General features: G+C 38.8%; 1 pseudogene; it reads left to right on the forward strand.

The window, feature by feature from the left end:
* Positions 1 to 26,708: 26,708 nt before the first annotated feature.
* On the forward strand, positions 26,709 to 41,986 carry LOC128646923 (tubulin alpha-8 chain-like; annotated as a pseudogene).
* Positions 41,987 to 72,089: the final 30,103 nt, after the last annotated feature.

Raw genomic sequence — 72,089 nt, forward strand, 5'->3', positions numbered from 1 at the left:
GTAGTGTTAGGTTTAATTATATCTTAGGTTAGGATTTATTTTACAGGTAAATTTGTAATTATTTTAACTAGGTAACTATTAAATAGTTCTTAACTATTTAATAGCTATTGTACCTGGTTAAAATAATTACAAAGTTGCCTGTAAAATAAATATTAATCCTAAAATAGCTATAATATAATTATAATTTATATTGTAGCTATATTAGGATGTATTTTACAGGTAAGTATTTAGCTTTAAATAGGAATTATTTATTTAATAAGAGTTAATTTATTTCGTTAGATAAAAATTATATTTAACTTAGGGGGGTGTTAGTGTTAGGGTTAGACTTAGCTTTAGGGGTTAATACATTTATTAGAATAGCGGTGAGCTCCGGTCGGCAGATTAGGGGTTAATAATTGAAGGTAGGTGTCGGCGATGTTAGGGAGGGCAGATTAGGGGTTAATACTATTTATGATAGGGTTAGTGAGGCGGATTAGGGGTTAATAACTTTATTATAGTAGCGCTCAGGTCCGCTCGGCAGATTAGGGGTTAATAAGTGTAGGTAGGTGTCGGCGACGTTGTGGGGGGCAGATTAGGGGTTAATAAATATAACATAGGGGTCGGCGATGTTAGGGGTAGCAGATTAGGGGTACATAGGGATAACGTAGGTGGCGGCGATTTGCGGTCGGAAGATTAGGGGTTAATTATTTTAAGTAGCTTGCGGCGACGTTGTGGGGGGCAAGTTAGGGGTTAATAGATATAATACAGGGGTCGGCGGTGTTAGGGGCAGCAGATTAGGGGTACATAAGTATAACGTAGGTGGCGGTCGGCAGATTAGGGGTTAAAAATTTTAATCGAGTGGCGGCGATGTGGGGGGACCTCGGTTTAGGGGTACATAGGTAGTTTATGGGTGTTAGTGTACTTTAGGGTACAGTAGTTAAGAGCTTTATAAACCGGCGTTAGCCAGAAAGCTCTTAACTCCTGCTATTTTCAGGCGGCTGGAATCTTGTCGTTAGAGCTCTAACGCTCACTGCAGAAACGACTCTAAATACCAGCGTTAGAAAGATCCCATTGAAAAGATAGGCTACGCAAATGGCGTAGGGGGATCTGCGGTATGGAAAAGTCGCGGCTGAAAAGTGAGCGTTAGACCCTTTAATCACTGACTCCAAATACCAGCGGGCGCCCAAAACCAGCGTTAGGAGCCTCTAACGCTGGTTTTGACGGCTACCGCCGAACTCTAAATCTAGGCCTTACTGATTTGACATAATTAGCACACGTTACCTTCCATGGGTGTGTGAAATACACGGTTTCGGATTGGTCCATTCAGCCTTTAAAAGGAAGCAAGGTAGATTACAATACTATGTAGCCTGATGAAACAGCATATCTAGCTGAGAAACGCGTTGCAAAGCAACCTTTTATTTTGTTTTTAATAAAAGTTATTGTTCATTTTTACCTTGCTCCGGAACTTTTATTCTTTTTTATTTTTTTTTTATTATTTTTTATTTAATTTCCTTAATACAAACATAGACATGTACACCAAAAAAAGGTAATAACCATTGATAACACTGAATAAATTATACATTTCTCATGCATTTTATATAAACATAGTTCCTCCTCTCAAGTAATCTAGGATTAGTCTGTCTACAACACAAAAACTTGGTATACTTGCAGTGACTCGGAACTGGCAATCTACCATACATGAACTCAGATTTAGTCACTTTTATACCTGACTCTCTTATCCAGTTCCTATAGTTACCAATGGGTTGCTCTTTCCCCTTTATAATTGCCTATGTATAAAATTCTTAATTTCTTTAAATTGCATTTAACATCTCAACAAAAAGGAAGAAAACAATTTGCCAACTACAATAACATACGACCAATCTATAAATGCACTTTCAAACATCGACACCCCTCCACCCAATGATACACATAGTGGGGGGAGGGGGGGAGAGAGAAAAAAAAAAAAAAAAAGAAACCCATATTACTAGGGCCCTCTCTATTAACTAATGCCTGGGTAGGACTCCGGATATAATTATGTTTAAGAAAGGGACTGTATTCTGGAATGGCTCCAAAAATTGAGTCCGCAGCTCCGGAGGCCACGAACTTAAAAAACTTTTCCATTTACTAAAGTATCTTCTATATTGTTTGTCCGATCCAACCTTCAAATTCTGCCTTTCCAAAATCATCTGGGTTTTAATAACCTTTACAAATTCTCTAATACTTGGGATTTCTCTTTGTTTCCATTTTTTAAAAAGCAGGCTGTGTGCCACCAATATAACGAGATTTATAAGGTGTCTATCACTGACATTCTCTGTGTATTTTAGGAAAAATATTTGGAGCGACTGTAATTCTATCCTGGTTTTAAGATGACAGTTAAGCCAGTATTGGATCTTGGCCCAGTATTGTCTAACTTTGGGGCAATTCCATATGCAATGTAATAGATTTGCCTCTGGTGCCGCACATTTAAAACAATTTCCTGACCTAGACATAGACCACTTAGCCATTCTTACTGGGGTCAGGTAGAAATTATTAGCTAATTTACACTGTGACTCTCTCCAATTTATGCAGGTAGTTGCTTCAGCGGAGAGTTTTATACTTTCCGTTATATCCTCAGTTTGTAACATATCAAAGTATTTAATGTATTTATCCCTAACCTGATTAATGTGTTCTTGTCCTTTAATCATTAAGATTTTCTGATACCACCAGGAGATTGACCGTTTCCCCGCTTGATATAGCTTTAAACCCAGTGTTAACTGAACCTGCCCCCAGTCTACTTTTACTTCTCTGTTATACTTTTCAATATAGTGACGTACTTGCAGGTAAGCATAAAAGTTCTTGACTGGGAGATGGTATTGCTCTACCAAGCTCTGAAAAGTATGCACCCTCCCATCTCTCTCATCTTTTAACTGTACGAATTGACTCAGACCTTTCTCTCTCCATCCTTGAAACAATGTATTGTTGATCCCTGAGGGGAAATCTATGCACCCAATAATAGGTAGATAGGGGGACACCTGGAATTCCCGACCAACTAGCCTACAATATTGCTGCCAGCCTCAAATAATGTTAGCAAACGTTGACATAACACTCACATTGTATGGTAACTTCTTATACGGGCAATGTAATATAGTCCGTGGGCTAAATGGAGTAATTAGCTCAGAATCTAAATTATAATAGGTTACATACTCCGACTTAGTCAGCCAGCCTATTCCAAATTTTGCCAGCGCTACGAGATTATAATACTTAATGTTTGGGATTGAAAACCCTGCATATTGTTTTAAATTGCTCATTTTCTCCATTGATTTGTGGTTTCTTTTCCCCCCAGATAAAAGTAGTACAGGCTTTTTTATACCTATCAATATCTTTTTTTGTTATGAATATTGGTAGATTTTGTATAAGGAATAGAATCTTAGGGAATAAGATTGTTTTTATTAACATGCACCTAGCCGATATTGACAAATAGTACAAATCCCATTTATTTAGATCTGTTTGGATATTATAAAAAAATTTGCTATAATTTAAGCGGTACCATTCACTAGGGTTTCTACTTATCTTAATCCCTAAATAATTGATAGTTTTGACTTCCCTAAAAATATGGTTCATACTTTGGCTTGTTTTATTTACCCATAATAATTCAGACTTTTTAGAGTTAATTTTATACCCTGAAAATGAACTGAATTCCGTTATAATCTCAAAAAATCTTGGGATAGTTTCTGTGGTGTTCTGCAGAAATAGGAGTATGTTGTCTGCATAGAGTGATATCAATAGACTCTCTCTTCCTATTTTTTTTTTTTTTTTTTTTTTTTTTTTGTAAATATATTTTTTTATTGAGGTTTCCACAACATACATAAATTATATGAGCGACAGCTCAACATTGCATTATACAATTTGGTTATGAAACAGGATGGAGAGATAAACCGCTAAGAGCAAACAATACAGATCAACAATATATGTAACATAGGCAGCATATTGGCTCGCATCTACAAGAGGAATCTATGTTCAATCTATGCTGCAGGATGAGCTTAAGTTAATAGGTAATACTCTACAAACAAAGTTACATAGAAAGACTATGGACAATGTGTTACCCAATGTTGAGTTGTATTAGTAGTAACCTCATTTTTAATATATAATAGATTATGGTAGCTAAGGCTCAGATAAAATAAAAATTGTCTAGTATAATGGAGAAGGCTTACATATTAGTAGATTAGTAGGAACCTATCTTGTGATTTCTATGGAACAATAGTTAATATACAGTTACCTCGTATTAAGTTTGTTGCGTATAGATAGTGAGCTTAGCTAGTTAGCTAGAAAGTGGGTGTGGGATGCAGCGGGCAAGAGCCGCTTAAAATAAGGTAAGGAGGAGGGTGGGGATGGGGGGGCGGAGCTAGATAAAATGTTACAATCATGGACATATTTAGGTCTCAGGTTTTTTTTTTTTTTTTTTTTTTTTAAAGTAAGGGTAAAAAACTATGTTTACAGTGACTAAAGTGATTACACACACAGCCAACAGCAAGCATGTAGGGTACTCTGTATGAAGAAGGGGCTGTTCTGGAGGGTATTAAATGAATGGGTGAATGGGTACTGAAGCACCAGACGCGCTGCAGTAAGATGAATACAATATGTTCACCAGTTATACTTGGTCAGGGGAATGTCACCAGGCACTAGCTCAGCTAGGGCGTAATGACTGTTTCTTAAGTTTAACCTGGTTGATTAAACATGTCATATATACAAGTTATCATGAGAAGAACACACTCCTATGCACAAACTAAATAGCAACCCATCTCGCCTCAGATAAAGTAGGTATATGAGAAAAAATATAACAGTGTAAAATACTCATGGGAAGAATAAACAGTAAGATCTGACAACTGTAAAACAAACATTTCACAACTCAATATTTAAAACATAATGGAACTGAGAGGTCTACCCTTTTCAAACTTTCAGAAGACTTAAGTAGGTTGGGGGTGTGATATAAACTAAAGGTTGTATTCAGGCTAAAGTAAAAATTATACTAGATGTTTATAGTAATTATCCCTTATCTAGAACTATATACTCATGTTTGCAGAGTGAATGGGCTGCAGTTATAAATCACCTAAATGATGCTCATTAAGTGACAATAAAAATGTATAGAGACTAATAAAACATGAGTGTATCAGCCATAACTATAAAAGCTCCACTGGCATGAAGTTGTAATATTGGGGCAAAATAAGGGCAGGGGCAACATGATGTGACATAAAACTGATGTGTAGCTGTACTATGTTACTGCATATATATTCACCAAAAGTGGCAGAACTGACACATGTATAAACATCATTTGTAAGGGAGCAAAATTCTCCTATCTAAATCAGTTGAATTGCTCTAAGTTTAAGCTGTGTATGAGGCCATGAAGGGTAGGGGCGTATATATCTTTAGAAGGAACTACACTCAAACAGGCTATGAGGTAAAAACTATAAATAAAGCATGAGCGAGGAGAAACAAATAAAGAATTAAGAAAATAACAACACAATAACCCTATCTGGGTATGTGATGGATATATACTCTCCGCAGGGAGGACGTGTAAATTAACTCAAACAGGATGTTAGGTATATTTGGGAGTCTGAGACTTACATAGCGAATATAGTGTACGCAACCATAATGAGCCCAATAATTATATCAGCATTAATATACAATTGACTCCTACTATATTCCTCCATGTCCCGCCTAACATAAAACCACATTGTTGATAGCTACAGCTGAGAAATGTAAAGAAGTAAGACAGCAATGTCACTTGTATAAGCTATATCCCATGAACCTGCATAAGCGAACAGTAAAACATAAATATAAGGGCAGATAAACAAAGTCTCAAGTACGCATATTAGATAATGTAAGAAAACGGTACAAGTGTTTCAGACTGTTAGGTCGTCATTTAAACATGAGCAGTCCCTACATTATAGGAGTATATCCCATTACAGTCAGAGGAAAAATAGATTACACATCACCCAATCCCACATCTGATGTCGGCAAATCCACGAGAAAGAGATTGACATGTTAGGAACTGAGGAGAATTGGCCTCCATGAAATTGCCTGCAGACCCCCATAAACGGAATTTCAGCGCCACAGTTAATTGCACCTCCGGATACTCATAGAGCAAATCTGATGTCCCGATCTTCTCCAGCTTATATAAAAAATCCAGGTTTCGAGTCGGGTGATCGGTCGCACTCACCTAATCCAGCAGTGGGGCCTCTTCAAGTGCGTCTGCAGACCTGAGCAATAATGGCGTCGGCAGGATGTTTGGGTTCACGTAACTCCGGTTACATATAATGGTGCTCTGCAGGTCTGCCCGGAAATCTTCAAGTAGCGTCTTGTGTCCTCGAGCAGTCTCCTTGTCAGCTGCTGTAGGCTGTAAGACGTGATGATGCTCACTGATAGTGCTTTGCTGAACAAGCCCCAGAGCTGCTGGTATCCGCGAGTGGGACAGGAACTCTGCCTGTGTTAGCACCGCCATTGCTGCTTCAGAAGCCTCAGCAAGTGCAGAGCCGCATCTGATGGTGTCTCTCAGGCTGATAAAATGGCCGGTCATGCGAGAGCTAAGTTCCAACAAGCAGGCTCTTATGTCAGAGATTGCCGCGTAGTGTTCATCCATTGTTGATAGTAGAGCTTGTGAACCTTGATAAGGCAGATTTACTTATAGTTGGGAGAGGAGATCCCTGTCTAAAATGGCGTTGCTTCCCGCATGGCATCAGACCGCTTGGCAGCGCATAATATCCATGAAACCTCTCAAATGATTAGATTTCTGAGTGATCCATATCTTGAGGGTCTTATCTAGGGTTCTCCAGACAAAAAAAGGAAAAAGTTGCAGGATTCATTCTTCATAATATAGCATAAAAATCAGGAGCTGTATAGAAATACGTCTGTTCCCCACAGTAGTTGGCTCCGCCCCCTCTCTCTTCCTATTTTAACTGGTTGTATTGTTTGTCTAATATATACTGCTAGGGGCTCCAGGGCCAGGTCAAATAACAAGGGGGATAGCGGGCATCCCTGGCGTGTTCCCTTTTCTAAAGTTATATATTGTGTTAGTTCCCCGTTTACCAGAAGCTGCGATCTAGGTTCATTATAGATCACTTTCACCAGATCAATCAGGCGGCCTGAAAACCCAAAGTTTTCAAGTGCTGTTATAAGATGGTTCCATTCAATAGAGTCAAAAGCTTTTTCCGCGTCTACTGTAACTAATGCTAGATCCCGATTAATACTACTTGTACATTTATTTCTGCCTTCCTGGTTGGCCCGGTGAAAGTGGTCCAATATTGTTAGGACTCTTCTCATATTTCGCACCGAGTTTCTATTTGGGATAAAGCCTGCCTGATCTGTGTGTATCAGCTTGCCCACTACTTTTTTAAGTCTATCCGCTATTACTGACATGAGTATTTTGTAATCCTGATTTAACAGAGAGATTGGGCGGTAGGCTGATAATTCCTCCGCACTCTTCCCTTTCTTATGAATTAATGTGATCACTGAGTCGGAGAAATAAGGTGAATTCAGAGCTTTTCTTTGATAATAATCATTAAATAAGTTCTCTAGTGTGCCACTTACTGTATCAACTAATATTTTATAGAATTCTATTGAGAGGCCATCTGGGCCTGGTGCTTTACCTGTTTTCATCCATTGGATTACCTTTACTATCTCCGACCCAGTGATCACTTCATTAATTTGGTTCAATTCCTCAGAGGATATACAGGGCATTTGAATTCTATCCCAGAACTGAGCCTTGGCTACTTCATTTACCTCTCCACTAGAATAAATATCTTAATAATATTTAAAAAATGCTTCTTTAATCTCTGATGGTTTAGTAAGGATCCTCTTCCCTTCTCTAACTGCGGAGATCAGATTTTTCTTTTTGCGAAACTTTGTTATCTTGGCCAAATACTTAGCAGAGACCCCCAGATGGCCTTGATACTTAGCTCTGACTTTAAGATCCTCCCCTGCCCATTTTTCTCTGAGAAAATCCTCTCTTTCTGTTTTGGATAGTGTGTGTTTGCTCCAAGTACCTTGATTCGGACACTTTAAGTATTTGTCATATGCATTTCTAAGTTGGTTTGCTAATTGCGTCTCTCTCGCTCTTCTTTTACGGGACATTTTAATCATATATGCCTTTATTTCACCGAGCAGCACCGCTTTCCCTTCTTCCAAAAAAAATTCTGTCTTATTCCTATACTCTGCATTTTGTGAGCAATACTCTTGCCATCTTGATTTTAACCAATTTGAAAAATTTATATTTTTACTCATGTAGGCTGGGAAGCGAAATGTGTTCCCCACTCTTCTAATATTTGTGTCTGCCCAGATCTTAAGACTAATAATTGCATGATCCGAAAGGATGATATCTGCGATTTTAGTTTCCATCTCGTACCTGGATACTTGTTCATCTATTAAAAATAGATCAATACGAGAAAAAATTTTATGCGTCTTAGACTCGCATGTAAACACCCGGTCATCCGGGTGTTGTGATCGCCAGACTATATCTGGTTTCTCATCTTTCAACATTATCATAACATTCTTACTTTTAATGGGGGAGGTTATCCCTCCCACATTCCATGAGACTAAGTTCAGCGGCGTAGTCATTATTATTCTATCTGATACTCAAGTGGACACGATATAAAAAAAAACAAAAAACAAAGAGATCCTCCCGCCCCCCCCCCCCCAGGCATGCCCCCCCCCCACCAAACCATCGTACAGTATTGATCTTGGTTTATCATTTGTCGCCATTTTTATCCTTGTTTAGTGTAAGTTGTTGGTGGTATACCAGCACTTAAAACTAATCACACCTCAACGTTATTTTCGTGACAGAAATCTTTAGCTTCCTCTACAGAGTTTAGCACTACATTTCCCTCTATACTTAACACAATTACTTTGGCTGGATATGTCATTGTTGCTCTTAGCCCTGTTTTAATTAATCCTGAACAGAATGGGGCCATTGCCCTTCTCCTAAGAGATGTTTCTGAGGAGAAGTCCTCAAATATCAGGATTTTTTTCCCCTCAATTATCAGTGTTTGTGTTTTCCTGTAGTATTGCATGATGCTAACCTTATCCTGGAAACTAAGATATCTAACTAGCAGCATCCTATGGCGTGTATTTCCATCTGATAGATGCCTGACACTACCTACTCTGTGAGCTCTCTCTACTTGGAATGCGCCCTTATCCATTTGAATCCCCAACAACTTAGGGAGTGTACTGGCTCCAAATCTCAGTAAATCCTCAAATTCTTTGGTTTCTGGGAGCCCCACCACACGGATATTATTTCGGCGGGATCTATCCTCCAAATCTTCCACTTTTAGTTGTATTGCCTTGATTTTATCTGTATTTTTAGCCATATTTATATCCTGTATATTAACCTTATCCTCCACTTCTGACACCCTGGACTCCACTTCTGAGATTCTTGCTGAGAATTGCCTTACTTCCTGGGATAAATCTGTTTACTCGCTCAAATTGCGGTAGTAATAAGTCGGCTAACTGATTTATTGTCATCTGTGTCTCTTGGTTTTTGCCGGGACTCTCTAAGCTAATCTCTGTGCCAAACTCCTGCTCTGATTTCTGTTTTTTGTCTTTTTAAGGGGCATGGCTGGGGATTTATTCTTTGTGTTTGTCATATATCTATCCATAGGTTTTGAGGATTGAGATTTAAGTTTTCTAGTGAGGTTTTGATGCCCTGGGCTTTTTATTGCTGGGTCTATGCTGCTCACACTTCTATCTACTTTAATAGATAGTGTTTGATTCTGAGCCTTTTATGTATTTCTGTATAAAGCAAATTATTACTGCCCTTCAAAGCCCTGCTTCGCTTCCGAGATCAAACTGTATCCGGTGCCTACTGGGGCCTACACCTCTATATCAGTTAATGGCTCACATATTTCTTTAACATAATAGAACAAAATCAATGCAGATAATCTATTGACTACTGGTCCCTTATATGTGCCTGTGCAAAAACACAGAAATCCTTGAAGTTTGTGTAGCTGTATTAGCGCTACTATTTTAATTCTATACCTTTTATATGTTTCAATGTATAGCAAATAATTACTGCCCTTCAAGACCCAACTCCGCTTCCAATATCGGACTGTATCTGGTACCTTCTATACCGTTCACCTCAGTATCGATTTATAGCTCACATTTTCCTTTTAATAACCGCTCAACATCTATATTTATAATCTTTTGGCTGCTAAGCCCTTATAAGTGCCTAAACAGTTACCGTGCTAAAACTCAAAAACCCTCAAAATTTAAGTGAATATATTCATATTTCAGTATTTAAATAGATAATGTTATTAAATCTAAACCATTTAACTATTTCTGAGTGAAACCAGTTTTTACCGCCCCTCAGGGGCTTGCTTGACTCCCGAGATCAGACTAGATCCGGGGCTTTCTGTGCAAAGAAAAGAAAGAAGAAAAAAAAAATAAAATAGGAGGGAGAAGGAAGCCCCCCTCTAGTTGTGTACCCTTTACTTTATATACCAGTGGCTATCCTTCTTTGAAACATATATTCTTTTATAGACCTTCTATGAGTGTATACAGATATCTGAGTGCAGACAGTAAAAAGTCTATGAAATTTCTGACTCTAACAAGCTATATAAATTGATTTGTTACACGATCTCCCTATTTACTAACTGTTGAGAATTTACATAAGAGGTTAATTATTTACAAATACTGCACACCTTTATCTAATTATGACCAATTCTGGATTAAGCCTATGGTCTATTATTCTGATATGCCCATATATCTGGAGGGAACCGAGAATAGTAAGAGGTACAACAAAAGCCAGAATTATCTATGCAAATTTCTGTATACTTATAGATCTTGCCCTTATGACAATTCCTAATACTGTAAAATCTGATTTTACCTTCATGTCCACAAAATGTGATATCTCATGCTGACTCTCCACCCCTAATTTTTACCCATATGTATTAACAATCTTACTGTAGCTATAAAGGGCTCACACATGAAGGAAAGAGAATATGGAGGGTATATATAAGGAGCCTCACGTTATACAAATTTTTCCCTTTTTTTTCTTTTATGAACTTTTTATGAGCACATACAAATATCTGTGTGCAGACTCAATGGGAAGACTGTGAGCTTTCTGGCTCTGACAGGCTGTATAGTTTACATTATTACACACTTTCCCTGTTTTCTGGCTGTTAGGCATTTAGACCTGGAGTTAATCTTTACAAATACTGCACACCTATGACCAACTTTATATTGAACATATGGTCTATTATTCTGACCTGCCCTTATATCTGAAACAAACAAAAGATAATAGGAGGTTCAACAATGGTCAGGATTATTTTTTAAATGAACTATGCAAATTTCTGAACACACATAAAGCTTGCTGCAGATATGATAATTCCTAACCCTGAAAGTCTACTTTTATCTTTTGCCAACAGGATTTAGTATCTCGTACTGACTCTCCACCCCTTATTCTCACACATATGCATAAACAAATACATTATAACAGTAGAGGGTTCACAAATAAAGGAAAGGAAAAAAGGAGGATTAACATAAACAGCCTCAAGTTATACAAAGTCTCCCCTTTTTCCTTTAACTTTTCTCTTTTTTTTCCCCCTTTTGTAGTATCTCTCCTTCAGATTTCCCTGGAGATTTTATAGACAGATTTTACACTATATCCTTTCTGGAAAAAGAATTATCAGTTCTGTTCCCTTTTTCTTTTTCCTATCTTCTTCTGGAGTAAGGGGTAACTACTTTATCATGCAATATTTCTAAAAAGGGTGATAATGTAAGGAAAAGGAGAAAAGAGTCATTCAGGGCTATGAGGGCATAACAAGCTTCCAGACTTTGCAGCTGTTCTATTTGCACTTTTCCATATAAGTTTATGCTGTCCCTGGAAAAGACTAGTGTAAAAAATAGAGGAAGAACAGACTGATTTAAACGTCTTAATTTTATTCAGCCATTGTTGCTGACAGACCTCAGTTCAAACCCACTTGTAGCTTCTGACTAAATGAAGCAATAAAACAGGAGAGAAATTCCTCTCCGTGTTGACACTAGCACACACAGTCTCGCTATGCTGCTTAATAGGGGGCTGATTCAGCCTATACTAGCGGTTTCTTATTCTTCTTTTAGGATGTCCTGCAGGTTCAGCTTAACCACCTGGGCACAAGTTCTGGCTCTCTTTCTTCCTCCGACTTGCTCCCTGTCCTGCTCGGAACACGACACCTGACGTCCAGAGCCGGATTTCAGAGCTCTTTGCGGGATTCCACAGTTGGATTCGAGCCTCTTGTAGCCTCTCCTTGTGGCGCCTTCTGCTAAGCTCCGTTCAATGTTCGGCGGACCTCTATCAATCAGCTTAGGCAGATGTTCACAGCCTGGGCTTGCTTCTATTCCCAGGCGCCTGTCAGTGTGCCGCGGCCAGTACCATCCGGCCTTGTCGGGTACTGCGGCTCTCCGTCTGCACTTGTGTGCTAGCAGCTCCTCTCTCCCCAAGCAGAGTCTATGACTCCCGACAATAGGAGGTTTTAGCTGTGGCGGGATTGTGTTGTTCAGCTCCGTGCTGTAGAGCTGTTCAAACAAGCGTGTTGGCCTGTTACTCCTCCCACCGGAAATGAGCCGACCCCGGGAACTTTTATTCTATCTAATACTGGTTGTGGACTTTATCGCCATTAGAACATAGCTGGCATCCTGAGCTTTTGAGCTTTACAGGAAATCGAGATACAGATGGAGTTCTGCTTCTGTCCTCAGCTGACCTGCCATTGGGGAGTCAGCCGAACGGCTCTGAAGTTTCGGCTTGCTTACTATTGCACTGGATGTGCAACTCCCTTTGTGAGTATCGATTCGCTAAACGCTGATACTGGTTCTATTGTTTAGGACTTGCTGCACCAAGGGCGCCTCTCTTTTTTGTCTTCCAGGACTCGCTTTGATTTCTTAATCTTATTTTGGAGAGAGCTGCGAAATCACCCGTTTGATGGTCCCGTGTTATGAGGACTTTTGTTTTTGGGATTACACTATATTGGACACATATATGTACTGGGACAATGGATTATTAATCTATATAGATGTTTTTTATATATATGTGATATTTTATATGTAGGTGTTGTTTTATATTAGACATCCAGTTATACAGATATCTTATCTCTCTTATAATATTTTTATATTATTGTACTATACCATTTTATTAATACTGCCTCATTCTTTATATAATACGAGATAGGTGGTTAGGATTGGCGTACCTCCCCTTCTGGACACACAATAACTCCACATTTTTGTGTGGTCCAATGTGTTGTTTTATTTTACAGGTTTGTACTTTGTATTTATTTTAACTAGGTAGTTAGTAAATAGTTAATAACTATTTACTAACTAGTCTACCTAGTTAAAATAAATACAAACTTACCTGTGAAATCAAAATAAAACCTAACGGCTAGATTTAGAGTTTTTTCGGTAAAAACTTGCGGGGCTAACGCTCCTTTTTATTTCCAGCGCACCCTTAAGCCAACGCTGGTATTACGAGTTTTCTGAATGGCTGCGTTAGCCTCAGAAATGTGAGCGTTGAGCCAAATTTAGCTCCAATTCAACCCTCAATACCAGCGTTGCTTATGGTAGCGGTAAACTGGAAAAATTTCCCCATAGGATACAATGGGTCTGAGCTGGCTGAAAAAAAAACTAACACCTGCAAAAAAGCAGCGTTCAGCGCCTAACGCAGCCCCATTGTTTCCTATGGGGAAACACTTTCTAAGTCTACACCTAACACCCTAACATGAACCCCTAGTCTAAACAGCCCTAATATAACACTTATTAACCCCTAATCTGCCGCCCCCGCTATCGCTGACACCTGCATTATACTATTAACCCCTAATCTGCCGCTCCCCTAATCTGCCGCTCCGGACACCGCCGCCACCTACATTATACCTATGAACCCCTAATCTGCTGCCCCTAACATCGCCGACACCTATATTATATTTATTAACCCCTAATCTTCCACCCCTAACGTTGCCGCCACCTACCTACACTTATTAACCCCTTATCTGCCGACCGGACATCGCCGCCACTATAATAAATGTATTAACCCCTAAACCGCCACAATCCCACCTCGCAAACACTATAATACATTTTATTAACCCCTAATCTGCCCCCCCAATGTCGCCGCTACTATAATAAACTTATTAACCCCTAAACCTAAGTCTAACCCTAACCCTAACACCCCCTAAGTTAAATATAATTTAAATCAATTATTCCTATTTAAAAATAAATACCTATAAAATAAACCATAAGATAGCTACAATATAACTATTAGTTACATTGTAGCTATTTTAGGATTTTTTTTTTTATTTTACAGGCAACTTTGTATTTATTTTAACTAGGTACAATAGCTATTAAATACCTAGTTAAAATAATTACAAAATTACCTGTAAAATAAATCCTAACCTAAATTACAAATACATCTAACACTACACTATCAATAAATTAATTAAATAAATTAACTACAATTATCTAAAATAAAATACAATTAAATAAACTAAACTATATTACAAAAACAAACAAACACTAAATTACAAAAAACAAAAAAATATTACAAGAATTTTAATCTAATTACACCTAATCTAAGCCCCCTAATAAAATAAAAAAGCCCCCCAAAATAATAAAATTCCCTACCCTATACTAAATTACAAAAGTAATCAGCTCTTTTACCAGCCCCTAAAAGGGCTTTTTGCAGGGCATTGCCCCAAAGTAATCGGCTCTTTTACCTGTAAAATAAAATACAAGACCCCCCCTTAACATTACAACCCACCACCCACACACCCCTACTCTAAAACCCAACTGATCCCCCCTTAAAAAATCCTAACACTACCCCCTTGAAGATCACCCTACCTTGAGCCATGTTCACCCAGCTGGGCACGGATGGGCCACAAGAGGACATCCGGAGCGGCAGAAGTCTTCATCCGATCGGGGCAGAAAAGGTCCTCCATCCAGCAGAAGTTTTCATCCAAGCGGCATCTTCTATCTTCATCCATCCGGCGCGGAGTGGGTCCATCTTCAAGACATCCGATGCGGAGCATCCTCTTCTTCCCGACGACTAACGTCTTCTATCAGCCAATCGGAATTAAGGTAGGAAAAATCAGATTGACCTTGCATTCTATTGGCTGATCCAATCAGCCAATCGGATTGAACTTTAATCCGATTGGCTGATTACATCAGCCAATCGGATTTTTCCTACCTTAATTCCGATTGGCTGATAGAATCCTATCAGCCAATCGGAATTCGAGGGACGCCATCTTGGATGACGTCATTTAAAGGAACCTTCATTCGTCGTTAGTCGCCGGGAAGAAGAGGATGCTACGCGTCAGATGTCTTGAAGATGGACCCGCTCCGTGCCGGATGGATGAAGATAGAAGATGCCGCTTGGATGAAAACTTCTGCTGGATGGAGGACCTCTTCTGCCCCGATCGGATGAAGACATCTGCCGCTCCGGATGTCCTCTTGTGGCCCATCGGTGCCCGGCTGGGTGAACACGGCTCAAGGTAGGGTGATCTTCAATGGGGTAGTGTTAGTTTTTTTTAAGGGGGGATCGGGTGGGTTTTAGAGTAGGGGTGTGTGGGTGGTGTGTTGTAATGTTGGGGGGGTCTTGTATTTTATTTTACAGGTAAAAGAGCTGATTACTTTGGGGCAATGCCCTGCAAAAATCCCTTTTAAGGGCTGGTAAAAGAGCTGATTACTTTTGTAATTTAGTATAGGGTAGGGAATTTTATTATTTTGGGGGGCTTTTTTATTTTATTAGGGGGCTTAGATTAGGTGTAATTAGATTAAAATTCTTGTAATATTTTTTTATTTTTTGTAATTTAGTGTTTTGTTTTTTTATACTATAGTTTAGTTTATTTAATTGTATTTTAGTTTAGATCATTGTAGTTAATTTATTTAATTAATTTATTGATAGTGTAGTGTTAGGTGTATTTGTAACTTAGGTTAGGATTTATTTTACAGGTAATTTTGTAATTATTTTAACCAGGTAGCTATTAAATAGTTAATAACTATTTAATAGCTATTGTACCTAGTTAAAAAATATACAAAGTAATCAGCTCTTTTTACTTTTTTACACATTTAAAGTAATCAGTTTATTTTATAGGTAAGCATTTATTTTTAAATAGGAATAATTTATTTAATTATAGTAAATTTATTTAGATTTCTTTAAATTATATTTAATTTAGAGGGGTGTTAGGGTTAGGGTTAGACTTAGGTTTAGGGGTTAATAACTTTATTATAGTAGCGGCGACGTTGGGTGCGGCAGATTAGGGGTTAATAATTGTAGGTAGGTTGCGGCGACGTTGGGGGGCAGATTAGGGGTTAATAAAATGTATTATAGTGTTTGCGAGGCGGGATTGCGGCGGTTTAGGGGTTAATACATTTATTATAGTGGCGGCGATGCCCGGTCGGCAGATTAGGGGTTAATAAGTGTAGGTAGGTGGCGGCGACGTTGGGGGCGGCAGATTAGGGGTTAATAAATATAATGTAGGTGTCGGCGATGTTAGGGACAGCAGATTAGGGGTTCATAGCTATAATGTAGGTGGCGGCGGTGTCCGGTCGGCAGATTAGGGGTTAAATAATTTTATTATAGTGTTTGCGATGTGGGGGGGGCCTCGGTTTAGGGGTTAATAGGTAGTTTATGGGTGTTAGTGTACTTTGTAGCACTGTAGTTAAGAGCTTTGTGTTCCGGCGTTAGCCCATAAAACTCTTAACTACTGACTTTTTTATGCAGTTGGAGTCTTGGAGGTAGAGGCTGTACCGCTCACTTCTTCCAAGACTCGTAATACCGGCGTTAGGCAAATCACATTAAAAAGATAGGATACGCAATTGACGTAAGGGGATTTGCGGTAGCCTCGAGTCGCGGAAGAAAAGTGATCGGTACACCTGTACCTGCCTGACTCGTAATACCAGCGGGCGTTAAAAAGCAGCGTTAGGACCCCTTAACGCTGCTTTTTAAGGCTAACGAAGAACTCTAAATCTAGGCGTAAGATAGCTACAATATAACTATTATTTATTTTGTAGCTAGCTTAGACCTAGATTTGGAGTTTGGCGTTAGCCGTGAAAACCAGCGTTAGAGGCTCCTAACGCTGGTTTTAGGCTACCGCCGGTATTTGGAGTCACTCAAAAAAGGGTCTAACGCTCACTTTTCAGCCGCGACTTTTCCATACCGCAGATCCCCTTACGTCAATTGCGTATCCTATCTTTTCAATGGGATTTTTCTAACTCCGGTATTTAGAGTAGTTTCTGAAGTGAGCGTTAGACATCTAACGACAAAACTCCAGCCGCAGGAAAAAAGTCAGTAGTTAAGAGCTTTCTGGGCTAACGCCGGTTTCTAAAGCTCTTAACTACTGTACTCTAAAGTACACTAACACCCATAAACTACCTATGTACCCCTAAACCGAGGTCCCCCCACATTGCCGACACTCAAATAATTTTTTTTAACCCCTAATCTGCCGACCGCCACCTACGTTATGCTTATGTACCCCTAATCTGCTCCCCCTAACACCGCCGACCCCTGTATTATATTTATTAACCCCTAATATGCCCCCCTCAACGTCGCCTCCATCTGCCTACACTTATTAACCCCTAATCTGCCGAGCGCAAAGTGCCGCCACCTACGTTATCCTTATGTACCCCTAATCTGCTGCCCCTAACACCGCCGACCCCTATATTATATTTATTAACCCCTAATCTGCCCCCCTCAACGTCGCCTCCATCTGCATACACTTATTAACCCCTAATCTGCCGAGCGGACCACACCGCTACTATAATAAAGTTATTAACCCCTAATCCGCCTCACAAACCCTATAATAAATAGTATTAACCCCTAATCTGCCCTCCCTAACATCGCCGACACCTAACTTCAATTATTAACCCCTAATCTGCCGACTGGAGCTCACCGCTACTCTAATAAATGTATTAACCCCTAAAGCTAAGTCTAACCCTAACACTAACACCCCCCTAAGTTAAATATAATTTACATCTAACAAAATTAATTAACTCTTATTAAATAAATTATTCCTATTTAAAGATAAATACTTACCTGTAAAATAAATCCTAATATAGCTACAATATAAATTATAATTATATTATAGCTATTTTAGGATTTATATTTATTTTACAGGTAACTTTGTATTTATTTTAACCAGGTACAATAGCTATTAAATAGTTAAGAACTATTTAATAGCTAAAATAGTTAAAATAATTACAAAATTACCTGTAAAATAAATACTAACCTAAGTTACAATTAAACCTAACACTACACTATCAATAAATTAATTAAATAAACTACCTACAATTACCTACAATTAACCTAACACTACACTATCAATAAATTAATTAAATACAATTCCTACAAATAAATACAATTAAATAAACTAGCTAAAGTACAAAAAATAAAAAAGAACTAAGTTACAAAAAATAAAAAAATATTTACAAACATAAGAAAAATATTACAACAATTTTAAACTAATTACACCTACTCTAAGCCCCCTAATAAAACAACAAAGCCCCCCAAAATAAAAAATGCCCTACCCTATTCTAAATTAATAAAGTTAAAAGCTCTTTTACCTTACCAGCCCTGAACAGGGCCCTTTGCGGGGCATGCCCCAAGAAGTTCAGCTCTTTTGCCTGTTAAAAAAAAAACCATACAATACCCCCCCCCAACATTACAACCCACCACCCACATACCCCTAATCTAACCCAAACCCCCCTTAAATAAACCTAACACTAAGCCCCTGAAGATCATCCTACCTTGTCTTCACCTCACCAGGTATCACCGATCCGTCCTGGCTCCAAAATCTTCATCCAACCCAAGCGGGGGTTGGCGATCCATCATCCGGTGGCTGAAGAGGTCCAGAAGAGGCTCCAAAGTCTTCATCCTATCCGGGAAGAAGAAGCGATGCGGACCGGCAACCATCTTGATCCAAGCGGCATCTTCTATCTTCATCCCAGTGATGTGCAGTCACTAGAGGCAGGTGAGGCAGTGCTTCACCTCTCATATGGGCAAAAATATATACAGCTATATGTTGTGCAATGGAGAGGCACAAGCAGGTCTGCCCACCATTACACAACATGCTGCGCCATCTACTGGATGCAAGTGGTTAAGATCATTGCATGGCTCATTAACTGCTTATTTGAGGCAGTCCTATTTGGGCTGAACCAATCCAGCGAGAGGCATTAGTAAGTGGAACATAGGGTTGGGGCTGGATGTTAAATCATATAAAACAAAACAAAAACGGAAAAAAACAACTTTCATATATTTTGTTGCTGTCCTGTGAACCTGCTAGCTTTGCTAAAGTGAAAAAGAGAGTTCTGTTCTTCCCCTCTAAGTGCAGTGGAATGTGCCACTGTCACTTCCTGAATCCTTACAGAGCAGGAGAGAGGCACAGAGAGCAGTGTTTCACCCACATCTTATTAAAGTAAGATTTTACTGAAAAGGATTCTGTTAGTGAAAATGATCATTTAATGAATGTGGTTTAGTGTTTTTTTTACTCTTTTACAGCAGGGTCGTTTTTGTATTTTGTTTACTCAAACTTTACACCCACTAACTTAGCAGCTTGCCTCTGTACTTCACACTAAATTATAGACTAATTTTCTGAACTCTCTGTAGCTCTGCTGTTTTATTACTTTAAAATGCAGTGGTCCCCCCCCCCTTGTGTGTGTGTGTCTCTCTCTATCTATCCATCTCTCTCCTTATGTGTTGTTCTCCCCCATGGTCTCTTTCTCTCTCTGTCTCTCTTTCTCCCCCTCTGACTCTCATCCCTTATGTAATGAAGGAATCTATAAGCATAATTTGCAGCATTAAAGTAAAAAGTATGTTTTAAACATATTTTAATGGGCATGGATTTCTAGATCTCATAATCAGAGCAAGCATTGTGTTATCTGGCAGGAGTTTCTGTTACAATCCTTTTAGACTAAAATCAGATGTTTACTAAGTTGACCAGTTTTCCAAGACACCATTTAAAGGTACATGAAACCCATATGAAACCCATATGCAAATTTAAATAACTTTCCAATTTACATCTAATATCTAATTTTCTTCATTCTTTTGATGTCCTTTGTTGAAAATCATATCTAAATATGCTCAGTAGCTGCTGATTGGTGGCTGCACATAGATACCTCATGTGATTGGCTCACCCATGTGCATTGCTATTTCTTCAACAAAGGATATCTAAAGAATGAAGGCGTATCCTAGCCACTGCCTCATCAGCCTCTGACGTCACTGCACGTCACTGCTTCATCCGATGACGACCGGCTCCATCCTGAAGACCTCCACTGCGGATCCATCTTCTTCCGGCGACGTCCAACTGAAGAATGACGGTTCCATTAAGGGACGTCATCCAAGATGGCGTCCCTCGAATTCCGATTGGCTGATAGGATTCTATCAGCCAATCGGAATTAAGGTAGGAATATTCTGATTGGCTGATGGAATCAGCCAATCAGAATCAAGTTCAATCCGATTGGCTGATCCAATCAGCCAATCAGATTGAGCTCGCATTCTATTGGCTGTTCCGATCAGCCAATCAGATTGAGCTCGCATTCTATTGGCTGTTCCGATCAGCCAATAGAATGCGAGCTCAATCTGATTGGCTGATTGGATCAGCCAATCGGATTGAAATTGATTCTGATTGGCTGATTCCATCAGCCAATCAGAATATTCCTACCTTAATTCCGATTGGCTGATAGAATCCTATCAGCCAATCGGAATTCGAGGGACGCCATCTTGGATGACGTCCCTTAAAGGAACCGTCATTCTTCAGTTGGACGTCGCCGGAAGAAGATGGGTCCGCGGTGGAGGTCTTCGGGATGGAGCCGGTCGTCATCCTGATGAAGATAGAAGATGCCGCTTGGATCAAGATGGTTGCCGGTCCGGATCGCCTCTTCTTCCCGGATAGGATGAAGACTTTGGAGCCTCTTCTGGACCTCTTCAGCCACCGGATGATGGATCGCCAACCCCCGCTTGGGTTGGATGAAGATTTTGGAGCCAGGATGGATCGGTGATACCTGGTGAGGTGAAGACAAGGTAGGATGATCTTCAGGGGCTTAGTGTTAGGTTTATTTAAGGGGGGGTTTGGGTTAGATTAGGGGTATGTGGGTGGTGGGTTGTAATGTTGGGGGGGGTATTGTATGTTTTTTTTTAACAGGCAAAAGAGCTGAACTTCTTGGGGCATGCCCCGCAAAGGGCCCTGTTCAGGGCTGGTAAGGTAAAAGAGCTTTTAACTTTATTAATTTAGAATAGGGTAGGGCATTTTTTATTTTGGGGGGCTTTGTTGTTTTATTAGGGGGCTTAGAGTAGGTGTAATTAGTTTAAAATTGTTGTAATATTTTTCTTATGTTTGTAAATATTTTTTTATTTTTTGTAACTTAGTTCTTTTATATTTTTTGTACTTTAGCTAGTTTATTTAATTGTATTTATTTGTAGGAATTGTATTTAATTAATTTATTGATAGTGTAGTGTTAGGTTAATTGTAGGTAATTGTAGGTAGTTTTTTTAATTACTTTATTGATAGTGTAGTGTTAGGTTTAATTGTAACTTAGGTTAGTATTTATTTTACAGGTAATTTTGTAATTATTTTAACTATTTTAGCTATTAAATAGTTCTTAACTATTTAATAGCTATTGTACCTGGTTAAAATAAATACAAAGTTACCTGTAAAATAAATATAAATCCTAAAATAGCTATAATATAATTATAATTTATATTGTAGCTATATTAGGATTTATTTTACAGGTAAGTATTTATCTTTAAATAGGAATAATTTATTTAATAAGAGTTAATTAATTTTGTTAGATGTAAATTATATTTAATTTAGGGGGGTGTTAGTGTTAGGGTTAGACTTAGCTTTAGGGGTTAATACATTTATTAGAGTAGCGGTGAGCTCCAGTCGGCAGATTAGGGGTTAATAATTGAAGTTAGGTGTCGGCGATGTTAGGGAGGGCAGATTAGGGGTTAATACTATTTATTATAGGGTTAGTGAGGCGGATTAGGGGTTAATAACTTTATTATAGTAGAGGTGCGGTCCGCTTGGCAGATTAGGGGTTAATAAGTGTAGGCAGGTGGAGGCGACGTTGAGGGGGGCAGATTAGGGGTTAATAAATATAATATAGGGGTCGGCGGTGTTAGGGGCAGCAGATTAGGGGTACATAAGAATAACGTAGGTGGCGGCGCTTTGCGGTCGGCAGATTAGGGGTTAATAAGTGTAGGCAGATGGAGGCGACGTTGAGGGGGGCATATTAGGGGTTAATAAATATAATACAGGGGTCGGCGGTGTTAGGGGCAGCAGATTAGGGGTACATAGGGATAATGTAAGTAGCGGCGGTTTACAGAGCGGCAGATTAGGGGTTAAAAATAAAATGCAGGTGTCAGCGATAGCGGGGGCGGCAGATTAGGGGTTAGGCGGCAGATTAGGGGTTAATAAGTGTAAGGTTAGGGGTGTTTAGACTCGGGGTACATGTTAGAGTGTTAGGTGCAGACGTAGGAAGTGTTTCCCCATAGCAAACAATGGGGCTGCGTTAAGAGCTGAACGCGGCTTTTTTGCAGGTGTTAGGTTTTTTTTCAGATCAAACAGCCCCATTGTTTCCTATGGGAGAATCGTGCACGAGCACGTTTTTGAGGCTGGCCGCTTGCGTAAGCAACTCTGGTATTGAGAGTTGAAGCTGCGTTAAAAATGCTCTATGCTCCTTTTTTGGAGCCTAACGCAGCCTTTATGTGGACTCTCAATACCAGAGTTATTTTTATGGTGCGGCCAGAAAAAAGCCGGCGTTAGTTTTTCGGGTCGTTACCGACAAAACTCCAAATCTAGCCGTTAGTGGAGGTTTTTTTACAGGTAAGTATGTATTTAATTTTAAATAGGAATTATTTAGTTAATTATTCTAAGGTTTATTTAGCTTTATTTTAATTATATTTAAGTTGGGGGTGTTAGGGTTATGCTTAGGGTTAGGGTTACGTTAGGGTTAGGTTTAGGGGTTAATACGTGTAATGTAGGTGGCGGCGATGTTGGATGCAGCAGATTAAGGGTTAATAACTGTAATGTAGGTGGCGGCGATGTTAGGGGCAGCAGATTAGGGGTTAATAACTGTTTAGACGTGGGGTTTATGTTAGGGTGTTAGGTTTTAACGTTACTTTTTCTTTTCCCCATAGACATCAATGGGGTTGCGTTACAGAGCTTTTCATTCCGCGATTGCAGGTGTTAGGCTTTTTTTTGCTGGCTCTCCCCATTGATGTCTATGGGGAAATCGTGCACGACCACGTCAAAGCAAAAGCTTGATTTCGGTGTGGTATGGAGCTCAAAACAACCATATCGCCCGCACAAGCCTGCTTTTTGTAAACCAGTAATATCAGCGCTATAGGGAGGTGAAATAACCCTGAAAATATTGCGGTCATTAATTTCCCTATAGCACTCAAAACTCATAATCTAGCTGTATATTAGTGTTAATATCTTTCATAGTGCATTCATTTAATCTTTAATATGAATTAAATCAATTAAACCAACATACACACTAAGTTAAATCACTTAAGTTGTATAGTTTATAAATTTTGCAAATATACCAGAGGTTAAGAATAAGCTGTTTCCTGGGCGGCTAAAACTCTTTCTATAGCAGAAGTTTAAATTATTTTTTATCTTTCCCTGCAATGCATCAGTTATAATTAACCTAAGGTAAGTTTGTAGGGTAGATATATAGCTACATTTATAGGTGCTAAGTCGCTCTAGATTTTAGATAAATGCCTCCGGTCATTTTACCAATAACAACTGTATACAACAAGCATGTTTAAAAAACGGAGACACGGCTCTCAAAGAAATCCCCTGACGAGCGCTTCACTATAGCTTCTTCAGAGGAGGTACACGTTGGTTTTGAATCCGTTTATTTACAGGTTTACTGATCCCTCTTTTTATTTCTGATTGGTGAGATGTGAATTTCGATTGGTTGTTATGGTTGTCACTCTATTAGCAATATCCAATCAGTATGCGATGACGTTTGTAGTAATTTGTTTTCTTATTTAGGCAATCCGGTTTCTCTTTTACTTCCTGGTACAATTCTATTAGCTGATCATTGTTTACATTTTGCTTGATATTTGTAGCGTATCCAATCTTAAAATTATTTAACGTGGCATTAGCATTATATACATATTATTTGGTGCCTGATATTCTTAATCGTATACTTAAAGGGACAGTTCACCCCAAAATTCTCCCCCCTTTAAATTCTTCCCAATTAACCATTTTACCTGCTAGAGTGTATTAAATTGTTTACAATTTAGCTCCTTTACTCCTATTTCAGCCTTTGAAATAGCTGATTTAGTCTGTGGTATCCCCACCTATACTTAAAGTTTTGATACTGGAGTATATGCTATTGACAAGCCTTAGTAAACACAGCCAGCAGAAGAAGTTACACGCTCAGTGGGATGCCGGATAGTTAAGTAATACAATGATAATTTTCCATTGGTCTCTCTATGTATTGAGCTTTAGTTTTCCAGACAAAAATAAGATAAGGAAGCAAGTCTGTGTACACAAAGTGATAACATAATAAGATATTACCTGAAGCTCAACCCATTGTAATAGGCTGTGGTTTAAAAGCACAAAACCAGCTACTTCAGATACACAAACCTTAAAAAGCAATTTCTCATACATTTTATACTCTGCAGCTGGTATAACAAGTCACTGAAAATACATTAATATAAAAACAATTTTACAGTGTACTGTCCCTTTAAAGCTAAATGAATATTAGGAGATCCCATTTATTTAGTCTGAATAGTCATGCGAATACTCTGATTGTTACACTGTATTATGCAACTTAATTTCAACAGACTCTAGTTCTAAATATTACTTGCGGTCTTATTATCAATTCTCAATCTTTGTGATATAATACGTTTATATCTGTTACTTCAGTGAATTAATGTGCAGTTATGTTGTTATAGATATATTTTAATCTTAGTAACTTGTACTATTAAATGTAATATTAGTACATGGAGGAAAAGAGTTTGATATTCCAATATTTATCATCTTCTAAATTGGATTTATTTGTTATTTATCTTATAATTCAAATATTAAGTTTCTATGATCCACTTATAATATTATTGAGTGACAAAATAAATGTGAGAGAAATTAAAAAATTACAAATAGTGTGCTATGGTATAAATAAATTTAGTGCCTTTAAGGTAATGAATAAAGAGGAGTTTTTAACTAAGTGTGTATCATTTGATTTTGGTTAATCCTTTTGTTGTTGGTATCATTTTTATAAATATACAGAATAATTGTTGTTATCATTAAGACCATGAGCCCCATTTATCAATCTCCGTATGGAGCTTGTGGGCCCGTGTTTCTGGCGAGTCTAAAGACCGCTGCTCCATAACCCTGTATGCCTGCTCTGAACAGGCGGACAGGAATTGCCACAATTCAACCCTATCGAGTACGATCGGGTTGATTGACACCTCCCTGCTGGCAGCTGCTGGTGCAATGCTGAATACGGAGAGCGTATTGCTCTCCGCATTCAGCGAGGTCTTGTGGACCTGATCCGCACTGTTGGATCAGGTCCGCAAGACCTTTGATAAATAGGCCTCCATGTGGCTTCACTGTGTTTAAAAGATATATCCATTTGCATTCTGCTTTGAGGAGTAATATTTCAAGATTACCTCCTCTTATGCCTACATTAATTCAATGAATTACTGAGTATTTTAAATTTTTTGGTGAGCTATGATGATATCGTTGAAAATGTTTAGCGACAGTGGTTATTGTTTTGCCATTTCTTTAATCTTTAACTGCATTTTTTATGTTATTGGCATGTTCCAAAATTTGTGTTCATGCTTCCCTTGTCATCATGCCGACATAGACTTTGGGGCATATTTGTGCTGTTTTGCATATTTGTGCTTTTGTAAGAGATTCTGTTCAGGGGTTTAATAATTTTGAGACTGCAGAATTCATTAAAAGTTGCATTTTCAGTTGAATTTGGGGAAACCACTTGAAGTATTCGTATTGTTTAGCTATTTGAATTGCTTTTGTTTGATTTGTTGATTGAAAATAGCTGAAAGTCTGTACATTTTGACAATAAACCTGATTTGCAATGGGGGTTGAATCATTTTAAATACAACTGTATTCAGCGTAAACACAGTTAAAAGTAATCTTTTTTTGCGCATGCGGGTAAGCGAGTGTATAACAAGTTGAAAGTAAAAGTTTTGCGCACGAGTGCTAACTAAAAGACTTTGGATACCGGGACTGCTCTAACTTCTTCTCCCCATAGACCTCAATGGAAAGCACTTATCGATTGTGCGCTAACCCTACAGGAGTTATTAATACTGCACATTCCAATGTTCTTCACATACAGGAATATGTTATTTATATTTTAAAGAAAAACAACAAAAATATAGGAGTCTTACTGACTATACAAATCAGTCAGTCCTGGCTCTCTTTGATAATGATATATAAAGCAAATCAAACAAGAAAGTAGAAGAAGCATACATCTGATCTCAATCTCATGCCCGTGGTATGTAAACAACTTCAAAATTGAATTTCTGTATATGCATAGATAACATACTTCATAGGTGCTGAGATGAGCGGTCATTATCAAGAGATTAACACCCTGGTTCTTGCCAGCACAACAATCCGTTGGAGGTCTCACCCTTTACCCAGCTTATGTCCTCTGTATTACTATATCCAAACACATGTCAATTGGAGTTCCGTGTCTGCAAACTATAGGCGTGAGGGAGAGGGGTAGAGTGAACCAAACACTTCCAAAGGTGATTCAGGCCTCACGGTCAGATGACTCATGAAACGTCATACTCAGGTCCCAATAGCTGTCCAAAGCCTCAAGGGAAAGACCATGTGATTGGAGGTAGGCGGGCTCTCAGTCTCGGGTGTTATGGTCATGTAACCTACAGTATGACACTACAGGTAGCTTCTATTTCCCGGAGCCTAATGAAATGGGAGACTGAGCAGTAGCATCCCTGTGACAAAACAGGCAAAATAAAACAATCCATCAAAGAAGTTGGGTCTTTATTGTGACATTTTGTAAAGTGTTGCACTAAAGGGGTTGTTGCTTTGCCCACATGTATTGTCGATAGGTGTTCCTAGATCTAATATCTCTTATCGTGAGACCCACATACTGAATCCCACACTTGATGCAGGTGATTAAATAGACAGAGGTACAATTAAGGCAAAAGTTGATATTGTAAATTTTGCCTGTAACCATAGACTGGAACTTGTCTGAGACTAACAGATAATCACAAGTTCCACATCTGGGGTTGCCACATCTGAAAAAAACCTTTGCATGTAAGCCAAGAACTAAGTTGTGTGTCTGGTTTCTTCAGTGCTGTTGGGGATAAATAATCCCCTAATGTTTTATGCCTATGGTAAGAGCATCTGATGCCTCCCTGTACACAATTGATCAATTTATCATCTGCTATGAGGATTTTAAAGTGTTGTTTAACTATTCTACAGATATCCTCATACTGCCCACTGTAGTCTGTCACAAATGTGACATCTGTGTCGATTCTCTGTGAGTGTTTGTCCTTGTCAGTAAGCAAAGAGGACCTGTCAAGAGACATAGCTTCTCTATTTGCTTGTTTTATTATTCTCTCAGAGTAACCTCTATGTTTCAAGCGCTGATGTACTTCCTTCATCTGAGCTCTACAGTCACCTATATCAGTGCAATTCCTTTAGCCCGTATAAGTTGCCCTTTCACAATGGCATAAGTTACGTGTTTCAGGTGGCAACTTTTCGCATGGAGTAAGGATTTGCCTGATATAGGCTTTCAGTATAGTTTTTTTTTTCCCATCTGACATACCACCAAGTGTTAGATCCAGGTAGTTGATTTCTCTACTGTTTGTTTCATATGTAAATTTCAATCCCAGATTATTATTGTTATTCCTATGCATAAAGTCCTTAGCACTGCCTTGCCAAATCATAATCAGGTAGTCAATATAACGTTGGTAAAAGACAATATTCTGTCTATAAACATTCTGATCTCCAAAGATGTGGGAAAGCTCCCACCACCCCATAAAGAGGTTGGCACAGGAGGGGGCAAACTTGGCCCCCTTCGCTGTCCCCCATCTTTGGAGATAGAAAGACCCCTCGAACCGAAAGAAATTATGTGTAAGTAAAAAGATTGTAACTCTCTTGATGTAACCTTGAAAATCGTCAGTAAAAGTGGACCAGTGTGATAGGAAAAAATCAGTCACTTCCAAACCTCTGGTGTGAAGGATGGAGGAATAAAGAGCCGTGACATCTTTTGTGACCCATGTATAATGGAAGACTTCTTCAGCGCCCCTTGGAGGATCACTTCTGCCGCTCCGGATCTCCTCTTCGGTTCCATCGGTGGCTCGGTTGAGTGAAGACGACTCAAGGTAGGATGATCTTCAGGGGGGTAGTGTTAGGTTTATTTAAGGGGGGTTTGGGTTAGATTAGGGGTATGTGGGTGGTGGGTTTTAACGTTGGGGGGGTTGTATTTTTCTTTTACAGGCAAAAGAGCTGTTTTCTTTGGGGCATGCCCCGCAAAAGGCCCTTTTAAGGGCTGGTAAGGTAAAAGAGCTTTGAACTTTTTTAATTTAGAATAGGGTAGGGCATTTTTTTATTTTGGGGGGCTTTGTTATTTTATTAGGGGGCTTAGATTAGGTGTAATTAGCTTAAAATTGTTGTAATATTTTTGAAATGCTTGTAATTTATATTTTTTATTTTTTGTAACTTAGCTTTTTTATTTTTTGTACTTTAGTTAGTTTATGTAATTGTATTTAATTGTAGTTATTTGTAGCTAATTTATTTAATTAATTTAATGATAGTGTAGTGTTAGGTTTAATTGTAACTTAGGTTAGGATTTATTTTACAGGTAATTTTGTATTTCTTTTAGCTAGGTAGTTATTAAATAGTTAATAACTATTTAATAACTATTCTAACTAGCTAAAATAAATACAAAGTTACCTGTAAAATAAACATAAATCCTAAAATAGCTACAATGTAATTATTAATTATATTGTAGCTATCTTAGGGTTTATTTTACAGGTAAGTATTTAGTTTAAATAGGAATAATTTATTAAAGTATAGTGTAGTGTTAGGTGTAATTGTAACTTAGGTTAGTTTTTATTTTACAGGTTAATTTCTCTTTATTTTAACTAGGTAGCTATTAAATATTTAATAACTATTTAATAGCTATTGTACCTAGTTAAAATAAATTGAAAGATGCCTGTAAAATAAAAATAAATCCTAAGATAGCTACAATATAATAATTATATTTATTGTAGCTATATTAGGGTTTATTTTATAGGTAAGTATTTAGTTTTAAATAGGATTCATTTAGTTAATAATAGAAATATTATTTAGATTTATTTAATTAATATTTAAGTTAGGGGGGTGTTAGGTTTAGTGTTAGACTTAGGTTTAGGGGTTAATAAATGTATTACAGTGGCGGCGGTGTAGGGGGGCAGGATAGGGGTTAATACATTTATTATAGGTGGTGACGGTGTAGGGGGGGCAGATTAGGGGTTAATAAGTTTAAGATAGGTTGCGGCGGGGTCCGGGAGCGGCGGTTTAGGGGTTAAACTATTTATTTAGTTGCGGCGAGGTCCGGGAGCGGCGGTTTAAGGGTTAAACTATTTATTTAGTTGCGGCGGGGTCCGGGATCAGCAGGATAGGGGTTAATAACTTTATTACAGAGGGCGGCGGTATAGGGGGGGCAGGATAGGGCGTAGTAGGTATAATGTAGGTGGCGGCGGTGTCCGGAAGCGGCGATTTAGGGGTTAATACATTTATATAAGAGTTGCGGCGGGGTCTAGGAGCGGCGGTTTAGGGGTTAGTAACTTTATTTAGTTGCGGGGGGCTCCGTGGGCGCCGGTATAGGGGGTAGAACAGTGTAGTTAGTGTGGGTGCTTAGTGACAGGCTAGCAATAAAGCTGTCAAAAAGCCGAAGAGCAGCGAGATTGGATGAGTGATAACTATCACAATCCGCTGCTCATCGCCCCGTACTTGGTGCGCGGCTTTTTGACAGATTTATTGATAACTTAGGCGAAATTTTGCAGGTCCGCGGCGGCGATGGTAGGCGAGCTTACGTGGGCGTATTGAACTGGCGAAGGCAGGTAAATTAGACGCGTTGATGACTACCCCCCTATGTCTCTTATTGAATGATTAGAGGTCATTGATATTATTGTTGTTAATATTGATATTATTATTATTATTATTATTATTATTATTATTATTATTATCATTGAGCAGTATGAATACATATGTGTAGCACTCTAATCTGTAAAAGGTTTTGGTTCAGTAACATCCTCATGATTAATAATAATGGATGATAAAACAGTTGAAATGTGTTGTTGTTCAATGGGTACACTTTGGTATGTTGTTTTTAATTGGCCTTTTGTTTTAAGCCAATGATATTGAAGCAATTTCTGTATATATTGTTCACCTGTGACTGGCTACCTACAGCTGTGACTAGGGCATTCCACCGAAACGTGTAAGCTAGCCAGCCAGAGGTGTCCCCTCATTTGTGGATGTCCCTTATTTGTTTTAATACATGGAATAAAAGTTATGTTTTTATTTTATTACTTTTATGCTGCTGCTCATCTTTTTGCATTTTTATTTTAAATACATATTTCTATATATATCTGTATATATACCTGTATATCTAATCATATAGATAAACAGGTATAGATATAATAGGTATAGATAAATATTTTACATTAACATTATCATATATATATATATATATATATATATATATATATATATATATATATATATTTAATAATAAAAAGTACATTATTTTCTATGAAGAAAATAGGAATGTAAAATATGCGTAACGCACTTCAAGTTTTACAATGTAGGTCTAAAGCGGTGTCAGGTTAGCGCACATGAAAATGTAGTTATCTTAAAGCATGTTATTGAAATATTAAATATGAAACATTAAAAAATATGAATAATGATTATTAAAAATTATTATAGATGCTGTAATATATATATATATATATATATATATATATATATATATATATGTTAGTTTTGGTTCGCACCACTTCTACTAATTTATCACTGAATCATTCAAGTGCTCTGACTTTTAAGTTAATATCAGAACCACCCTGTGCACGGAGGGAGAGAGGATATTGAATATAATACTTAAAGAAGAATTTTGTGAGAAAACTAGTCCTCACTTGTAGTTTCTCTATGTCCGGCACCAGAATCTAGGGTTAAATTCACCAGTTAGCTAGTGATCCATATAGAGGATAATGTCCCTTTAAACTCCTCAATATTACATGCGCACAACTGATAGTTTACAAAGAAACATAAATAGATCGTTAGAATAACAATATGAAAATACAATCGCATATGCAATATGATTTATTGCTGTAAACTTAAAGAAAAAGACTGTCATTAATTGTATTATATTACATTATATTATGAACGTGGGCCCACTTATTGCTATATATAGCCATTAATATATACAATTTATTGTGTCCATTTGATAGGTATGTATCCAATTTATATCCAGCTTTCTTCCATCAAATGTTGCAAAGTATATGTATCGGCCTCAGAACTTATAGCAATGCTTATGACTGTTAATGGGCTTATAGTCAATGGCAATAATCTACATCAAGAACTAAAAAGCTCTATTAGTAGAAATTATTATGTGACATATCTAACTTTAAAATAAAATATTGCAACATATTGTAAATTAATACTGAGATAATAAGATGCAAATAACAAAGATTCCCACTGTGGTTAATTCTATTGATAAGTTGTAGGTTAAATTCAATGTGATATACTTATTGAGAAGTTGCATAAATTGCTAAGTGATAAACCTAAATATAAATTGAATATGATGATGTAAATTTATATTAAGCCAATAAGATGTAAATAGAAAAGGCTCCCACTATTGATAATATTGTTGATAAGTTGCATAGAATAATATATCAAATCATGATTACAGAATATTAATGAAAAAAATGCCTAATGAATAAATTCAGCCCGTATAATAAATGAAATAATGTTTCATAGGATAAGTTATAATGCATATACGATGTAATTTTGGTAATATAATTTACTCCGTTATTCATGCACAAAATGTATTGAAAGCAATGCAATATGAAAATAAACCATTTCACCTTAAGGGCGGCACAATTCAGAACCTATAAAAGGTCGGTACTAGGACCAATGAGAATGAAACGGATGAAGCCCTAAACAAGTATCCAGTAAGGGTGAAACGCGCGTAGCTGTGAGAAATTCAAACTGAGGGCTGCAGCTGAGCCCTCAAACGACATGCTGTATTAACGGAAAGAAAACACTGGGATAAAGTCAAGCGATATTGAGTAAGATACACTCGTTGTGGGTTGGATAAGAAACATAACCGAGGAAAAGTGAGTAATTCCACAAACAAGGAACACTGAAGTACTGCAATCAAGGTAAAAACTTTTTGTTACTTATGTTGCCAAATGGAGATAGACAGCCTAGCAAGGTGTGCGTAAGCAGAGCTTTACAAGCCATAATCCCTTGAGGCGTCATAGAATCACAAATTGCAACGGAATAACATTGAAAAACCTTATATGATTTTGCAGCTGCTGTCACACTAGCAATTTAATGACAATCTAACTCCTAGAGTGTTTATAAGCTTACTCAACTAATACCGCATATATACTAACTGACTATATGCCCATTAACAGTCATAAGCATTGCTATAAGCTCTGAGGCCGATACATATACTTTGCAACATTTTATGGAAGAAAGCTGGATATAAATTGGATACATACCTTCAAATGGACACAATAAATTGTATATATTAATGGCTAAATATAGCAATAAGTGGGCCCACGTTCGTAATATAATGTAATATAATACAATTAATGACGGTCTTTTTCTTTAAGTTTACAGCAATAAATCATATTGCATATGTGATTGTATTTTCATATTGTTATTCTAATGATCTATTTATGTTTCTTTGTAAACTATCAGTTGTGCGCATGTAATATTGAGGAGTTTAAAGGGACATTATCCTCTATATGGATCACTAGCTAACTGGTGAATTTAACCCTAGATTCTGGTGCCGGACATAGGGAAACTATGAGTGAGGACTAGTTTTCTCACAAAATTCTTCTTTAAGTATTATATATATATTTATGTGTGTATATATATATATATATATATATATATATATTCTATGGATTATTTAGATTATAAGCTGTTTCATTCATTTACTATAAGTAGCAGCAAATGTGCTGTTCAGATTATGTAATCTAAGTAAAAGAGGAGGCCACCAGTATTGGTGTATAATATGCTGATATAACTGTATAGGGACAGCCTCACAAAAGTTTCAAAAGCCAAACCTATTAGCTCTGTAATGTAGTAACTCGAAACATTCCAAACCAGCGCTGAGAAAAAAAAACAATGTGTAAAAATGTAAAATATCCCTTTTATTAGATCATGTTAAAAGCAAAGCCATGCTATGATTGTAGCCAGACTGTTTACACGTCCTATTACCTCAGCGCTGGTTTGGAGTGTTTTGTGAGTTACTAAAGGAGGCCCCTACAGAATGGTCCATGACTCAGCCATAAATAAGAGAAATATTCCTTGGTATGATTCACAATCTGACAAAACAGAGGCCTTGTTTTTTTACTCAGCGGTTGCAGTTCAGGCTCACCTCTAGACTAGGGGTGAAAGTAACACTTGTCACCTGTACATAACGTGTTACATACCTTAGGCCAGTGATTTTCAACAATTTTTTTGCCAAGGCACATTTTTTTACATTAAAAAATCCTACAGCACACCACCATCCCAAAATTTTACAAAATCACACATTTTAGATTAATACAGCATATATATATATATATATATATATATATATATATATATAAAAACAATTTAGTCAATTCAATTAAGCTTTATTAGCATGACAGTCACTACAACTGTATTGCCAAAGCTAGAGGCACGATAACAACAATCAAAAGTTCCACGTATTGAGGCTGTTAGGGGGGGGTACCAGTGATGAAAATAAATTCTTAGGTGATTGCAGTAGTTCCATGCAAGTAAACGTTCCGCTTGTTAGGGCAGAAAGCAGTGCACAAGTATTGAGCCCAAAAGCAGAAACTACTGGGCCCAAATGATCCTACTGTTAAAGTCCCTAAGCCTTGGGGGCACCAGTATAAGAGTTTCACAATCAGTGTAGAATAAGCACCAATTCACGGCGGCACACCTAACAATCTCTTACGGCACACTAGTGTGCCAAGGCACAGTGGTTGCAAATCACTGCCTTAGGCCCAGATATCCTAATAAGGTTAGTATATAAGTCCAACAACTGGCCCACACTATTATCCAGACATCCATGCTAAATTATCCCCATTACCCACAATGCAGCTTTATAGAAGATGCTTTTCAATATATTATTATTGTGCTACTATTTAATTAAACATTTTTAACATTTTATTGATATTTTATCAGTACAATAACACTGCACAGTAGCACACGGGACATATGGGATATATTCTAATTCTTTAGAACATGGGATATATTCTAATTCTTTAGAACATGTTCATAAATATTGCTGCTGACACTAAAGTCTATGGGGAATTTCATAAATTAATTATTTGGTATGTTATTTTCTAAAGGTCTCATATATAGTAGATGTGGAACTATTCAAGAACTTATAAAGTAATTATGTTATTTTAACCCCTTACAAGCATTAGCTAGTGAATTTCTGCATCTTCATACACTGGGCACCATCATCTTGGAGCTTATATTTGTTATGTAATTTTTTAACTGTGCAAAAAAACTGCAAAGACGTAACGCTTCTGCTCCCTATTATGCAAACTAAACTGAAGTGAAAGGTATGGCTGGTAACGTCACAGATCTGTGAAAGCGCACTCTTCTGTCACAGGATGCAACAATACGTGAGCTACAAGATGGCGGCTTTAAAGAGATCTGCAGGCACAAGAGGGATAACAATAGCACGGTTAGTATTACCCATGCTATTGTAGTTCTGCACAGATGTTTAATATCCCTTTGCGGAATCTGTTGGCGCTCTACAAATAACCGATAATAATAATAAAAAGAATACTGAACTTATAGATATATCATCAATAAAGCATTGTATTACAAAATACATCATTTTAAAATAATTTAACCCCATAGTTTTGTTAGCAATCAAAAGCAGTTCAGAGATCCATCTCTTGAGAAGCCTGGGGAATGTTCTTGGTTTTGTTTTCTTTATTTTTTTCATCTGTGGCCAGTTAGGGAGAGCATTAACTGAGCTTTGCTCTGAGCTAAACAATCACTATGTGGACAGTTGCAGCTCAGGTACATGCTACTATGTTGGGCGATGCTATTTACAAGGTTATGTGAGCTATCATCATTGACAAAAAGACTCTGCTCCTTATAATGTCTTGTTTTGGTTATTTTTGGTAGAGATTGTGGTACAATTTCCTTAACCAATCAATTTAAAGCCTCTGAACTTAATGTCTGGTAGGTTAAATATGTAATAACCTTTAGACATAGAAGATAGTATTACCTTTCATTTGAAACAATAGTCTTATCTCTTATATTAGGGGTCTCATGGCTGTTTAGACTTAGTTTCTGCAATGGAGATATTAGTGAAGATTTATGAATCGACATTCACAACTTTTTTGGCAATACGAAGCAGTCTAGCATATTTAAGAAGCAGAAACTCTGCCACCTCAGAGGTAGAGAGATAATTCACCCCAACACTTGCTCGTTTGGGGTGATTAACATGCACCGCTCTTTTGCCATCGGTTACAGAGGACCTGGGGGCAGCAGTGCTCAAGAAACCTCTTGTGTAATGTTGAGTTAGCAGGCGGATGGGTTCACTACTTGTGAACCTGTCTGCCTGCAATGGTTATAAATCTAGGTAGTTGCAGGGGAGAGTTGCACACTGCACAGTGCAGCTTCAGAAGTATAAGGTTTACTCCCATTGGCTGCTTCTAACCCTGAGCTCACTGTAACCTGCCATGGTGGATTGTGTAACCAGCAATATGTAGTCAGAGGAGCTGATGGCACAGAGGGAGCCGCAGCTGTTTGATCATGAATGGAGCCTGAACTAGAGTCATCTTTTTAAAAGTAAGGATTCATGGAAGTCTTTATTTTACCCTTATAAAAGTATGTTAGATAAATACACTGCTCGTCCTTTAGCATTACTCAAAGCAACATGTTCATCAATCATTTTCTCAGCATTATAATGTCACACAGTGTGTACCTTACCAATGTATCAACTTTCACCCTTAAAGTCTGATATCATCCCAGAATTTAAAAACAGTTGTTAGATACTTTTCAAAAAAAAATTTTTTAAACTACACACAAGCTTAAAATAAAAAAACTTTATCCCACCAGCTGCTAGTGCTTATACAAAACAGTTAAATAAGCCCAGAAGGCAAGTGTTATCAATATTGTCATTAAATATCATAAATAATTTATTCTTGCTAGTTCTGCTTATAAATCATATAATACTCAGACACCTCTGTAAATGTTTACCCCCTGGGTGTTTTTATTTTTTATTTGCAGCATACAAACAGCTGTCACACCTAGCTGATACAATTAACACTCTCCCTTAGAATGCTAGAACTTGTTTTTTTTTATGTTTTTCCTTCTTCATTATACTTATGTTCATTTCAAGACCCATTTCAATACAGTTTAGCAATCATTTTACTTTTTTCTTTTGTAGATTATATAGCTATATATATGTTTTTTACGGGGAGATTTTGTGAATTTGCATCGAATGCACCCTTTTTATTTTGTATATTTCACATTGTATTTAAATGATTAGATACATTTTCTAGAGCAGTGTTTTTCAACCAGTGTGCCGTGGCACACTAGTGTGCCGTGAGAGATCCTCAGGTGTGCCACGGCAGACTGACAACAGTGTGACATATTTTTTAAACTTTGCTTGTTTTTTACTCCCAGTGTAGGGGTAGTTTGTAGGAGGCATGGCATAACAGCGCGATACATACAGTATGTGTGTGTGTTTGTGTGTATGTGTATATATATATATATGCTGTATTAGGCTACAATGTGTGATTTTTTTTAAATTTTGGGATGGTGGTGTGCCACAGGATTTTTTAATGTAAAAAAGTGTGCCACTGCAAAAAAAAAGGTTAAAAATCACTGTTCTAGAGGATTGCAATCGACCCCTATGTGTTAAACCACTGCAAAGCTAAAGATATACAGCAAGTTGAATGCATTATCAATCCTGAGAAAGGCACAACCAATGAGCCCCATGCAAAAAAAATAAATAAGGGAATTTGGTGCACTACACCTATAAAAACCTACGGCTAGATTACGAGTTTTGCGTTAGAGGCTATGCGGTGCTAACGAGCAGTTTTCTCTCACCGCTCACTTACCTACAGCCCTGGTATCACGAGTTTTTACAAACCCGTCGTTAAAAGACAAAAAGTGAGCGTTGAGCTCCTTACCGCACTCCAATACCAGCGCTGCTTAAGTCAGCGGTGAGCTGGTCGTACGTGCTCGTGCACGATTTCCCCATAGGAATCAACGGGGAGAGCCGGCTAAAAAAAAAATATAACACCTGCAAAAAAGCAGCGTAAAACTCCTTAACGCAGCCCTATTGATTCCTATGGGGAAATAAAATTTATGTTTACACCTAACACCCTAACATGAACCCCGAGTCTAAACACCCCTAATCTTACACTTATTAACTCCTAATCTGCCGCCCCAACGTCGCCGCCACTATACTAAATTTATTAACCCATAAACCTAAGTCTAACCCTAACACCCCCTAACTTAAATATAATTTAAATAAATCTAAATGAATTTACTATCATTAACTAAATTATTCCTATTTAAAACTAAATAGGAACAGCCAATAGAATGCAAGCTCAATCCTATTGGCTGATTGGACTTCTCCCGGCTTTGTTGAGGACTTCGGCCTGGCTTGGATGAAGACTTCTCCCGGTAAGTCGATCTTCAGGGGGTTAGTGTTAGGTTTAGTTAAGGGTGTATTAGGTGGGTTTATTTTTTAGATTAGGGGTTTGGGCTTGCAAAAGAGCTAACTGCCCTTTTAAGGGCAATGCCCATCCAAATGCCCTTTTCAGGGCAATGGGGATTTTAGGATTTTTTAGATAGTATTTTATTTGGTTGGTTGGTTGTGTGGGTGGTGGGTTTTTACTGTTGGGGGGTTTGTATTTTTTTTTTTACAGGTAAAAGAGCTGATTACTTTGGGGCAATGCCCCGCAAAAGGCCCTTTTAAGGGCTATTGGTAGTTTAGATTAGGCTAGGGTTTTTTTTTTATTTTGATAGGGCTATTAGATTGGGTGTATTTAGTTTAAATATCTGTAATTTGTTTATTATTTTCTGTAATTTAGTGGGGGGGTTTGTACTTTAGCTAATTTAATTTAGGTAATTGTATTTAATTTAGTAAATTTATTTAATTATAGTGTAGTGTTAGGTGTTATTGTAACTTAGGTTAGGTTTTATTTTACAGGTATTTTTGTATTTATTTTAGCTAGGTAGTTATTAAATAGTTAATAACTATTTAATAACTATTGTACCTAGTTAAAATAAATACAAACTTGCCTATAAAATAAAAATAAACCCTAAGCTAACTACAATGTAACTATTAGTTATATTGTAGCTAGTTTAGGGTTTATTTTATAGGTAAGTATTTAGTTTTAAATAGGAATAATTTAGTTAATGATAGTAAGTTTATTTAGATTTATTTAAATTATATTTAAGTTAGGGGGTGTTAGGGTTAGATTTAGGTTTAGGGGTTAATAAATGTAGTATAGTGGTGGCGAAGTTGGGGGCGGCAGATTAGGGGTAATAAGTGTAGGTAGGTGGCGGCGATGTTAGGGACGGCAGATTAGGGGTTAATAATATTTAACTAATGTTTGCAAGGTGGGAGTGTGGCGGTTTAGGGGTTAATATGTTTATTATAGTGGCGGCGACGTTGGGGGTGGCAGATTAGGGGTTAATAAGTGTAGGTAGGTTGTGGCGACATTGGGGCAGCAGGTAAGGGGTTAATAAATATAATGTAGGTGTCGGCGATGATGGGGGCAGCAGATTAGGGATTCATAAATATAATGTAGGTGGCGGCGGTGTCCGGAGCGGCAGATTAGAGGTTAAACATTTTATGATAGTGTTTGCGATGTGGGAGGGCCTCGGTTTAGGGGTTAATAGGTAGTTTATAGGTGTTAGTGTACTTTTTAGCACTTTAGTTATGAGTTTTATGCTACAGCGTTGTACCATAAAACTCTTAACTACTGACTTTTAAATGCGTTAGGACTCTTGACAGGGTAGGGTGTACCGCTCACTTTTTGGCCTCCCAGGACAGACTCGTAATACCGGCGCTATGGAAGTCCCATAGAAAAAAGACTTTACAACGTTTACGTAAGTCGTTTTGCGGTAAGGCCAAAGAAGTGTGCGGTGACCCTAAACCTTCAAGACTTGTAATAGCAGCAGTAGGGAAAAAGCAGCGTTAGGACCTGTTAACGCTGCTTTTTCAGCATAACACACAACTCATAATCTAGCCGCTAGTTTACTAATTATCTATTAAAACAACCAAAATAATTTGCTTGCAACAAAAAAAAAAGTAAAGAAAAACTTCCCAACAATATAAAAGGTAAAAAAAACTAACCTTATAACACACCTACTCATGAACAAGGTATGGGCAAAAATGAAACACAAAATGGCTGGTATATACTCAGCTCTAACAAGATTCCTAGCCAATATCAGGATACCTTGGCATCAGCTGGGGGCCTGAACTACCATAGCGCACTACATTCACAGAGAATAATAGATTAAAAGCTACAAATGCCAGTTAGGGAAAGCTATAAAGCAGGGCTAGCCTTAATAAATTAATTTTCAGAGCTAAATTACATGAAAAGGGGCAAAATAGATAATAAAAGTATATTACAAAACTGTTTTACTGTTTAAAACCTTGTTTACTGTCCCTTTAACATCAAGTTTAGTTTAGGTTTAGTTTGAGGCATCTACTTATCAAGCCGTCAACTGCAAATACGCTGGAATTCCGCAGCATATTTGTGGCGAGCCTGATTCCCCTTAGTTATCAAATCCTACAGACCGGCAAAAGTAGAATTTTGTGACATAAAATACGATCCACCAGACTCAGTCCGACACAGATTGATGCTTACGTCATTACAGATGTTCCGAATACAAATTCGGCACAATCTGACTACTTTTGCTAGTTATCAAATTTCCACCAGGTACGCTCGCCACTATTCTGGCCCAGCGTACCTGGTTTTCAATCCGCTGCCCTGGAGGCGGCGGATGCCATAGGAATCAATTGGTGTCTGAAAGCAGCGAAAGTTTATGTTCGCTGCTGCCCGATATCCCATTGATTCCAATGGTAACATTTTCACCTAACACCCTAACATGTACCCTGAGTCTAAACACCCCCAAATCTGCCCCCCCTACACCGCCGCCACCTACATTATACTTATTAACCCCTAATCTGCCCCCCCTACATCGCCGCCACATACATTATACTTATTAACCCATAATCTGCCCCCCCTACACCGCCGCCACCTACATTATTCTTATTAACCCCTAATCTGCCCCCCCCACATCGCCGCCACCTACCTACATTTATTAACCCCTAATCTGCCGCCCCCAACGTCGCCGCCACTATATTAAATTTATTAACCCCTAAACCTAAGTCTAACCCTAACCCCCCTAACTTAAATATAATTAGAAGGAGCAGGAAAGAAGGAGGCTGCGAGGCAGATGTCAGAATGCAGCCACTGCCAGTAACGCAGAGTACTACAGCGGGCGTGCATTTCACTTCATATTGGACAAGCAGGGGTGCAGATAGGAGATGCATGCTGGGAATTGTATTGCTTGGAACATGGAATACGGCCAGACGGACATCTTGTTACAGAGAAAACGGATTCTTCTGGACAGACCTTCTTCCATGAGACAGATGCCGGAAAACATATTACCAGGGCAATATTTGTAGACACAGAATCTTCTGTCATAGATGAAATCAGGACAGGGAAGACCCGTAGTCTCTACCACCCCCTACAGCTTATATCCGGTAAGGAGGATTCCGCCAATAACTATGCCCGAGGGCACTACACCATTGGGATGCAGCTGATCGATGATGTTTTGGACCGTATCAGGAAACTGGCAGACCAGTGTGAGGGCCTCCAAGGGTTTCTGGTCTTTCACAGTTTTGGAGGTGGCACAGGCTCCGGATTTAGCTCTTTGCTGATGGAAAAGCTGAAGATGAATTATCTGAAGAAGTCTATTCTGGAGTTTTCCATTTATCCTTCACCACAGATCTCCTCAGCTGTAATGGAACCATATAATTCCATTCTGACCACCCACAGCACCTTGGAGCACTCAAACTGTGCTTTTATGGTAGATAATGAAGCTATTTATGATATCTGCCGTCATAACTTGGATATAGAGCGTCCATCATATATTAATTTAAACAGGCTAATTGGACAAATTGTGTCTTCAATAACTGCATCTCTGAGGTTTGAAGGCCTATTGAATGTAGACCTTGTTGAGTTTCAGACAAATTTAGTGCCTTATCCTAGAATTCATTTCCCCCTGGTCACATATTCTCCCATAGTAAATGTAGAAAGGGCTTACCATGAACAACTATCTGTACCAGACATAACCAAATGATGAAATGTGACCCTAGACATGGTAAATACATGGCGTGCTGCCTATTGTACAGGGGTGATGTAGTGCCCAAAGATGTCAATACGGCCATTGCTGCAATTAAAACCAGGAAGTCTATACAGTTTGTTGATTGGTGTCCTACTGGTTTTAAGGTGGGAATTAATTACCAGCCTCCTACTGCTGTCCCAGGAGGGGACCTGGCTAAAGTTCAGCGTGCTGTGTGTATGCTGAGCAACACTACAGCTATTGCTGAGGCTTGGGCCAGGTTAGACCACAAGTTTGACCTGATGTACTCAAAGAGAGCATTTGTACATTGGTATGTGGGAGAAGGTATGGAGGAAGGGGAGTTCTCTGAGGCAAGAGAGGATATGGCTGCCCTGGAGAAGGATTATGAAGAGGTGGGAACAGAATCTGATTTAATTGATGGGGAAGATAACAATGATTACTAAATTGTATGCTCTAAAATAAAAATAAAAATATATTAAAGGGTGTGATTTATCAACTAATAATGATAGAAACATAGTCCTAAAAACACTGAGCATAAAGCATAGTTGTATCTTTTCTGATAAAGCTCTTATTTTGACATCTTTTATTTTATTATGTGACTGAGGAAAAGTCCTGTTTAGCAAGATACTGGAAATTAAACTTGATTACTACTGTTTTATGTGTTTGTTTTTATTTTTGTTTACAGCATTCAATAAAAAATGTTTGTAGCTGGGGGGCGTGGCCAAGAAGCAGTCATGGCGGACGGAAAATATTATAGCTCCGAAGGTTGACAACCTAATCTAACAATTTTTTATAGAGCCATTCATAACCCGCCCAGAACGATCATATCATCTGTTCGCTGAAACTGCCCACAATGAAAATATATTCTTTTATGGCTACCCTGCAACTTGAGTAAGAGATCATGGGCAGATATGGGACAGAGGCCTAACACGCAGTTTTGTTTTGTTTTTCTCTGCACTATCCTCACTCCATTACAACGGTTGACACTAAAGCTGGGGAATCACCTAATCATATACTCTGGATGCGTTTGAGAGAGCACATCGGCTATCTTCACAATTCCCTGTATCTTCTGCCGCTACATAGCAGACTGCCCTCTGTGGTCTATGGAGGAAGAGATGACTACAGTAGTTGCCCTTCTAAAAGGCCTAGGTCAATTGATAGATCTAAGATACAGCCAGCTCACGGTTGATAGCCGTTTGCTAGGCACAAGGGACAACACCAACATACATATCATACGAGATGAGACGTCGGTGGGGTATTGTCGAGAGGAACAATATACTGCCGCTCAAATACATACCGGGAGATACCCTACCACAGTGCAGCACGTCCTTACGGGTGCCTCCGGCCCTTTCATCTTCTTGTCTTCGGAAGTTGCGGATGGTCTGGTGGACGGAAGGGAGGGCTTTTCCTCTGAACAGACCGGGGTTGAGTTGGATCTCTCTCCTGCGCTTCTGACTCAGCTATCTAAACCCAGGGATACTTTTGGCACTCCAGCCCATCAGCCTACTCAGCCAAGTCTGATACCATCAAACCCAACCACCCGATCCTGACCACGAGTTCTCCATGCCATAATAATGAGGCCCGCCGGACAGCAATTTGACATCTCCTTACAAGCTCCAATGTCCAGCCATGTACCCACGATAGCTGACATTAACTCTGGCGCAGATTACTTGCAGTGTTATGGGAAATGTGGGCTCCTCAGAAAAGATACCACACAAGCTCATACTGGATTGTCGAATGGCCCTTTTGATCCGGGAGGCTAGTCTTACTATTTGCCGACCTGACATGTGGGGCTGAATTGGGAGTTACTAACACAATCGGACAGTTTAAAGTCACAAATGTTATGACTGCCAGCACCCTGGGTATTTTTCATTAATATAAGATATGTTGTTCTTATTACGTAGTTATTACCTGTTTGTTGTGTATATGTTTACTTTTGGTTAACCAACGATTATCCTAATTAATTGGTGACACAGACACTAGAGTTGCACTGGTTATAGCAAGATTTGTGTTACCCCTCTTTCAGCTCCGGACTTAGTCACTATACATACTGCTGAACTCCCTTGATAGCTTCTGATCCGCACAATTTACTTATTACAAGCATCTAGATATTTATACTGCGGATATCGATGTAGATCTTTACACTACTATAAAGACAGGACCTATACACTTTGTATCTGAACCCACCTTACTAGTGAGCCTATGTTGCAGAGCATACTCAATTTTTCTCTTATCAGCAGTGATTGTTTGGGGTACCATGTCTGGCTATTACATGTAGGGGCTTGGTTCTCCACAAGCTGCCCGTTTAACCTGGGATTGCTAGGTAATGGGACTCTGCAGACTAGGAAAACACATAGCTACATGTCCACTTGTCTCATCAGCAGTTGAGACACAACTGAGGTTATAAACAGGTTACATACTTCAGACGACTGTTACACTCCTATGCCTAGATGCCAATACTAGACATAACATAATACTATGCCTATAGTTACTAAAACCCCTGCTAACTAGGTACAGAGGGTAATTAGTTAAGTGCATGAATGTTAAACTTTTACTGTTATTTGCTGATGTACTTACACAGTTCATCCTCCCTAGTACATATGACATGAGACTTGTCTAACCTTTTACTTACATCTCTTATGCACCCTATATTTTCACTATATAGTCTCACAGATAGCTTCCCCCTCCCTATGTTTCATTACTAGACCTATATAGTGTTCACATTATGTTGTTGTCTCTCAAAGTGCCTTAGCATGTAATGGGTAGTCACTGACTTACTTCCTCTAGCTCATTTTATGACTTAGAAATACCTTTTACAAGACTACTATTGGAAATATTACTCTCTCAGAGACCTAATGTCACTCTGTATGTTGCATTGAGTTCCCATAGGTTGGTTTACGTGTCACTTAATTTAACCCTTAATTTAAACATATCCAGTTCCTCAGCACTAGATGGAGCTATAGAGGGAGGTTTTGGTACTGTCTTGCTTTCTCTTTTTATAGATATCCTAAGTATAGGTTCTATACTTATTCTAATTACGATTATGGATTTCATACTATCTCTTGGCACAGATGAGACCGCTTATATGGTTAACCCTTGATATTTTTATATTACCGCTACTCCAAATTGGCGCACGGCCACCTGAAGTCTAGGATCCATCCAATTGTGAGACTGCTATTAACTCCTTAGGCCCCTACACCAATATTTAGAATGCCCGCTCCCCCATCTTCCCCCTTCTCCTCCAATTGAGCGGCTCTCGCCCGCTAATTTCTCTCTCCCTCACCACATACTATGGCCCAAATGGGGCCGTTACAAAAGCCAACTCCCCGCATCTTGTCATAACTAGAATAGACAGTCATAGAGTATCCCTCCCATAGATGTGGGGATTATCTTTCTCCTTTATTATAACATAAAATGAAGTTCAATTTTATTTAGTCCAAACCTTTTTTTTCACATCATCAAGACATGATATATAATCTCATCTTTACATACTTATCTCACACTGTTGATCCCATTACATAAAAGCAGTAAACTAAGACACATTGTTTTATACCCCTAGGAGACAGCTCTTATCTTTCTATACTCAAATATTTTTATTTATATCAATGCAATCTTCAATATTAGAACACAGATTAGATACGTGGAGCTGCAACATTTGTTCTGCCTTATAGGGTATTCATCATGTAATTGTAATGCATGCCTTGCTCTGATGTAATTATTGTTTATGGACTAATTCTGTATACTACCTTTCTTTTTTTTGAAACTTCAATAAAAATTGTTTATAAAAAAAAAAATATATATGTATAATTAGAAATAGAGATAACTTTTACATTTTTAATAAAATAATCTACTACTCATATGAAGTTCAGACATAGGGGCCCATTTATCAAAGGGCTTGCGGACCTGATCCGACACTGCGGATCAGGTCCGCAAGACCTCGCTAAATGCGGAGAGCAATACGCTCTCCACATTTAACATTGCACCAGCAGCTCACAAGAGCTGCTGGTGCAACGCCGCCCCCTGCTGACTCGCGGCCAATCGGCCGCCAGCAGGGAGCTGTCAATCAACCCGATCGTATTCGATCGGGTTGATTTCCGGCGGTTCCTGTCCGCCTGCTCAGAGCAGGCGGACAGGGTTATGAAGCAGCGGTCTTTAGACCGCTGCTTCATAACTTGTGTTTCTGGCGAGTCTGAAGACTCGCCAGAAACACGGCCCTTCAAGCTCCATACGGAGCTTGATAAATGGGCCTGTAAGTGATATTGCATTGTCTTATTATATTGCATTTGTTGATTATGCAAATCGATTGTATTGACTGTTCCTTTAAGTCTTGATCTTTGAAGAGACATTACCAAATGTAAAGACATAGAACACACTGGTTCAAGTTTCTACAGTAACATAACAGAAGTTTTTTTGAAGGCCACAAACATTTTAAAACTTTATAGTTATTGCTTTGTTCATTGAGAATTTTACATTTATCCTCCAGTGTTTCATACTACTTATATGAGAAAAATGACAACTATAGATTAGCAATACAAATCATGATATATGGGACTCCCTGTGGGCAACGATACCGGACGTATGCAAGATGCACAGCTCCAACTGAAGGAAAAATCCGCTGCTGAAGGCAAACTCCTTGACGTGTGATGATAATTTTCACAGCAGAAAACATCACATTGAATCCAGTGTACACTATTCAAAGGGTCCAATAAGAGGACCTTGAACTATCGTTAGAGAACCACAGCAACAACAAACTGGCTTTCTGGCCTTGCGGCTTCACTGTACGTCTGTTGATATATCGCACTACTGGGGATCTATCCCAAGTATAATGACTCACAAAGTGCAGATGAGTGGCAATGTGTCTTCCATAGGATATAATAGGGATTGCGGTTTCTTCAAAACTCTGCCACTTTCAGCAGACATGGGGGGAGGGCATATTTGAAGTGTTCCTACAGAGCACAGATAGACAGTGCGCTCCCTGAAACCAAAAACCGTTTCTGTGTAGGAACACTTCAAACAAGGCCTGTGTAACCTAACTGTCACTAAAACTACACTACCTCCCTCACATTGTAAAGTCTTGCCACTGAAAAGGTGGCGAGACAAATATGGCTGAACCCCTATACCTAACCTGCATGACTGCCCTTGGAATATATTGCTCTACTGGTGATCTATCCCAAGTATAATGCAGGTTACTTGGAATGCCCAGCTAACTCCCACAGAACACCTAAATCTACGTCATAACTTCGCTAAACCTGACTAATGAACAGAAAAAAACAACTCCCTATTATAACTATAGGTGCTATGTCGATACATCTATATACAACATTTAAATGATATGCATTGTCATATATAATGCATATTAATTTAAAGGAATAGTCTAGTTGAAATTAAACTTTTGTGATTCAGATAGAGCATGCAAGTTTAAGCAAATTTCTAATTTACTCCTATTATCAATTTTTCTTCCTTCTCTTTGTATCTTTATTTGAAAAAGCAAGAATGTAAGCATAGGAGCCGGCACATTTTTGGCTCATCACCTGGGTAGCACTTTCTGATTGGTGTCTAAATGTAGCCACCAATCAGCAAGCACTACCCAGGTGCTGAACCAAAAATGGGCCAGCTCCTAAGCTTACATTCAAATAAAGATACCAAGAGAACGAAGAAAAATTGATAATAGGAGTAAATTAGAAAGTTGCTTAAACTTTCATGCTCTATCTGACTCATTAAAGTTTAATTTTGACTAGACTATCCCTTTATTGTATACATTTTAAGCATCCTTTTTTTATAATAAAAAGAACACGCAAGTCATTCGACTGCAGGTTAGGAAGAAAAAGGAGAAACCATAGGGTGCATTGGTGACTGTAGTTTAAACAAAAAACACTACCTGGGGGCGTCCATGATGGCCGCACCACACTAGAGCTCCGACGACGGCAGCAGCAGAGACCCACTCCGGGAACAGCCCACACTGAGCCGATCGCTCAAAATAAGCCCGTAAGCCCTGTGGCAAATGCTCACAGCACTTTGAGACCCAGACGTCGGGCGGGAGCCCGGCTACACAGACCCACCGAAGTCCGGCGGCGCAGGCCGCAAACGGAGCCTGCTTAAAGAGACGTCCTACCCCAGGATAGCCCTGGGGCTTGGCACTGACCCGGAATGTGTGCTTAACGGAAGGGGACATCCTCAACCACCTCGGACAGCTCGAGCAACGAAGTTACCACTACCTGGAGCAGCCCTCCCTTCTTCCTGCCTCTGACCCAATCTTTGAGGGGTAAGACAACATGGCGGCCCGCTACACACACACCTAGTCACACATGAAAAAATTGAGGAACAATGTGACCTGACTCCTTGCATAAGCATAGCTTAATGAGCCACACTGAACTTCCAAATGAGGCATACTACTTAATACCAGGCCGGGTCTATCATTATAAGCTTTGGGAAGATATAAACGTTTTCCTCTCTTTATTTATCTTTTCCTGACCCTGGCAAATATCAGCATTCATACATGTGCTTCCTACAATTGCAGCTGCTTTCCGCTTGGATTACACACTGGCACTATAACAGCCCTATTCCAATGGTCTAAGCTTATTTCGCCAGATAGTACAATTATATTCAAAGGGACACTGTTTAAAATCACACTGCCTGCAACTCACTCTCTTGAACTTTAAGCTTTGCCCAGCTTAGACTCCCTCGTGGGAGCCTTGGTCATAAGATGGCGCTTCGCAGAAATACTAAAACGGAGAAAAATCAGAAACAAAGCATAACCCCCAGCGCAATGAACACTTTCTTTAAAAGCACTGATAGAAAGAAAAAGGCAGAAACCTCCCAGGCACTCAGTGGGGATGAATATCACTCTGATAACCCTGATGATTCACGTCCGCCACAATCCTCAACACACAGCTTTTCGCGGGAGGAGGATAGCCCGGTCACTATGAGAGCCATTGAGGAGTTAATAAATCAAGTCAAATCATGTATTAAAAGTGAGTGCGCTGACTTAAAGAGAGATATTAATGAGCTGGGCTTCCGCGTGGAGGCCTTGGAAGATGACAGAGAGGAATGGGCAAAAGAAATGACTGGCATGTCCCACGCTTTAGAAGATCAGAGCACACAGATCAAAGAATTGGAAAGTAAAGTGGATGATATGGAAAATAGGGCACGAAGGAACAATCTCCGCATTAGGGGTGTGCCCGAGTCAGTGAAGGGTGAAGACATTCAAGATCATCTTCAAAGTATGTTTCAGTCCTTAGCGATAGCTGGCCAGCGCGTAATAGATGAAGTGCCTCTAGAGAGAGCCCATCGCTCCTTGCGACCCAAACCTATCGATAATCAGCCCCCTAGAGACATTGTAATTTGTTTCCAAAGCTACAGAGACAGGGAGAAAATCTACCAGCTATCAAGGCTACAACCCAATTTTTCATACATGGGTGCAAAAATTCAGATTTTTCAGGACTTGTCCGCTAGGACACTCCAAATCAGAAAAGAATATGCTCCTCTTACATCTCATCTCCGCTCCTTAAAGATCCCTTACAGGTGGGGCTTTCCAGTCTCCCTGCAGGTTACCAAGAACGGAAAACGATACGAATGCTTGAATCCATCTCAGGCGGTGAATTTTTGCAAGCAGCTGGGCCTACCACCAGTGGAGACCCAGGTTCCTAACTCTGCCACTACCAGCTCACCCCCTCCACCAAGACCACAAAGAGGACTATGGTCTGAAATTGCGAGCAAACGAAGCAAGAAGATGGACAACTCTGAAGTTTCTAAATCTCAAGAAGTTACCTGAAAAAGAGCCAGACTCCGTGGAATCAGCATGAACTGTGAGTACAGTATATGTGACTTTCTCCCAAATGCTCAGAACTGAAACAAATCCTACTCACACAGACCTCACTAGGTATTGCTTTTAGCCTTGGGGCTACAACCCTGTGAGTAAGATGCAGAGCTCCCTGGGAGTGGAGTCCGTATTATCCATGCAGACTCTATACTCAGTAACCTTCTTTAAGTCTGGAAATTTGATTAACCCAGAGCTGGGAATTACCAGTAGTTCATTATTTGAGACTTTATTTATAATACTCTCTCTCCTTTGTTTATTGTTACCCATACTGTTCCTGGTTCAATTAGTGTGAAGATATGAAATTCATGTACTGTAATGCCCTAGTTGTACTGCATAGTTTAAAATGTCACTAAGAGTGTTTTCTGTCCAGGTCATGTACCAGATGACGTGAGTATAATAAGATCTGGTTGAAAATTGAAAACTGTTATATTAATCTGTTTTTTGTTTTAGATTTCTTCTGTTCTGTTCCCATTATGTTTTACCGCCTAGTATTGAATTACACACTGCGGTACTACTTTCAAGGCTGAGTACCCTTTAATGCATTTTCTGTTTAAACTCCCGTTGGAGTGGGCTCTGTTGAGCCGTGATTTCCCCTGCTGTTGTATTCTTTACTCTTTCTTCATCCCCTCTATCCACCTTCATTACACCTTATTATATCTTTCCCTATACCCTCTAAGACTTTCCCCTCCCCACCCTTTCCTTTCCTTTACTTCTGACGCTTTATATATTGTTCCAAAAGCGATTGCATAAAGTATAGAGTACAGTCTAGTTGTCTTCGAATCGTACTGGTATAGCTTTGTTAAAACATGTCTTGTGCACAGACCACCACACAATCCCATAAGATCATACACTCCCAAGTCAGCGCCTTTAATATTGCCACCCAGAATGTGAAGGGTTTCTTATCCGCTCAGAAACGGTCAATTGCATTCCACGACTTCTTTAAAAAACACATAGATATAATAATGCTCCAGGAAACTCACTTTAGAAAAATGAATGAACCCTCTCTTTCACACCTCTACTACGACCAACACTTCCTCAGCTCAGGCCCATCCAAACACAATGGGGTTTGCATCTCCTTTAGAAAGGGAACGCACTTCCAGCTCCTAGACAAGTATCAGGACCCAGAGGGTAGAATACTGATTTTAGTAGGACTGTATTATGGTAGACCACTTACCTTAGCTAACATTTATGCCCCCATACGCCCCCCGCCTTCATTTTTTCGTAAAATTAGTAATCACATAATAGACATCTCCAAGGGGCCCATAATCCTGGGAGGGGATTTCAATTTTCCTATTACCCCAATTATGGATACGTCCTCAGGCAAGTCATATCTTGGGAATACCCTTATTAAAGCCAATTGGCAGGCACTACGAGCTATCCCCTTCTTTGACACATGGAGAGTTAGGCACCCGACACATAAAGACTTCACTTTTTTCACCAACCCCCAGCGCACCTACACACGCTTAGACTACATACTCTGTGACCAAACTATGCTGACAGCCCTTTCTGACTCTCGAATACATCACACCTCCTGGTCAGATCATAGCATGGTCCTCTCCACTTTTAAATGGTCAGCAAAGCCCCAACAACAGCAACACTGGAGACTTAACGACCAGATACTAACAGATCCCGTGATAATCACTGATATAATCGAGAAAACAACTGAATTCTTTAATCTTAACGACCCAGCTGAGACCTCAATAACTAATAACTGGGAAGCATACAAGTGCTACATTAGAGGCGTGATAATGACTCACACACATAAATTACGTAAACAAAGAGCAGCATTCTACACATCTCTGGCCTCCGATTCCCAGGAAAAGGAACGTAGGCTAAAACAAAACCCCAAATCTCCGCAGCTTTTACTACAATCTCAACAGGCCAGGGAAGCACTTACCCAATACATGATTAAAAACGCCCATCTTAGGGCAATTATGACTAAATCCAAATTCTTTATCGAAAGTAACAAGGCAGGATTTCTTTTGGCCAGATCCCATAAGAAGAAAAACTATAAATCTTTTATTCCTAAAATTGTGGACCCCTCTGGATCCTCTTACACTTCTAATACCGACATAGTCAAACAATTTGCGGAGTACTACTCTTCCCTTTATAACCTTCCAACCTTGGACACCCCACACAAAAATAGTCTAATTGATAAATTTTTATCCCAGGCGCAACTACCCACTCTATCTAAAGAGCAATGTGAGTCTCTGGACTCACAATTCACTCTGCAAGAACTTCTAATAGCAGTTAAGAATCTCCCCCAAGGAAAAGCCCCAGGCCCAGACGGCTTTACTCCCAAATTTTATCACCAGCTTAAGTCCCAATTATGCCCTCACCTTCTTCAATTATATAATTCCATTGACAATTCGAACCCTTTACCACAGTCTTTATTGGAAGCCACGATCACTGTTATTCCCAAACCTGGCAAACCAACAGACCAAGTCACCAATTATCGCCCTATTTCCCTAATAAATATAGATGTGAAGCTCTATGCTAAATTACTAGCGACAAGAATAAACAGAATCCTCCCTCTACTTATACACACAGACCAGGTGGGTTTTATTCCAGGTAGGGAGGCTAAGGACAACTCAATACGGGTCTTACAAACCCTGTCTGTTTCTGTCTCCTCCAGATCCCCCTTAGTTTTATTGTCCACAGACACGGAGAAGGCCTTCGACAGGGTGGACTGGGATTTTCTCTGGGCCACTCTGTCGAAGTTTGGTTTTTCGGAGGCGTTAATATCACGAATAAAGGCGCTATATCATGGCCCCTCAGCCAGAATCTCTGCAAATAACACACTATCCACCCAAATTCCCATAAAAAACGGTACCCGTCAGGGATGCCCCTTGTCCCCCCTGCTGTTCGCCTTAGTAGTAGAGACAGCAGCGGCCAGGATTAGAACCAATAACAATATTCATGGGGTCCCTTTCGAAAGGAACCAACAAAAGTGCCTCCTTTACGCAGACGACATTATTTTTACGATTCGCTCCCCACTTTCCTCTATACCATCCCTTCTCATAGAACTAGATGAGTTCAAACAAGCCTCCAATTTTACCATTAATATGGGTAAATCAATGTTGATGCCCCTACATATCTCGGAGGAAGAACATAGATTCCTCGCTAACCATACCAACTTTCAGATTACAAATAAAATACGCTACCTGGGAATTGAAGTGTCCGCCAATCCGGCGGATCTCTATGATCTTAATTACTCTCCCTTACAGAAAGAGTCCCTGTCTTCCCTTAACACCTGGCACAAACAGGGCCACCTCTCCTGGATGGGCCGCATCAACGCCATAAAAATGAACCTTCTCCCTAAATTCCTATACATGTTCCAAGTTCTCCCATTGGACCTTCCCTTACACTATCTAATCCAACAACAGAAATGGTTTGAACAATTTATCTGGGCACCTAAGAGAACAAGAGTGGCTAGGAACACATTATATCTCAGTAGAGAGGATGGGGGCTTAGGGGTCCCAAATCTCATGGATTATTATAAAGCAGCCCATTTAGCGCGTATTACTGCTTGGAAACACTCCCAACCGAATAAACCCTGGGTTCAGCTAGAGTGCAGTTTGACAGGAGGTCATCCCCTGGGTGAGGTATGTTGGATCCGGGTGAGGTATGTTGGATCCCCCCTAGGGCGAGACCTCTGGGAGTCAAGACAAATTATTTTGTGGCAGCCTCCCTAAGAGTCTGGGATAGGATTTTGTCCCAAGACGCAAAATTCTCCAGCCATATGTCCCCTTTATCCCCTATCCTAAACAACCCGAGTATGCTTGACTCCAATGCTATTCAGACACCTCGCATCGAGGGTGTGCCCACAAATATTCCGGTTCACACAGTGTTAGATAAGGGCATGATACGTCCGCAGTCCGAGCTCTCTCAAATACTAGGGCCCCCCTTCCATCTCTGGTTCCCGTACCTTCAGATTAGACACGCTATACTTGCTAACCCCCACAAACATGACCTCGTCAGACCACTCACCGCTTTTGAAACATTATGTACTACCTCCTCAATCACTAGGTCACACATTTCCACTATCTATAAGATGCTACGAGGCTCCTTCCCCAGTAAGAAACCCTCTTATATCTCAAAATGGGAGGCAGAACTACACGAAACCCTGACAGAACCTAAATGGAGCCATATATTTAGTGAGACAAAAAAATCATCTATTTCAATAATTATAGCCAAAATGAATTACAAATTGCTCTCAAGGTGGTATTTGACCCCCCACCGTCTCCATAGTATCTACCCGGGTTCCTCCCCCCTGTGTTGGAGGCACTGCGGAGGGGCGGGTACCCTTTCCCATATTTGGTGGTCCTGTCCACTCTTAAGCACTTTCTGGTCAGATGTATCGAAACACATTAACACTAAATTAGGGACTTCAATAACACTTTCACCCACCATCATCTTACTGAACGACACCCCAGCAATCCCCTGCCAATACAGGAAACGATTATTTCAGTGTATGATCAACTGTGCAAAACGCTTGATCCCCAGGTTTTGGAAGAAATGAATACTTCCTACTGTCACTATGTGGATGCATGAAGTGGATCATGTCCTAGAGTTAGAGAAGATTCACTATGTGTTTAATGGCAAACAAGATTTCATTGCTGATGTTCTTTTCTTGTGGGAGCAATAAGGTCTGTGATCATTGACAAAGGGAACTACCATTATTATAATTATGTATGCCCCATTCATGTATGTTCTGTCTACAAAACTTTATGTGGTGATGATTTATTAAACAGTGCGATGAGTCGACATCTCTAGGTGGGGTACGAAGGTCCTCTTGTTTATATTTGTATCAAATTCTCAATGTAAACCTGCCGTTAATGCATATGTACTTTATGTTAGAGCATAAAAGCTTGTATGTTATGTTATTTGGTTTGAAAATAAATAAAACATTTAATTGAAAAAAAAGAAAACGCAAAAAAGGATGTTTAAAATCTATACAATACTTAAATTAATATGCATTATACAAGAAAATGCATATAATTTAAACATTGTATATAAATGTAATGCTACTCTAAACTATTAACCCCTTAGGTATTCTCACCCTCAGCACAACCTACCCCTGCTACACTATTAACCCCTAATCTGCCCTACCCTAGTAACCTAACCACCCCTAACCTATTAACCCCTAAACCGCCACAACCCCCACCGCAAACTACCCCTAAACAATATCCCCTTGACTTGAAAGAAGAAATTATACAAGTTAACTAGGACTGCTCCTACCTTTTTTTCCTTCTTAAATCTTACAAAATTTCTCTGGTAAAGCATCTGGCACAGCAGCTTTATTCATAGAGGCTTCTTTGAAAACTTCTAACACTTCTTCCAGCGTAATTTCTTTATATAGATACTAGGCGATAAGCCTGTCCAGAGGGCCGTCTATGTTTAAAAAATACAAATCCCCAAGCTAATTTTACTAAAAATAAAAAATAAAACATTACATAAAAAAATAAACAAAGCTATCCAAAATAAAAAATGTAAACCTAAAAATGTAAACCTAAACTAATACCCCTATAAAAATAAAAAATCCCCCCAAAATAAAAACACCCCCTAATCTAATAATAAACTACCAATAGCCCTTAAAAGGGCATTTTGTAGGGCATTGCCCTAAGTTAAACAGCTCTTTTACTTACCCCTAACAGTAAAACCCCCCACCCAACCAACCCCCCAAAATAAAAAAAATAACACTAAAAAAACCTAAACTACCCATTGCCCATAAATAGGCATTTGTATGGGCATTGCCCTTAAAAGGGCATTCAGCTCTTTTACTGCCCTTAAAAGTGCAATCAGCTCTTTTACAGCCCATTAAATCCCTAATCTTAAAAATAAATTAAAAATTCTAAAACATCTTCTATCTTCATCCTGTGCAAAGGCGGCGTGGAGCGGAGGTGCGGAGTGGTCTTCCCCGATGCGCGGATCCGGAGAGGCCGTCCTCAGCGGCGTCGATCCTCAGCAGCATGGAGGCTCCTCTTCATCCGATCTCCGGCTTACACTAAAAATTGAATGGAAGGTACCGCAATTAATTTGGGGTACCTTGCATTCCAATTTGCTGAATTTTTTAAATCAGCCAATTGGATTAGAGCTACTGAAATCCTATTGGCTGTTCAAATCAGCCAATAACATTTCAGTAGCTCTCATCCTATTGGCTGATTTAAACATTTCAGCCAATAAATATGGGGTACCTTGCATTTAATCTTCAGTGTGCGACGGATGATCGCATGAAGAGGAGCCTCCACGCTGCTGAGGATCGCCGCTACTGAAGACCGCCGCTGAGAACCGCTGCTGAGGATCCATGCATCAGGGAAGCCAGCTCCGCACCTCCACTCCGCTCCACCTTTGCTCCGGATGAAGATAGAAGATGGTGGAGTCATCTGGAAGAAGACCTTCTCCACCGGACTTCAGGTTTTTTATTTTTAAGATTAGGGATTTAATGGGCTGTAAAAGAGCTGAATGCCCTTTTAAGGCCAGTAAAAGAGCTGAATGCCCTTTTAAGGGCAATGCCCATACAAATGCCCCTTTAGGGGCAATGGGTAGTTTAGTTTTTTTAATGTTAGGTTTTTTTATTCTGGGGGGTTTGGTGAGTGGGGGTTTTAACTGTTAGGGGGGACTTAGTTTTTTTTTTATGTAAAAGAGCTGTTTAACTTAGGGCAATGCCCTACAAAAGGCCCTTTTAAGGGCTATTGGCAGTTTAGTTTAGATTAGGGGGTGTTTTTATTTTGGAGGGCTTTTTTATTTTCATATGGATTAGGTTTAATTTTTTAATTTTTGATAATTTTGTTTATTTTTTTCTGTAATGTTTGACTTTTTAATTTTTTTGTAATGCTAGATTAATATTTGTAAATTAATGTTAGGATTTATTATTTTAAGTGTAATTTAGTAGTAATTGGGGTTAATTTAGGGGGTGTTAGGTTAGAGGGCTTAGTAATTAAATTAGTTATTTGCATTGTAGGGGGTTGGCGGTTTAGGAGTTAATAGGTCAGTTTGGTTTATTGCGATGTGGGGGTTTGTCAGTTTAGGGGTTAATAGTATAATTAGTTAGTTGGTGTTATAGGGCTTGGCGGTTTAGGGGTTAATATTGTAATTTATTTAGTTGACGTTGTAGGGGTTTGGCAGTGTAAGGTTTAGGTTTTTTTGTTAATACTTAGTACGGGCGGTTATGTTTATTTTTTTTCTTAATACTTTGTGTGGGTGGTACGTTATTTTTTATTTTTTTTTTAAATGTTTTTTTTATTTGAGGCATAAATTAAGGCATACAGATATCAAGAGACAATAGGACATAAATATGGTACAGATTATGCATCACAGATTACAACATTCAGTTCGACAAAAATACTGTACATCTTGTATGCCAATCACTATACCACCCCCTAAATGACACTAGAGGACACTTTTGGACCTCACAACTCTAGAACAAACCTGTAGGGGGGCAGTTTAATTAGAGGAGACCACTTTTGGATCCCATAAACCAGACCTCATTTTATATTTTAAAAGAAGAACAGAAAAAACAACACCTCTAACATTTTCAGAAAGTACTATTATATACAACTTGCATCTATTGGGTCTACCGGACTGCTAGAACTTCATATTATTTAATCTATGACTAGGAAAGTAAATGAAGGGTAGAGGCACATATTTACCATATAGAAAATGGTTCAATATCTTGTTAGCTCTCAAACAGGAAAGAGAGATTAAGGGGTATTTGGGGGTACTGGGGTTGAGGGTGGAAATAGCAGTGTGAAACATAAGGGGATATATTTCTATAAATGAGAATGTGCGAAGGACATATAAGTCTATAGGGTATTAACATCAGGTACAAGAACATATCAACATGGGTTTAAATATTGACAGCATATTTGGCAATATCATTGTGTGTCAACTGCGCTCAGGGATTAACACTCTATGAAAAAACTCAAAACATCAAATGCATCTCAGACCCCTGCTAAGCCTGGGCACTGTTAATGACTGTACTGTGGGGTACATCAATTCTATCCTACGTCACTTGGATATTTATACTAGGTCAGTGATAGTGACATTAATTAAAAGAAGGCAGGGTACTAAACTTCCTATAAATTAAATGCGTGCATACACTTATCTGAATATTATAGACAATAGCGTTACATATGGTATATGGGGTATTTTCATAAATTCTGCAACACATACGTTCAGTAGCAACAGACCCGTCAATAGGATGTCACATATGATCGGTGTCCACTCCAAATATATGTCTTTGCCCACGAGTATAGTAAACCCCTTTCCAGAATAAAATGGGCCATTATATTAGTAGTCCTTTAGCATTTCCCGGGTCATAGAATTTGATTAATAGTCCCGGGACTCAGAGCCATTTCAGCCCACACCTTGTCTTTCATCAAGAACAGCACTGTCCAGAGCCTCCAGCCCCAGGCACCAAAACTCCCAGGACCAGGAATCTCCACCCCGCCTGCGGCCCGCAACCGCAACCCCAGAGCTCCACTCTCCACAAGTAGGAAAGAGGTCCATACCTGTGATGGTTCTTAGTTCGTCAAAGTTCGTGCATAGGCAAGTGAGGGGAACCTCCCAGTGGAGATCATGAAGCCCAAGAGTAGCAGAGTCCAAGTCCCAGACGCTTCTCTCCATGGCGCTGTCTTGAACGCACAAGCATCGTCCCACGTGGGAGGCAGCATAGCCGACACATCCCTTGTCAGAGATCCGAGTCTCCGCGGGTAAGTGAGTACAAGTCGTGGGGGTTCCACGGGGCAGATCACATTTGCGCCGCTGCCATCCTTTATCACCTTTGCTCCCTCCATATTGAAATTTACTGTAGGGCTCAGTGTGAGAGATAAATGCGCCCCTTCTATAGGCTGAACTTCAGCCACCTTTTCTGTGAATTCGCCGGGAGGGGAAGCTGGTTCTATCATCTCCCCACAGTTCTCTCCTTTGTCAATTTTCCCCTTAAAACAGTCCACAAGTAGCTGGTGTAGATTTTGGAAGTGCTCGTCCAATAGACCCAGCAGTGCCTCCTCCGTAATCATTTCCATTGCAGAGAAAAGTTTATACAGCAAGTAACGGATCTGGGTGGAAAGATTGCACTTGTTATCCTATTCTAGGATATCGTAACCCTGGAGTTCGGGGGGGGGGGGTAATAAAACGGCAGCCCCAGACCTACGCTCCACAAGCCATACAGGAGCTTCTTCTATGTCCAAAACTCACTGCGTAGGTGCAGGAACTTGCAAAAATGGCTTCCAATTTTGAGAAGAAACTTGTCGCTGTAGCTGCCTCAACGAACATAGGCATGAGCTCTGTCAGGGTATCCACTCTTAGAGTATAGCTGTCAACAGTTATAATTAGCTGCTTCAGAGTAAGAAATATCGAAATTAGCTATGAAAAACACTTATAATTAGTTTCAGGCTCACAGAGCTTCATTGAGACACGTCTTGCCGCATTGAGTGTAGGCTCCGCCCCCGGTACATTATTTTTTAATACTTCGTGCGGGCGGTTCGCTTTTTTTAAAATTATTTCTTGTGGGTGGTTACGTGTTTCTTAGTTATATAATGCGGGCGGTTGCGTGTTGTTTTTTTTTTTTAAAGGCTTCGTTTGCCTACACTGCATACAGGTGGATTCTTTCACAACCCTGCCATTTTTGGAATCCACCGGGTTGCAGCTTCACTGCATCCAGGTGGATTCTTTTGGCTGCGTGCGCAGCCAACATTCCTTTGAGGATGCGTGCACAACTGGTGACACCGGCGGACGTGTTACAAACGCGATTATAGTATAGATTCTAAATGTTCCTTATTAATTTAAGGTATCTTTATATTACTCCAAAAAGCCTCTTTCTTAGTTCTTGATGATCAAAAGAGCTGTGATGTGGCGATATATTCTAAAGGGATCCAACACAATGTTGAGAAAGCGGGCAAAATATGAAAACGTTTTGACATTACTATTTAAAGGCAGCATCTGCAATTGGTGGCGATATATTCCGAGCAGCATCGGCACCGACATAGGTGATGTAAAGTAAAGGATCCCTTTTATATATATATACCTATGAACCGCTAAACCAACATAACACATTACCGCAAACTAACTCTTCACTACTCCCTAACAGCTAACCCCCCCAGACCCCTAACCTAAGACCCCCCCTAATTTACACAAAATAAAAAATAATAACATTACCAACAATAACAAACACATTACCACAAAAAACACTACCAAAACAAAACAAAAAAACACACGGCTAGATTATGGGGCACCGCACACTTCTTTGGACTTACCGCAAAACAACTTACGTAAACTTCGTAAATTCTTTTTTCTATGGCACTTCCATAGCGCCGGTATTACGAGTCTGTCCTGGGAGGCCAAAAAGTGAGCGGTACAACCTACCCTGTCAAGAGTCCTAACACATTTAAAAGTCAGTAGTTAAGAGTTTTATGGTACAACGCCGTAACATAAAACTCATAACTAAAGTGCTAAAAAGTACACTAACACCCATAAACTACTTATTAACCCCTAATCTGCCGCCCCCAATGTCGCCAACACCTACCTACACTTATTGACCTCTAATCTGAGGCCCCCAACGTTGCCGCCACTATACTAAATGTATTAACCCCTAAACCTAACCCTAACCCTAACACCCCCTAACTTAAATATAATTTAAATAAATCTAAATAAAATTACTATAATTAACTAAATAATTCCTATTTAAAACTAAATACTTACCTATAAAATAAACCCTAAGATAGCTACAATATAACTAATAGTTACATTGTAGCTATCTTAGGGTTTATTTTTATTTTACAGGCAAGTTTGTATTTATTTTAACTAGGTACACTAGTTATTAAATAGTTATTAACTATTTAATAACTACCTAGCTAAAATAAATACAAAAGTACCTGTAAAATAAAACCTAACCTAAGTTACAATAACACCTAACACTACACTATAATTAAATACATTTACTAAATTAAATAGAATTACCTAAATTAAATTAAATTAGCTAAAGTACAAAAAAACACTAAATTACAGAAAATAATAAACAAATTACAGATATTTAAACTAATTACACCTAATCTAATAGCCCTATCAAAATAAAAAAATACCCCCCCCCCATTGGATGGACATTGCCCTTAAAAGGGCAGTTAGCTCTTTTGCAGGCCCAAACCCTAACCTAAAAATAAAACCCACCCAAAAAACAAAAAAAAAACTAACACTAACCCCCTGAAGATCGACTTACAGTTCTGAAGACCGGACATCCATCCTCAAGGAAGCGGCAGAAGTCTTCATCCAACCGGGCCGAAGACCTCAACAAAGCCGGATGGCATCTTCATCCAGATGGCATCTTCTATCTTCATCCATCTGACGCGGAGCGGGTCCATCTTCAAGACATCCAACGCGGAGCATCCTCTTCATCCGACGACTACCCGACGAATAAAGGTTCCTTTTATGTGACATCATCCAAGATGGCGTCCCTTAGATTCCGATTGACTGATAGAATTCTATCAGCCAATCGGAATTAAGGTAGAAAAAATCCTATTGATTGATGCAATTAGCCAGTAGGATTAAAGTTCAATCCTATTGGCTGATCCAATCAGCCAATAGGATTGAGCTCAATCCTATTGGCTGATTGCATCAGCCAATAGGATTTTTTCTACCTTAATTCCGATTGGCTGATAGAATTCTTCGCCCGGTTTGGATGAAGACTTCTCCCAGCTTTGTTGAGGACTTCGGCCCGGTTGGATGAAGACTTCATTTTGGGGGGCTTTTTTATTTTGATAGGGCTATTAGATTAGGTGTAATTAGTTTAAATATCTGTAATTTGTTTATTATTTTCTGAAATTTTGTGTTTTTTTGTACTTTAGCTAATTTAATTTAATTTAGGTAATTGTATTTAATTTAGTAAATTTATTTAATTATAGTGTAGTTTTAGGTGTTATTGTAACTAAGGTTAGGTTTTATTTTACAGGTACTTTTATATTTATTTTAGCTAGGTAGTTATTAAATAGTTAATAACTATTTAATAACTATTGTACCTAGTTAAAATATATATACAAATTTGCCTGTAAAATAAAAATAAACCCTAAGCTAGCTACAATGTAACTATTAGTTATATTGTAGCTAGCTTAGTGTTTATTTTATAGGTAAGTATTTAGTTTTAAATAGGAGTAATGTAGTTAATTATAGTAATTTTATTTAGATTTATTTAAATTATATTTAAGTTAGGGGGTGTTAGGGTTAGGGTTAGGTTTAGGGGTTAATACATTTAGTATAGTGGCGGCAACGTTGGGGGCCTCAGATTAGAGGTCAATAAGTGTAGGTAGGTGTTGGCGACATTGGGGGCGGCAGATTAGGGGTTAATAAATATAATGTAGGTGTCGGTGATGTTGGGGGCAGCAGATTAGGGGTTCATAAGTATAATGTAGGTGGCGGCGGTGTCCGGAGCAGCAGATTAGGGGTTAATAAATATAATGCAGGTGTTGGCGATGTCGGGGTCGGCAGATTAGGGGTTAATAAGTGTAAGATTAGGGGTGTTTAGACTCGGGGGTTCATGTTAGGGTGTTAGGTGTAGACATAAATTTTATTTCCCCATAGGAATCAATGGGGCTGCGTTAGTGAGTTTTACGCTGCTTTTTTGCAGGTGTTAGACTGTTTCTCAGCCGGCTCTCCCCATTGATTCCTATGGGGAAATCGTGCACGAGCATGTACGACCTGCTTACCACTGATTTAAGCAGCGCTGGTACGACGGGTTTGTAAAAACCTGTAATATCAGCGCTGTAGGTAAGTGAGCGGTGAGACAAAACTGCTCATTAGCTCCGCATAGCCTCTAACGCAAAACTCGTAATCTAGCCGTTAGTTATACTTGAGTCCCCTAAAAAATATAAGCCCACCCCAAAATAAAAAACCCTTTACTAACACTAAAACCTACTGAAAATAACATTTTGTAGATCATTGCCCTAATGTGATTTAGCTCTTTTACTTAAGGCAAATAAAAATCCCTATTCTAAAACCAAAGTAACCACCCCCCAACCCCAACATAAAAAGCCTATCTTAAAAAAACTAAACTAAAAATTGCCCTGATAAGGGCATTTGGTAGGGATATTGGCCTAAAGTTATTATAGCTCTATTGGTCCCAAAAAAAAAGAACCCCTATCTTAAAAAAAAAAGTTGCCCTAAAAAGGGCATTTTGTCGGGCATTGCCCTAAAGCAGATTAAGCTATTTTGTGTTTAAAAAAATACCCTATTCTAAAAAAAAATCCTAACCTAAAGAAAAACCAAAGTGAAAAAAAACAAAACCCCAACCCAAAAAATACTAACTCTAAACTCCAAAGTTTACCCAACTTGAATGCGGCTCCTTCGTGCTCAGCTCCGGTGATGCTCCTCTTCATCCAGGCGGAGGTCCATCTTCATCCGATGCTCCTTCTTAGCTTCTCAAATTCTTATCTTCGGATCTTCTGTTCATGACGTCCTCTTCATGCAGTCACTGCTGCACACGGAAGTTTGAATGTGAGGTACTCCCTTTATATATTCAAATCTAAAATCAAATCCGCAAAAAGAATTAAAGCTTTTTATTGGCTGATGGGATTTTGGATTTGAAAATCAGCCAATAGGAATTTAAGGGTACCCCTACATAAAGGGGGTACCTCAGATTCAAACTGCAGTGTGTGTCAGTGACTGCATGAAGAGGACGTCAACGATGGAAGATCTGAAGATAAGAAGATGAGAAGCTAAGAAGATGCATCAGATGGAAGATGAATGCAGTCTTCCCCAGCTGAGCGGCACCATTGAAGAAGATGGCTGAGGATGAACTGCAGTCTGGATGAAGAGGAGCACCGCTGGAACTGAGCACATAAGCCCGGATTCAAGTTGGGTGAGTAGAAACTTTGGGAATTAGAGTTAGGATTTTTGGGGGGTTTGTATTTTTTTTAGTATAGGGTCTTTTTTTTAGTATAGGGCTAGCTTTCTTTCTTTTTTTTTTTTTTTAAATATTCATAAAAGAGCCTAATCTGCTTTAGGGTAATGCCCTTCCTAAGGCACTTTTTGTTAACTTTTAGGATAGGATTTTTTTTAGAATAAGGATTTTTTTTTAATAGGGCCAAAAGAGCTTCATTCACTTTAGGGCAATGCCCTACCAAATGCCCTTCTAAGGGCAATCTTTTTTTTAGGCTAGGGATTTTTTAAGGGTAGTTTTTTTTTATGTAAAAAAGCTAAAACAGTTTAGGACAATGCACTACAAAATACACTTTCAGGGCAATTGTTAGTTTAGGATTTTAAGAGTTAGAGTAGGTTTTAATATTAGTATATATATATATATATATATATATATATATTTAGTGAAGTAGAATACATTTTTATTTTTATTTTAAATGTATTATTATTTATTATTTATTCATTGTGTGGCTGTGTTAGGGACTCAGGTGTTGGAAAGGACCTTGACGTGGTGCCTGAGCTTGTCCAGATGCGGTGACTAACCTTTCAATTTTAAATCTTAGCTGTGAGCTAGCTGGTGAGTGCTGGGTTTTCTTTATGTGTTATATATATATATATATATATACTAGGTGGCCCTCGTTTTACAACGGTTCAATTTACACCGTTTCAGAATAGCAACCTTTTTTTCTAGTCATGTGACTGCTATTGAAAAGCATTGAGAAGCAGTGCATTTATTAAAATAGCCAGTAGGTGGAGCTGTCCACTTGTGTTGCGGCAAAGCCAATCAAGCTGAAATTAATCAGTTTAACCAGACCTGAGCTATCAAGCAGATTTCAAAGGAACAAGATCTTCCTGTCTATAAATCAGTCTAGATTGGAATGCATAGAAAGAACTGTTTGCAGAAAAATGCAAGTGAAGTCTGTGTTGTGTGATTATATTATTAGGTTTATAATGCTGTTTAGCAAATGTTTTTGTTCATTTAACTTAGTTTAATTATATATTCTGTGTTGTGTGATTATTTTATTAGGTTTATAATGCTGTTTAGCATTTAAAGTCTTCATTTCAAAGCTTTAAAAATAATGTATTAGGTGTTACTCATGATAATTTTGAGAGGGGCCTGGAACCTAACTCCCTCACTTCCCATTGACTTACATTATAAACTGGGTTTCAATTTACAACAGTTTCGATTTACAACCATTCCTTCTGGAACCTAACCCCGGCGTAAACTGAGGGCTACCTGTATATATATATTGATCAAAGAGAGCACTAACAGTAAACCTAATCCTGCACCCCCCTATTAAGTCAATCAAAATACCAAAGTGCAGACACCGTCCCTTTAAGAACAAATCAGCGTATACATCACATTCATATTGAAATAAATCAAATAAATATGTATTAGGGCAATACAAAACAAACAAATTCAACTGAGCCTATATCAGGGATCCCTGAATAAATGTTACCGGTATAAATGTTGCAACTTAAAATATATCATGTAATGTGGCACAACGTAATCAGCAATCTGTTAAAATTCCACCTGGAATAGTGAACAATGTATCCACAACATGTTGCAGTTGTAACAAAAGTGTAACAAAACAGGGCTAAGTAAGCCTCTCTTCTTAGTGACAGGGAATTCACAGTACTGTATAAATCACTGCAGCATGTAAACAGACCAGCGTTCTTTCTAGAGACCAAGCTCATTGGACCACCAGATCTTCCGCAAGCTCTGACTTGGTATATGTTAATATGCAGGTCTTCTTACCCCTTAAGCCAGGACTCACTAGCTGGTTATAGATTATATATACTGTATATATATATATATATATATATATATATACAGTATATATATATATAAAATAGTATTTTGGTACAATATATATCTATACCTATATGATTTCTATATTGTTTTAGACATATACAGTATAGGAATATCTATTGAAAAATACTTAGAACATACTTCCTTATGTGAAGAACATTGGAATGTGAAATATTTACAATAAATGCATAGCTAAACACTTTATTAAATATTATATTTGCAGCTACTTGACTGCAAAGGGCTCCAATGCACTTATATGCATTATATATCTATATATTAGGGCTGCACGATTAATCGTGGATGCGGTTTTAAACCGCAATTAATCATGTATTGGACATTGAGGAACATGTACAGTAAGATTCTGTAGTGTTAAATAAACGTTTTATTGAAAAATGAAGGTGTTATAGTAACTTTTAATAAAATTGCAATTAAATCGCAATCGCAGATTTATCGCCCAGTCCTACTATATATGTATACATATTTATATATGTGTTTATATATGTATATATGTCTGTAAATACACATAAAAATACATATGTACACACACACACACACACATATATATATATATATATATATATATATATACATACACATATTTAGACATCTATATGTATGTATCTCTATGTTAAAACCCTTTGCAGTCCTTTTTTTCTAACTCCTGAGACCTCATATCTTTGAGCCCTTATAACTTTTTAATGCAATATTTTATTTTATTTTATCAGACACTGTTATTATGAGTGTAACTGTACTTTTAAATGTATTTTTTAAGTTCTGAAGTCGTGCTAGCAGCTGGCTACCCAACGTGAGGCTTAGAGTTTCCATCTTCTGGAGCTACATATCAGGAAGATTTTTTATATATGCTCAAAACAACCGAAGCAGCCCCAAAGGCCATGCTGATTATGGAATGGGGGCATGCTTGCCCTGGAGTTTGCCGATGTCCCCTTTGGAATACTGGAGCCTATGGAGAGCCCTTGAGATCCTATTGTTCTGGAAGGTCGGAGTGAACTTAAATACCTAGTGATATTTGGTGTAGTTGCTAATTATATTCCCTCTCACTACATAGCTAACTACTGTTCTGTTGTTCAGTATGTGTGACATGTAGTAGATAGTAAGAAAAGGATAATTCCGTGTTTAACCCTTGTGAGCCGAATATTTTAAAGTGGCAGTTCACAGCCTCATATAAATGTCTTTGGCGATATGGCAAAAAGAACACTTGTCAAACATTTACACTGCAGTCAAGAATGGTTTCCCTGTATGTAATTACAGATGTATTCCTTTGGGGGATACAGTAGAAAGACTCACCCACACCGACCGTGCAACCTCCGTCTGGCGAGCATCCACCACATGCGGAAATAGAGCTATCCAGGCCCTCCAACTGCTCGTCGACACCTCCCAGGGAAGGTCAATCCATTCAGCCGCTGCTCGTCAAGTACTGCGCCTGCAGGTACCTCAGCTATGCGGCTCTTTAGCTGGTTCCGGTTTGCCTCCAGGTGCAAACAGCCAATGAGAGTCCGTATACTGGGTCGCGTGGTGCGTGGTCAGCCAATCCCATGCAAGTAGATGCCAAAGAATTTTCAAACTGTGTCGCCAAAGAAGCTGTGTTTGCTCCGTAATAAGTGAGCACTTTGTCCGCCCTCAGATGCCTCTAAAATGCTTGGGGATAGAGGGTATCTAGAAAGGATTCCTTGTAATCCTTAGTAAGATATCAAAAAAGAAAAAAGGAGGCGATCCCAATATCCAAAGAATATATAAAAACAGCCTTTATTCTTCAAATTAAAATTCAAACATGATACACACACAGAGAGTATCAGGTTTTACGCGTTTCGGCTGGGTGCCGTACTCATAAACCTGATTAGGCACAGGTGAGTGCCTTCTTAAAAAGGTTACAAAACAAATGGTTATTGGTTGGTGCTAAACACACCCCTGTTAACCATTAAAATGCTGAATGTACACAGTCAAATACTTATTTCACTCATAAGAAAAAATGGGAAAATGGAAATGGACATAGAGGAACATATACATGTGTCAATTCTGACATCAAAGAGCACAGGCAAGTGATAAATGGCCAATATATGCAATTCCAAATTCCAAGAACATACTGTAAAATATTTTGTAAATGCAAAAAACAAACAAGGTTTGCAACAATACAAAAGAGAAAATGTCAAATAACAAAATAACAATAATAATAATAATAATAAAACAGCAAAACCTCCTAAAATCGATTTCATTAGCTAAATAAGACACACTAATTTAAGATGATAAGCATATTCTTGTCCAACATTATTTTAAGCATAAACTTATGAATATTGAAATATAATGCACAAGAACAAATGAATTGATAAATATCAAAATCGCTTTGCTAACTATATTGTTCAAGCTTACAATAATCTTGTAAACCCATGCCTTAGTTTAGTGCCAAATGGAATTAATAATTAGACAGAATATGAAAATTACTCTTCTTTTATCCTTTTAGAAGTGTTTTTAAGTAATCAAAATGAAGCATCTAATTAAAGGAGATTTTTATATATAGTGCTAGTGATTTTGTTTTTAACTAGTTTTCTCATTGGAATATTGACCCATAGTATGTATGTTTAATAGTGTTCACAAATTTGGGATGTACTGGACCATGAAGTCAATTTTTACTTCCAATGGTTTATAATGTCAAACTCAGAATTAAATCCATGTGGTATCTGAGTGTTTAGCTTCATGATCCAGTACACCTCCTGCCTAGCCAAAAGTTGATCCTTGTTCCCTCCTCTGGGAGGCAATTTGATAGTTTCAATGCCTCGCCATTTAAAGGATCTGGTGTCCTTGCCGTGCACCTCTATAAAGTGTTGTGATAGTGCCGAACATGGTTTTTCATATTTAATGTAACCAAGATGTTCTCTGATCCTTGTCCGGATTTCCCTACTTGTCATTCCAACATACTGTTTGGAATGTACCTGACACTCTATGAGGTACACGACATAGACACTGGAACACTTTATGCATCCCTTGGACAAAAACTTGTCTCCAGTTGAACAGGAATAAAAGTCTCTGCCTTCAATAACAAAATCACAAGCCTTGCATCTGTGGTCCCCACACTTGTAGGTACCATTGACTTGTAACCAGGAACTTTTCTTCCTTTTGTCAGACGGCAAGAAACTGGGAGACAAAAGGTTGCCCAAAGACAGATTTTTTGAGTAGACACACTTAAACCCTTTTTCTACTGTTGTTTTTAAATGCACATCACCTAAAAGAATAGGAAAATATTTCCTAATGATGCTGCATACAGTAGAATAATCTGAAGAATATTGGGTAATGAAAGTAAGTGGTCTATCTTGCTCATTCACCTTGCGCTGTGGATTTTTTGGGTTTCTTTCTGCTGTGGCCACATTTTTGGCTACATTATTGAGTAGTTTTGAGGGATAACCCCTATTTTTGAGCCTCTGCTTAATTTCCTTGGTTTCTGCAAGGAAATCTCTATCACTACTGCAAACCCTTCTTGCCCTCAAGAACTGACTCTTTGCAATGCCACTAAATACATGTGGAGGATGTCCACTTTTGTGGTGGAGAATCGTATTTCCTGAGATTGGTTTTCTGTAAAGTTTTGACTCAATCTTTTGTGTCACAGAATTTCCAGTTAACGTGACATCCAAAAAGTTAACCCTAGAGGGGTGCCACTCATGAGTGAACTTTAAACCATGTCTTGCCTCATTTAAGAAACCAAGAAATGATTCAGCCTGTTCTTCACTTGACGACCAGATAAAAAAAAAAACTACCTCTGCTCCAAGGGGGCTATCACCTCCATAGATGAAAAAATGCTCGAGCCAGCCCATATACAAGTTCACATAAGAGGGGGCAAACTTGGCCCCCATGGCTGTGCCCCGTTTCTGGAGGTAAAAAACCCCCTCGAAGCAGAAGTAGTTATGCTCTAATAAGTACTGGGTAACACGTAAAATGTACACAATGCTATCTGTTGACATGTCAGCACTAGACTGTAGAAAAAATTCAATGGCCCTCAGGCCCATGTCATGGGGTATGCTGGAGTATAGGGAGACCACATCTATGGTGAGCCAGCTGTAATGTGCATGCCACGCGATACACTCCAGCATACCCAATACATGTGAGGTGTCGCGAATATAACTGAGCAAAGCCAAAACATATGGCTGCAATACCCCATCTAACCAATCACATAAAGGTTCTAAAAGTGAGCCTATCCCTGATATAATAGGGCGGCCCTTTACATTGATCACGCTTTTGTGGACCTTGGGCAGATGATGGAAGACGGGGATTATCGGATGCGTTACATATAAAGAATCTGCTGTTTGTTGATCAAAAATACCTAAATCAACCCCATCATCCAACATCTGCCCAAGCTCATATTGGAAGCGTTTTGTGGGATTTTGGTCCACAATAGAATATGTACTATGATCAGTTAGTTGGCGCAATGCCTCATTTACATAGTCCACTAGGTCCAATACCACCACACTACCTCCCTTATCAGATTGCCTTATGACAATGTTGTCATTATTTTGTATTGAAAGAATGGCATCTTTTTCTGATTTAGAGAGATTGTGTGTGGCAGGAGTGGTAAATAAACTGAGTTTCTTCAAGTCATCTACTACTCGTGTGTGAAATACCTTCAGGGATTTACCCCGATTATGTATTGGGTAGAAGTTAGAAGTGACTTTTCTCTGTGGAAATTTATTTTCAGTTATTGTACTAGGTACTGCAGACTCCCTTTCTAAACTCTCCAAAGATGTTATACTACATGCTTCATGGAAGCTGAGAGAAGGAAAGTTTGTGGGGTCTGTGATGTTAGGTGTACAAGGTCTAGTATCATCAGCTTTAGCTGTCATCTCAAAATGTTTATTTAAAGTGATCTTTCTTATAAATCGATTCAAATCAATTATGGTTTGGAAAAGATTAAATTTCCTATTTGGGCAAAAGCCCAAACCAAGTTCCAAAATCTTAAAGGGACAGTCTACACCCCTATTAAGCGTCGCTTATACTGTTAATTTATTCATGATAGTGCTAACTCACCCGCTCTAATCTTTATCTGTTGATTGTAAAACCGACATCTCTGAAACTAAAACTTTACTTACAGCCGTTATAAATGGCCGCCAAACTCCGCCCATCCACTTCTCCTTCTAAATTTTTCGGACCTTCTCTATGTAATCCATGCTCGTGCACGGATAGTCACATACGTCACATGCATGTTAATACGCATGCCCGAATATACAGAAGTGACGTGAAAGCAAAAGTCCGTCTGCGCTTCACGTTTTCTATTCCCCTTATAGTTCCACAACGTGTGCGCATGCGCATGCGCGAAACAACGAAAGTGCAATCAAGTTTTTCCATCCGTGATCTAATTTTGATTGGATGGTTTCAATCAAGAGGCTTGATGATCTAATATTAGGAGGGGCATGGCGGCCATTTACAAGGAAGAAACACTGAGTTTGGGATATGAATAAGTCCGGTGGTGAATCACTATGGTCACTGAAGTGGGGTGAGTTTGAACTATCGGCAGTAGATATAAAATATAAGTGACGCTTAATAGGGGTGTAGACTGTCCCTTTAAGCTCAGCTTTATTAAGTACATGTGAGGATAGGTTAATGACACTACTAGAGGTCACTATTTTGTTAGTTTGGGATCCCTCAGGATATATCTGTGTTTGGGGGCATGAACCTGTTTCCCCCCACCCCCCGTGTGTTTCTTGGCCACGTGAAAAACCTGCGATGTTGTGGCAACTTGTTGTAATGTGCCAACTTCTGGTTGTGCATTTAGATGTGGTGTGTCTTGTTGTTTAACCTGTGTGATTTTTGGTCTTGTACCTGCAATAGGTTGATTATCCTGAGCCATATTCGTAGCCTGTGGTCTGGATTCAACCTCTTCACCACTATTTTCTAAGTTATCATTGTACTCTACGCCAGATCCCTCATCACCAGAGGTGGAAGCTCCTTGTGATGATAAGGATCAGAGAAAGTAACTCTTTTTTTTTTATTTGTTATTCTTTCTCTTCTTGTGATGAGGGATATAAGGCTGTATTTCTGTGTTAGCGGCAGTACATTGATTACTGTCTGTGGTGTTAGTATGGCTGATTTTATTTTTATTTTTATTTTGTTTTGATTGAGCATTATGTTTGTTATTAAAATTCCTTCTGTTACGCTTGTTTACTCTCTGCCAAATAAACACCTGATTATCAGAGTAATCTTTTTGGTTGCGTAAAAACTTAGTATGTTTTATGGAAATCAAATCCTGTCTTGAAGATTCAACAACATCCCTTAACATCCCTTAACATCACATCAAAACACACATATTCACCACTAAGCTTAAAATGATTCAATTCAGTAGTAGATAATTATTGTGACCTGTAGGGCTGCTCCTGCACTTAAGCTGAGATTTCTTTATTACTATGTTAACAGTATAGCAGACTTATTATGTTGCCTTGGCACTCTAAAGGTTAGTTTGCACACAGTATATTGCCTAATTGTACATTATTTCTTGTTGCAATCTATAGGTGCATTGTATCTCCTAAAAATGATTTTGTTCTAAATATTGCTCTTTTAATTCTTCTGAGTCACTGCACTCAGTAAACCATAACTTTACACAAACTACTAAAGTCTAGACTTTGTTGACATACCATATAAGACAAGTGCCTTATGCATCCATGCTAGCTATTAGCTATTCTATATTTAAAGATAGCTCCTCCTTTAAGTACTCTAGTTTACATATGATCTATATATAAGGTAGGTACACTATTGTTTATTAGACTTGTGCATTTGGATCCTTCCTTAGGATCTGAATGCAGAATTAAGCACAATTTGGCTCTTTTCTGAACCGAATTGATTCTGGTGCAAGATCACCACGTTAAGATCTGTGCAAATCCGTAAAGAGCCGAATAGCGCTTATTTCTGCATTCGGATCCTAACGAAGGATCTGAATGCACAAGTCTATTGTTTATAAGTATAACTTTATTTATTGTGTCTGTAACTTTTCTTAGGCTCATGAGTGGCCATG

Source organism: Bombina bombina, chromosome 2 (assembly GCF_027579735.1).
Source record: "Bombina bombina isolate aBomBom1 chromosome 2, aBomBom1.pri, whole genome shotgun sequence".
In the NCBI taxonomy this organism is placed as follows: domain Eukaryota; kingdom Metazoa; phylum Chordata; class Amphibia; order Anura; family Bombinatoridae; genus Bombina; species Bombina bombina.